General features: G+C 43.5%; 1 protein-coding gene, 1 long non-coding RNA gene and 1 pseudogene across 2 annotated transcripts; all 3 read left to right on the top strand.

Annotated features, from left to right (window-relative positions):
- The first annotated feature begins 16,475 nt into the window (after positions 1-16,475).
- LOC112069346 (target of Nesh-SH3-like) lies at positions 16,476-45,144 on the top strand (annotated as a pseudogene).
- A 413-nt stretch (positions 45,145-45,557) lies between these two features.
- LOC139024093 (uncharacterized) lies at positions 45,558-46,851 on the top strand. Its single transcript, XR_011475320.1, has 3 exons — positions 45,558-46,080; positions 46,506-46,660; positions 46,766-46,851. It is a non-coding gene; the product is annotated as an uncharacterized lncRNA (long non-coding RNA).
- A 5,855-nt stretch (positions 46,852-52,706) lies between these two features.
- On the top strand, positions 52,707-56,080 carry LOC112069347 (luc7-like protein 3). Its single transcript, XM_024136663.1, has 3 exons — positions 52,707-52,911; positions 53,578-53,813; positions 55,470-56,080. The coding sequence occupies exons 1-2, from the start codon at positions 52,722-52,724 to the stop codon at positions 53,778-53,780; spliced, it is 393 nt and encodes a 130-aa protein (XP_023992431.1). The 5' UTR covers positions 52,707-52,721; the 3' UTR covers positions 53,781-53,813; positions 55,470-56,080.
- Positions 56,081-64,332: the final 8,252 nt, after the last annotated feature.

Consider the following 64,332-nt stretch of genomic DNA (forward strand, 5'->3'; position numbering starts at 1 on the left):
AGTCTAGTCTCCTTGATGCTCAATCTGAAGTGTAGATATGTAGTGTCTAGTCTACCTTTGTGCGCTAATATGATGGTGGTATGAGTGGTCGATGTCTAGTCTCCCTTGTGCTCTAATCTGATAGTTGTAGTGGCTGGTAGGGATGTCTAGGCTCCTTGTGGCTCTAATCTGATAGTGGTTGTGGTGTAGATGCTTAGTCTCCTTTAGATACTCTGAATCTTGATAGTGGTAGTTGGGCTTGGTAGATGTCTAGTCTCCCTTGTGGCTCTAAGCTGATAGTTGTAGTTGGGCTGGTGAGATGTCTAGTTCCCTTGTGCTCTAATTCTTATAGTGGTAGTGGGTTGGTACGATGTCTAGTCTCCGTTATAACTCTAATCTGATATGGTAGTCGGGTCGGTTGATATTTCTAGTCTTCCCTTGTGTCTCTAATCTTGCATAGTGGTTTGTTGTGGTTGATGTCTAGTCTCCTTTATGGCTCTAATCGGATAGTTGGTAAGAGGTGGTAGATGTCTAGTCTCCTTTGTGGCTCTAATCTGATAGTGGTAGTGGGTTGGTAGATGTCTAGTCTCCTCATGGCTCTAATCTGATAGTGGTAGTGGGTGGTAAGATTTCTAGTCTCCCTTATGGCTCTAATCTATAGTGGTTGCTGAAGGTGGTCGATGTCTAGTCTCCCTTGTGGGCTCTAATCTGAGTAGTGTGAGTGGGTTGGTAGATGTCTAGTCTCCTGTCATGGCTCTAATCTGATAGTGGTAGTGGGCGTTAGATGTCTAGTTCTCCCTTATGCTTATCTGCATAGTGTAGTGGGGTGCTAGATGTGTTGTCTCCCTTATGGCTCTAATCTTTTTTGATAGTGGTAGTGGGCTGGTAGATGTCTAGTCTCCCTAATGGCTCTCAATCTTATGGTTGTAGTGGGGTGGTAGATGTCTAGTCTTCTTTTATGCTCTAATCTGATAGTGGTTTGTGGTGGTTGATGTCTAGTCTCCTTTTATGGCTTCTAATCTTGATAGTGGTAGATATGTAGATGTTCTAGGTCTCCTTTGGTGACTCTAATCTTATAGTGGTTGTGAGGTGGTCGATGTCTAGTCTCCCTTGTGGCTCTAATCTGATAGTTGTAGTGAGCTGGTAGATGTCTAGTCTCCCTTGTGGCTCTAATCTGATAGTGGTTGTGGGTTGGTAGATGTCTGTTTCTCCCTTGTGCTCTAATTCTGATATGTAAGTGGTTTAGATGTCTAGTCCCTTTTATAAACTCTAATCTGATAGTGGTAGTGGGGTGTAGATGTCTAGTCTCCCTTGTGTCTCTAATTCTGATAGTGTTTTTGTGGTGGTTGATGTCTAGTCTCCTTTGGCTCTATATGATGGTGTATGGGGTCGTAGATATCTGTCTCCCATATGGCTCTAATCTTGATAGTGGTATTGGGTGGTAGATTTCTAGTCTTCCCTTATGGCTCTACTCTCATTAGTGTAGTGAGGTGGTCGATGTCTAGTCCTTTATAACTCTAATCTGATAAGTGGTAGTGGGTGGTCGAGTCTAGTCTCTTTAATGTCTCTAATCTTATAGTTGGTAGTGGGTGGTCGATGTCTAGTCTCCTTTATAACTCTAATCTGATTAGTGGTAGTGGGGTTGTAGATGTCTAGTCTGCCCTTGTGTCTCTAATCTGAATAGTGGTTGTGTGTGTTGATGTCTGTCTCCCTTTATGGCTCTTAATCTTGATAGTGGTAGAATGGTAGATGTCTAGTCTCCTGTGTTGGGCGCTAATATTGATGGTGGTGTGGGGTTGTAGATATCTAGTATCCCTTATTACCTGGGGATTTCTATGCACCTGTTCTATGACTTCTTATAGAGGAAGTTAGTAAAGCTTTCACTTAGCGGGCTTTGGGGTGCCAGTTTTTGACTAGTTCGTCAGTTATTGATGGCATTGTTCTAAGAACTCCTTTGCTTTGTCAAATGTGGTCGTGGTGTTTTCTGAGACTTGGTGACCTGAGATACGAGTAGAAACTTCTCTAGCAGCTAAACATTTCACTTCCTGTGGCGACATAAGTTATGGAATTTTTTGTGACCTGAAAACATATTTTCTGTAAATATTACACAAATCTTGCCTTGTTGAGTCTGTTTTTCTTTGGCAGCGACTCCATCTGATACTGAGGCAGAGCGAGAGAAGAGAGAGAGAGAGAGAAGCATTTGGGAAAACAACATGATTGGATAAGACACGTCCCAACTTCAGGATTTGGTAGTCCAACTTCACAACTCCAATCCATCATCACGTATTGTAATTTTCTACAGCCTCCCGCTTATCAACGTTTGATAAATACTAACAATACCACAAATGACAAACCTGATACACGCGGTTTCATCTCACTTGCCAGCGCGGTGCGTAGTCTTCCACAAATATCTAGATATCATTATCTAGTCTCTTGATTACGTAACCCAAAATAATTGTGGCAATGATATTTCATCTTAATGTTCTCCAAGACTTTTTGGAACCGCAGAATGAAAACATCGTCTTCATAATTTTTATGCTGCATGATCGGAGACAAGATTGTCAGGTGTTTCCTTGGTTTCCATAACTCGGAATGCTCAGCTCTTATTATGGGAAGCTTCACCATGGAAACGAAGGACACGTTATCCACAGCCCTATGAAAAGAAACTGTTGGTTACATAATGTTGGATTACGACAAGACTTTAATTCAGTATAAACCGTATGGGATGCTATAGAATCAGTACTTTTCCAGGACTTTCTCTCTGTGCCCAACTGACATTCTTGCTGCTGCTTGGGCTCCACACAATCCTCTCTGGGGAAAGGAAGAGGTGAATTGGTGTGCAACCTAATCTCTCTGGATGGTTAATGTTAACAGCAGTGGGCCCACATGATTTTCATCTGACCCCACTACACTATGGGCTATATTCAATCAAATAGGACTGGGGAGTTTCCGGCTTTGCAKGGTAACTCGTAAAATATGGTTCTTCATGCACAGAATGGAACGTTGTTTTGTCAAGCATAGATACAWAAAAGCAAAYATATATTATTGCATTACAAGAACARTCATGTATTTGAGATAGATATTCTAGAGTCAAGGTTTTATGAACTAGAACTAGAAAGTGTGCACACTGCATACAGAGCCCTACACAATCTGATCMTAGATCTGCCCCAGGCAGCTTTTCCATCTAGGGCTCTTTAAGAGCCCAACCTGAGCACCTCAGTGCCTCTCAAAGCCCCATGGCACTGATCTGAGGACAAATCAGCTCCAAAATATTTTATACAAATTTACTCCACACCATTGTGAGGTATTGGGTTGAGATGAGGTCACCATTGCATAACAGCTTTGAACCCCAGAGTTCTGGCGCTGGGCCCAGGAAGCCAAGGCGACCTGCTGACTGTAATGGCTCCTACAGGCCTGACTCACTCTCCACTGGAAGGAGGAGCGGCCTGGCCCCTGGAGTTTCTGACGGCCATAAAACCTGCCTGCGCTGGCGGCACATCGGCCCTGTCAGGAAACAAAGAAGAGGAGGAAAGAAAGAAAGAGAGGAAGAAAAAGGCAAATGAATGAGGTTGCTGAGGAGGATAGGAGGCACTAGTTCTGCTCAGTACATCAATGGCAGCCATCTGTTTGTGTGCCAGTATCAAACCCATGTCTGTTTGTGAGTTTGATTGAACACCCTCCTGAGACATTCAGCCTGGGCCGGAGTTCTCAGATCTCTTACAAACATGAGACGAGCAAATGTTGTCTCTACAACCACATGGGTTGCTGAATACGGTTTGTCTGAACATGGGTCCTCGTTGATGAACCGTGAGACAACACACAGCATATGGATGAAGCCACTGGCGAGAATATGGGGAATACACTAAAGTTGTGTTCAGAACACAGTTGTGCTCTTGATAAGCTGTTAGTTATAAATGACCCCTGCAGCCATTTGGTTTCCTCCCGATGCACCTCTTCAGAGTAGTCCTCATTCGCCCATAACCAGACCGTTATGAACACTTTAACTATCCAACGAGAGAAAAAAAATAAAATGTAAAGTCAACAGTGGGTAATACCACAGGAAAACCAAAATGATATGACAACAGCGGATTCAGCAGCGGTTGAAATATGACTTATGAGAAGAGAGGAAGGGTTATGAAATCTAACTCTGTGAAATGCCACTTTTCTGTTCAACATCACTCCCTGGTTAGCTTTTATTGCGACCTGTTTCGTTGGCCTTTGCTCCAGTAATATAGTCTTCTGTGGCTAACTGTATTATTGAGGGGAATAGTTGTTTCCCAGTTTACTTTAAAAGTCACTCAATATGAAACGAAACAGTGGTATCAGAGGCCTCTGTGGACTTTCTATGAGGTAGTGCTGGATGTCTATATCGTAGGCCCTTGAGTGGCCCTTGAATGGTTCCAGACATCTACATGTATTGTCAGCGCATTCAGTCATTCATTGGTGACTTGTCTAAATGGAAAATCAACCAATRCGATGGGCAGGAAAGCAGATTGACTGACTATGTGCCAAAATCAAAGAGGTGTCACTGGTCATGGAAGCAAGGGGGTCTTCATTTTCTGTAGAGACTCATTCTCAGGACTTGAGAGAATTTGCACCATCACCATCCAAGCATTTCAGCGATTCTCATAGACGGCTTGTGTAAGGCTCCGAAACAGCTTGTATTCTTTTTCATGATGGTTTGATAGAGAACCTTTTTGTGGGACTTTTAGCGGTCTATTCATTCCAGCTGAAGGTCAGTCAGAATGAAATGTGTGTTAGTAAATCTCCCTCTGAGACACCAGCACCTACTGTTCTATCTGGCTGCTGGTGGCACTTTTCTTCTACCTCAACCACCACTTTTCCTTGTCACTCATTCAATACTACTCCAGTAAAGTAAAGCACTTCATATTAGCCTAAGCAACTCCCAATTCGTTTATGTTGGAATATAGAGTATGGGACTGTGCTATCATCAAACTGTGTCATGGAGTTCTTTCACTTTATATGTTTGTCCAAGGCTAAGAGTTTGAGACTATAAAGTTATGCTGTGCATAGTACTGTGAGCCTGACGATGAGGTGGAGAGTGTTTCAGTGTCCTCATAGGAGGTTAGTGAGATGTTTTACAGGTGGTTTGCATGCTCAGATAAGTATTATATGACACATTAAACGATGAGAAGGAGAGAACCTCCATTTGAATTCTGAGGGCCGGTTTCCCAGACACAGAATAAGCTTAGTCCTGGACTAAGAATGTTTTTAATCTCCATTGAGAATGTTTTTTAGTTCTGGACAAAGTTTAATCTGTGCTGGGACACCGGCCATAAATGTACTTCTCCCAGTTTGTGAATTAGTCCCGGAATAAACTAAATTAGACATACAGTAGAAGACCTACTTTATGTTGATGTTCCAGATGTTAGTAGGAAATTGGTTGGTTAGAATCACAGCAGGTTGGTGGCACCTTCACTGGGGAGGACGAGCMTGTGGTAATGACTGGAGCGGAATTAGTGGAATGGTAACAAATACACAGTTTCCATGTGTTTGATGCCATTTCATTTGCGTCATTCCGGCCATTATTATGAGTCGTCCTCCCCTCAGCAGCCTCCTGTGGTTAGGATAGCAATAGCCAATCCTGTGTCACAAGGATATCTGCATGTGTAAACCAATTTTGGGGATTTGATGAGATGCATGATGTCATCATGAATCTGGTATGAGTTGCTCCTGTATTTAACAATCCAGCCATGGCTCTTACACCACATGGAAACAATCCCTCAGCCCACACAAAGACACTAATATAAAGGAACAAATGATTGATGTTGACAATTAAATGCTAGTCTATGCCCAACAACATGTTTCTGTGTGAGTTGACACAGATTAACCTTAAACCCCAATCAAAGGTCCAAGAAAGCTACATTTATGATTTTGTTTTCCTGTGTGATTAGCCTGGATGCTTAATAAAACTTGGTAATATGGCCACTCTCCACATATAGGGCAAACAAATAGACCTCTATTGAGCTTGTGTGAGAAATCAGAAATCTCTTTTACCGAAACAGGTGTGACGTGTTACCCTGAAAGTCCTCTTACAGTGACTGGAAAATATCTTGACTTGGCAAAAATCATTAATGTGGAACACAGCCGTCCTAAGTAAGAACAAGTGCCCCTTAATCGTTGCTCCCTCCTCCAGCCTCAATTAAACGACCGTACTTTGTCAGGATCCTGTCAACAGTGGTTAAAGAAGCCATGTCTTTGGTTGCGTAACCATATCCTCTCAGTCCTGGCTCGCAGGTGGAAATGAAAGACCCAGGGATCATTCCTGCACTAGGCAACACAATGTCCTGACTCCATCTATAAAAAGGTATTACTTTAATGTATCAGTAATTATGGATATGTCGAGAATATAGTGTGCATAGAAAGCAAAAGGGCCTACTTCAAAATAGTGTTTTAAAAAGGTATACTTTCAACAGGCGAAACTTAATAAAAGAAGAAGCATATTGTGCTGTACATATAGCGTGCTTATTTCCATATTCATACTTTCAGATTGTTAAAATCGATTTTACAAGTTGAATATAAAGGGTAATCTTACTGTCAGATCCAATTAATTAAAAACTGCTCCAGGAAGAGCACATGTGAAATATGGCCTTGCATTCTTTAGTGCAAAGCTTCTGGGAAATGAGCTAACAAGTTAAGCTCCCATTTGGATTACACAAAAATGCACAGAAGGACTTGTGAAACAACACAAACTTGGTTGCTAATCTCCCATAATTATTTCCAGTTCTMTTTGGCTGATGATAMTGATTACCTACTGGAAACAATTATTGATGACTGACAGGCAAATATCTGTTGTGATCTTTGGTATCTTCACGGTGACGGGTAATGCATTCTGAATGYGAAATATGCACATTCACAACAATATTACTGAGTTGTAGTATGGATACTTGGCATTTTGTCCCAAGTCCACGTGGTTTGCCGCTGTAATCCTTCACTGTAAGCCACGCATTATATATATATACCCAGATTCTGACTTTAACAAACGTTAATTATGAAGTGGAAACCGACGTCTTTACATCCAGACTTGGTTTAGACTTGGTTTGAGACGGACTACATGTTCTTTGGTTTTAAAAACAAACACAATCCTGTGAAAAATGAAATGTTATTGGTAATCATATTTTCTTTCCCTCGTTTCATATAAACGCTTTAATTCCCCTGATTGATTTATTTGCCGTGAGCTTTGATAGTTCTGATTGCCCCATGCTCTGCCCTCCGCAGCTCAAAGCGTTGTCTGATTATTTTTCCTGTTCAAGTTTATTTGCGTTAAATCACCTACGACTGAAGCCCGGAGGACGGTCCTAACACCAGAGAACAACCTCAGATAAATCAGACTTCTGGGAAAACAAACGGATCAATCTGGAAGTCCTCCAGAAACCACTTGGAGATGACCATCTGTCTTGTAGTTGCTTTTTTTGTGTGTCTCAGCTGAGGTTGTACATTGAGCCTAACAGATGTAGAAGTCATTTCATATCAGTTGTTTGGATTATTCTAACAGGCATATTTTTTTCACAATATCTTAAATATTTTTGTTGTTGATTTCCTTATTGGGCTCTTCTGATATCGTTCTTCACGTCATCAGAATGCCTCTGGTAAGAGTATCTATCTGGATAACATGCCAGTTTCGACAGCTGTGTCCACCTATTACGCCAGGAACATCAGGGATAAACCAGACTTACAAAAGCTCATTTATTTTCAATTGCGTGTTTCCATGTTTATTTAATACTGAAAAACCCATCACGTTAGACCAGGTTGTGGCTTACCTCACTGAGTTATGCCCACTAGCAGTCTCTGTCCTAGCTCTGGAAACATGGCACCAATTTGTCTAAATTGGGTATGCTTTTGACAAATGTGTCTCTCTCTGGTATCACTGGCATGCCTACATGACACGTATAATCRGAAGGAATTTTTATGTACTGACAAGAWTCGACAGCCAATAATCCATTGTTCCTCTTGAATCAAACGACACACAGACGTATTAYAACAGCCAACTTCAATGCCGTGTTCCATTGATGTTTTACCMTCCAAGAACCAATCCTGATATGTACATTTTAGTCATTTAGCAGACACTCTTAACCAGAGYGACATAGAGTAGTGAGTGCAAACATTTTCATATTTTGTTTGTACTGGTCCCCCRTGGGAATCAAACCCACAACCCTGGCGTTGCAAGTGCCATGTTCTACCATCTAAACCACACCGGACCATAGCCTGTTAATCATCTGAAGTATTCCGAAACATTCCACGTGAGGACATTTGCCACAGGGTCTTTGTTATGAGGCTTATCTGAATTAATATGCTCACAGCTCAACAGACTTTTATTTTGTGCCAAAAGTATAAAATAATAACTTTTTGTCTGATGCTAACATGTTTGAAGCAGAGTGACGCATTGAGTTTGTATTTGATGAACTTTGTCTTAATAGTTAACAGTATTAGATAGGTGTGGCCACTAAAGTACAAATATCTTCCAGTTATTCTAGCATTTACTGTCCATGTCTTTTGGATTTTGCTTAGCCGGAGATTCTCAGAATGTGTTATTATTCAAATGTTGGAATATCAGTTATTAGAAWGAAATCTTGAGTAYGAATAAAATCATTACATAAAACCTGTCATGTAGGCTTGGAAAGATTTACAGGAAAGTCWGACTTTGACAAATCCTCACGCCATAAACAGACTTGAGCCGCATGCTCTGTCTAAATACACAACTCAGCACAAATGTTCAAACAGAGTCTTTGTTACACACTGCTGTTATTACGTTCGATGTAACCGTTGTGAATTAACACAAGACCTTACTGGCACAACCCTATTGGCTTTGCTCATTTAGCTTTTTTATCAGCAGTCATCATTTTGGTGACTGGTAACTTTGGACTTTTCATAAACCATTCCTCAAGAGATTACGCAACGACGGGCGTCAGAAACGCGGACATTGTTTGTCAGAAACTTGTTAAACAGTTCAGCACAAAGAACGGCTGCCCAGTGTCTGTTTTACAACTTTAGGCTATGATGTTCTCAGTAACTTTCCTACTGTTCTTAGACATATGAGAAAACATTCCAATCATAACCCCATCTCTCGATTCCCCATCCCACACAATGGTAGGCAGGCCAGGTGTCTTATCCTCAGCCGACCGTGCATGGCGATGGAAGAGCGTGAAGGTTTAAAACCTAACAGGAGTGAAACACGAAGCCGTCTCACGTTTCTAATAAACGTCACTACCGTGACATGAACTGGAGGACGTATCCTCCGCTGAGGTCGGGGACGCTAGGAGTCTTTGTTTACTGGTAGGTTTAGTCAAGTGGATTTATGGGTAAGACGTGCTGCTCTGAGAGTAGCCTCCCTTGTGTTGGCTACAGATCACAGGTGAGGCCGCTCGCCTCTGCGTCTCTTAACGGTGCAACATTCCCTCCTGCATGGGGCTTCCTCTTTACTGACTGTACGGAGGGGGGAGTGTCCAATATCTCAGGCAACATTCTATGCATCACTGTTTCAATGGCGCTGTCATGAATGCTACCTCTAATGTGGCTTTCTCGTGCTGTGTTTGTTTAAAACTCACTGCCAACACGAGTCGATAAAATAAAAAGAGGTCTGGATTCCTGCCTCCTCCACAGGCAACAGCTTGTTAGATGAGTGATGAAAGGATGACAAGGTTTACAAGTTACGATGTGACGGTGTCCATACCATAAGCAGAATGGACAGCTGCTCTGATATTTTCTTCATGTGTTGTCTAATAATGTTTGCCAGTGGGGCCAAAGTTCATGGGTGGATACTTCAATGACTGAATCTCTGCAACCTGTAGAAAACGACACCATTTGATTCTCTGAGTGTTGACACGAGTGATGCTTTTCTTGCCACAAACTTTTACTACCTAACATTTAGAAGATAACACAATAACTCAGGGTTGGATTCAATCCGTATAGCCAAATTATTGCGTAAGATCTGCGTTATAGCTCGGTTAAAATGTAAAGGCATGTTTCAGCTTCGTGAGACTGCTTTAACGGTAAATGCTGCACATGTCCTCTCAATCGGAAATTACCTTACATTTGAACGCAATCTTCCGTGATACGGATTGAACCCAGCCCTTAGTCCTCCTGCAGGCGTCCACGAATGAACTGAGAGGATTGTACTGAGGGATGGAAAATATCAAGTGTTTTTCTTCTCCAACTCGCCAATCACGAGACGATCCAACTGGGGAATTGACATGGTGTCCGTTATAAGGGCTGGCCTATGTGGGCCACATCTGCAACCATTTTCCAAATCACTAAACCTGCTGACCAAAAAAAAGGCAAAAACTTTAAAATTGTACATTTTTTAGGTCCATTTTGCTGGTCACGAGCCATATTTCCATCGGAATCAAGAATCCATCTTGAGAATCACTTATGTAAAAGTTCAAAAATCTCTTGGTGATGGCCGTCACCTTGGTCTGCCAATGTCAGGCGCAGGAGGCCAGGGTAGAACCCAGACCTCCATATGGCCAGAGAAAGTAGGACGCTGACGGAAGACAAGCGCAGTGCACATCTGCTTCCATTGGGCTATGATGGTGTAGATATAATGAGGTGTGGTGCGATAGTGTGGAGCGGGGAGCTTCTCCATTAACCCTGAGTGAAAGGAGGACAAGCTAAGCCTTTAGGGGCTTTACAGGAAATACAACTCCTCAATGGTTTCTCTTCAGCTCCCCAGCAAAACTCAAATCAAATCAAATGTTATTGGTACATACACATGGTTAGCAGATGTTAATGCGAGATGTAGCGAATGCTTGTTTTCTAGTTCCGATTATGCAAGTATATCTAACAAGATCAGTAGACGGTTATAGAAATACAGTTATATACATATAAGATGAGTAATGTAGATATGTAAACATTATTAAAGTGGCCTTATTAAAGTGACTAGTGATAACCTTTATTAAGTCTGTTTATTAAGTGGCCAGAGATTTTGAGTCTGTATGTAGCAGCAGCCTCTCTCATGCTTATGGGATGGCTGTTTACCCTAGTTTTACAGTCTGATGGCCTTGAGATAGAAGCTGTTTTTCAGTCTCTCGGTCCCAGCTTTGATGCACCTGTACTGACCTCGCCTTCTAGATGATAGCGGGGTGAACAGGCAGTGGCTRGGGTGGTTGTTGTCCTTGATGATCTTTTTGGCCTTCCTGTGACATCGGGTGCTGCTGTAGGTGTCCTGGAGGGCAGGTAGTTTGCCCCCAGTGATGCYTTGTGCAGACCGCACTACCCTCTGGGGAGCCTTACGGTTGAGGGCGGTGCAATTGCCGTACCAGGCGGTGATACAGCCCGACAGGATGCTCTCGATTGTGCATCTGTAAAAGGTTGTGTTTTAGATGACAAGCCAAAATTCTTCAGCCTCCTGAGGTTGAAGAGGTGCTGTTGCGCCTTCTTCACCTCGCTGTCTGTGTGGGTGGACCATTTCAGCTTGTCCGTGATGTATACGCCAAGGAACTTAAAACTTTCCACCTTCTCCACTATTGTCCCATCGATGTGGATGGGCTCCCTCTGCTGTTTCCTGTAGTCCACGATCATCTCCTTTGTTTTGTTGACGTTGAGTGAGAGGTTACTTTCCTGACACCACTCTCCGAGGGCCCTCACCTCCTCTCTGTCTCGTCGTTGTTGGTAATCAGGCCTACCACTGTAGTATCGTCTGCAAACTTGATGATTGAGTTGGAAGTGTGGATGGCCACGCAGTCATGGGTGAACAGGGAGTATAGGAGAGGGCTGAGAACGCACCCTTGTGGGGCCCCAGTGTTGAGGATCAGCGGGGTGGAGATATTGGGTCTCAGGGTCTCGAGCTTAATGACGAGATTGAAGGGAACTATGGTGTTAAATGCTGAGCTGTAGTCAATGAACAACATTCTTACATAGATATTCCTCTTGTCCAGATGGGATAGGGCAGTGTGCAGTGCGATGGCGATTGCATCGTCAGTGGACCTATTGGGGCGGTAAGCAAATTGGAGTGGGTCTAGGGTGTCAGGTAGGATGGAGGTGATATGATCCTTGTCTCTCAAAGCACTTCATGATGACATAAGTGAGTGCAATGGGCGATAGTCATTTAGTTCAGTTATCTTGCTTTCTTGGGAACAGGAACAATGGTGGCCATCTTGAAGCATGTGGGGACAACATACTAGGATAGGGATTGGTTGAATATGTCCGTAAACACACCAGCCAGCTGGTCTGAGGACGCAGCTAGGGATGCCGTCTGGGCTGGCAGGCTTTCGAGGGTTAACATTTTTAAATGTTTTACTCACGTTGGCCGCGGTAAAGGAGAGCCCACAGGCTTTGGTATTGGGCCATGTCAGTGGCACAATATTGTCCTCAAAGCGAGCAAAGAAGTTGTTTAATATGTCTGAGAGCAAGACGTCGATGTCCGCGATGGGGCTGGTTTTCTTTTTGTAATCCGTGATTGACTGTAGACCCTGCCACATACGAGCCATTGAATTGCGACTGTACTGTGTCTCTATATTGACGCTCTGCTTGTTTGATTGCCTTGCGGAGGGAATAATGCACTGTTTGTATTCGGTCATGTTTCCGGTCGCCTTGCCAGGATTAAAAGCGGTGGTTCGTGCTTTCAGTTTTGCGCGAATGCTGCCATTAATCCACGGTTTCTGGTTAGGGAAGGTTTTAAAAGTCACAGCGGATATGACATCTCCGATGCACTTGCTAATAAACTCGCTCACAGAGTCAGCGGTGGCTGTCCGGAACATATCCCAGTCCACGTAATCGAAGCAATCTTGAAGCGTGGAATCCGATTGGTCAGACCAGCGTTGTATTGACCTGAGCACGGGCGTTTCCTGTTTTAGGCTGGGAGCAAAAAAATGGATTCATGGCAGATTTGTTGAAGGCAGGCCGCGGAGAGCTTTGTATGCATCGCGGAAGTTTGAGTAGCAATGATGCAATGCTTGGGGGGATATACACGGCTGTGACTATAAATCCAAGAGAATTCTCTTGCAAGATAATGTGGAGGATGCGGAGGACATTGAACACGTGGGCCTTCTCCTTGGCCATATGACTTTCATTGCTGAGTGGGATGTCCAGGGCATTAAGATGTGATTACACATTGGAAGAGGAACAACTTATATTGATTACTGAAGCAGAACAAGGAAGAACTTCTGACCCACTTCTGACCCATATAACCCAATGCTCTACTTTCCCCACAAGAGTAGTAGAAACAGACGCTCGCCATCCCATGCTGATGGATGAAGGCGGGCTGATCTATGGGTCCTGCAGGATCTGGATGTAGTCGGTCTCCTGTGGCCCATTAACCACTGTGGGTTTAACAAGAGACTAGAGATGGAAGAGACAGAGCAGAGACATGGAGAGAGCAGCCAATGCATGGCAATCCATTTACTCCCCATATTCATCAAGTTGAGATATAGAACCTCTCCTGTAGTGTTTGGGAAGTTATTGAGGCCATGGGTGGAACACTAAACAGCTGTGGATTGGAGGCCCAGTTGCAGTATACAGTAACAATGAGTGAACTCCAGAGATGACTAATTCAACACAGAGCGTGGTCATGGCTAGATGGGATACAGTTTATGTCAATGTTTAKCATTTTAGCTAACCCTAAAGGCGYYAGCRTGCTTCAGTTCGGCTTGCGGCTAGCTAGTCTTACCTGTGAGGGCAGCAGAGGTGTTGGAGCCRGCAGCAAGCATTTAGATTGGTCCATGTGAACTGAAGAAGTCCACCAACTGGAAGGCTGTCCTCTCCTCACAGTCTGCCGGACCTAGCTGACCTTCGTTGTTTCCACCGGTAGAGTACACGTTTCCCCGGGCTGTGGACAGGACCGATACATTAGGCTAAAGGCTTCAGTTAGGCTGAAAGCTCTCATACTCCCTTAAAAGACGTTCCCTTGAAAAACAAGTAAAAAGCGGTATTAGTACTGTTTGTCCATTTTGAGACGCCGTAGACAGTATACACTTCCTCAAAAAAGTCAGAATTATTCTATGATAACTCAAGAAATCTGTCATACATTTTTACGTTTTTTTGCAGAGGAGATTTTAGTCGCGCAATTTTACATCTAACTAAGATGTTTGGTGCAGTATTTCTCAATAAAAAATTTGCATAGAAAGGAGTCGTCTCTCATTGAATGACAACAAAGACTTTATTGAAGAATCCCTACCTKTGACCAATCACTGTTGAAGGGGCGTATCTAGAAATAAAATGGTGTGCCCGAACAGTCGAAGTCCAAAACGAACAAAAATGTCACAACATGTTGTCATAATATCTGCACAAACTCTTCCAAACTGATTCGGCTGGGAAGCTTGCGGACCCCTTACAAAAACAAATTGCAGTTAGAGTGCAGTATCGAACCCGGGTCTGTGGGTACGCCTCAAGCACTGCAATGCCTTAGACCACTGCGCCACTCGGGAGGACCCTAACCCTTTTTCTAACCTTAATGTAATTCTCCTGATCTGCTACGTTAATTATCCTAACCTGCTCCATAAATTCCCCTGACCTGCTACACAAAGTTAATTCTGGTCTATTCTGACATAAAATGTATCCCATGTAGTCAAAACCACAAGTCGTGGATGATCGAACTTCTCAGGCCAAAGTACAGATAGGCGTAATGATGATGAATTGAACCTTGAATGGAGGTTAATCACCAGTAGCAGATGCAAACACTCTATACTCCACAGGCTGGCGTGTGGTGCTGAGGGATTTTTAGTGGGGTGCATTCAACACTGGAGTGTTTTAACTGGGGGTCGTGGCTTGACGAAGCCCAGGTGGCCATTCATTTCGTTGCAGAGGATTGAGATGGGAAAGGAGCAGGGAAGGAAGCACAGCAAGAAGACATCAACAGCRCCAGTGACAAACTTTGGAAACAGCAGGAAGCCATCATGAGCAACAAAGTACTGTCCTCATGGGGCTTGTGAAAGATTACTGAGTCAACTGAGCAAATATGAAAAGAGTTTACATTTCCTGATGCAAATTATGAAAAGATAGAGTTACATTTCTTTGGTTATCTCCTTCTGTGTCCATTAGTATTGTTTATAATTGTGAAAACTGTAATTTTTCTGGAAAGAAATTCTTCCTGTTGAATACAACAGGAGTAAAAGAACTCGTTGTATTCTTTATTTTCTTCCCTAACATTCATACAGTGACAAAGATGCGAGAATGTACATGCTTAGCCTGCAGAGTTGTACAGCCAGACTACACGTGTACCTGGGAACCCATTCAGGGCATATGGAAAAAATACCAGCCAATTCATCCCATAAATACCCATTAGGCGTCACCCACATGAGACCCATAGATTTAGTTGTGTTGAAAAGGAAAAGAGGAAAGGCACTGTGTAGTAATCCATCTTGGACATCTCTGGGTGAAAGGGAATACTTCCTTATAGTTAAGTCACGGGAGAACGTTTGTACACCTCATCCCAACAGTATGTATCTCTCTATGTAGGTATCTCTATTGAGGTATGAATGTCTATGTATGTAGTGTATGTTGTCTGTCTGTCTGTCTGTCTGTCTGTCTTCTCTCTCTCGTCACCTACTCTTCCCACATAGGAGAGGGAAACAAAGGGCCATTGAGGAGAGATGGTTTTCCTTGTAAATAGAGTAGAGAATAGAAAAGAGGTTTCTTATTTAAGTTGAACAACCTTGTCAGTGGATTGGAGAGCGATCCAGTCTCTCCGGTGGTTTCGTCATCATGGTGTTATGGTGCAGGTGCTGCTCCCACTCTGTACCACTAAAGACTGGGATGCTTTGGCTGAAGAAACGCTTCAATTGTTTAAGAGACTCCCATTCACAACAACAACGGCTCCTATCAATTTGAGCCTGTGGGAACTTGTCCTCAGATTCCCAGAAGGATAATGTTCCTTTTTTTTGTGTGGTCGGATTCAGTTAGATACTGTATGGGCATGTACGTACACAGACGTACTGTTTTAATGATGATTAACAAAGAATCAAGCTGTGGGCTTAAACACTTTTTTCAATAGTCTAAATAGAGCCAATTAAGCAACACAACAACATCAAAACAATCAGGGGTTTATTATCTGAAGCCAATAAACACCTATGTTTTTTTCTACAAATTTCAAGTGATGCTTGATATTCAGAACTCAATGTACAAAACAATAAGTCACATCAATTAATGACCATCGTTAGCATCGTTAGCAGTGACATGTTCATAGTGACTGTGATCTACCCCTACAGGAAGTGCACAAACACAAGAACGATCGTACCTTACTGTCAGAGTTAAACATTAATGGGTCACTCAACCACTGAGACATTATCCTAATTGGCAGAATACTGTGAGAGACGTGCTCTAGGTAAAACTTTTTATTGGGGACAAACTCCGGTCAGGCAATAACAACATTTTTGTTCGCAGTCAAGATGATGAAAAAGGAGCCTGAAGTTTCACAACTGTACAGGACTGGGCAGGGGCGGACTGGACATCTGGCATCTCGGGCAAATGGCAGATGGGCTGTCCATTTAGCCTAGTGGGCCTGCCAAACCTTTTTGCACAAAATGATCACTATCTGGCTAATAATGGTGGCTTCAAGGAAGGTCTGGTGTGGGAGTCACAAGGAAACAGTGAGCCGGTGTATTAGAAATGCCAGGGCTGATTTTCGGTCCCTGTCCGCCCCTCAGCTTGGGTGTTGACTTTGGTTACCTGCGTGTCAATGCTTGTTGGTCACTGTGTCTCTGGCAGGAATGGTCCAATGAGTACGAGGGGTTAACGTCTTTCCCAAGTTTCAACATTACATTTTCCCTTAACAGCCTTTCTTTTTTTAAAGTCAGAATGTGTGCTTTGGTTTCTGTTATTTATATCTTTGGCGTCAGTCACCTGTTAATTTGTCCATTGTGTAAAATCTGGATTTGGTGATTTAGTGGAGGGCAGCATGAATCATGAATACGCCTTTATTCAGTTCCTGTGGGATGGAGCAGGCAAGCGCTCTGTCTGGAACAACTGTCCATATCCTGTCGCATGTGATGGCACGTGTTGGATGGATGGGGCTCCTAACATAATCAGCTTGAAGGAAGTGTGTGGATACCCCTCTTATTCCCTCCATCCCCTCCTCCTTCTCTCCTCTGTACTACCGCCCCTCATACCTCCTCTATGTCAGGGGCTGGACTTCTTGGCGGAGGAGCATGGTCACTGCCTCCCAAAGAGCTCCAGTGGAGGTTGGATTTGCATACCCGTTGGCGCTGCTCCACCCATGTCATTTGTGCTCAGAGAGAATGTGATGTTGTAGTAGTGCGTTCCAAAAGCAAAGTGCTTAAAAACATGGTACTGGTTAGTCTGCACAGTGTGCACATGTTGGGCAGAGGGGGGGTGGGAGTGTACCATACAAAACTACACTGCATGAGTTTAACTTTACCCCCAAGGCCATAGGTTAGGATGGAGCGAGGTGCCACTCCTGTGCCACCACCCTGTTTTGCCCACCATATTGGCACCCTCTGGAATCTACATGCAATAGCACTTGAGTTGAACTAAGGATAAATAAAAAAATTATAAATATAAATTAAAAATAACACATAGGAGGAGGAGGGGTGGAGGAGGAGGAGGAGGAGGAGGAAGGGGAGGGGAAAACCGGGTGGGTGATCCAAAAAAGGAGGAGGGAAAAAAAATAGAGGGAAACATTTCAGGGAGATTCCACACATTTAGCCACCCACCTAGGAATAGGTGTGTGGGGTTGGGTTGTGACATCACCAGTCCCCTCCCACCCCACCCCTCTCCTATCCTGCTAGTATAGATGCTTCGTGGTCCGGTGGTCCTCTCCACTCCACAGTGTTTCCACAGAGCGCTGCACAAGTCCTAAATTGAGCTGCTACTTAGTGAAGTTGTCCAGCATCCCTGACCAGAGAGCTCTATAGCAGGCACCATGCTCCTCAGAGTCTCTCTCCTGCTCCTCTCCGGATCCATTTCTCCTCAACTGCCTCCCTGCACAGAGGATTAGAGGCAAGTGCGAGATTGTCCGCTCTGTAAAGTCAGGTGTATTGTGTTTCTGGATAGTATGGTTTTGTGTTTAGTGTTTTATGTATAGTTTTGAGCATGCATATTATGTTTTTGCCAATGCATGTGTGATGGAAAGTGTTTTGGTGTTGTTGTATGCTTATCTTGTGCACAATGCAAATGTTTAGCTGACTTTGCATGTGTTCTCCTGATGCCATTCACGTTGTATAGAAGGAAATAGCTTGCCAAAACCAAATTGCAATGTGTACATGAGTAGAGGTCTCATGGTCCAGTTGGTCCAGTCTGTAAAGTCCCATGAAATTATATCCAAAAATATTGACCAAAATGTTTAGGACAATGCATCATTGTAGTAGAGTTTGCAGACTTGACTGCAGCGAAATCCTCATTAAAATAACAATATAAAATATGCCATTCAGCAGACGCTTTCATCCAAGCGATTTACTGACCATAAATGCAATGCATTTAGATTCAGGGGCAAAACCATTGTATATCTGTCTTGCAACCTGTAGCTGTGACTGTGCAAGATAAGAATATTTTTGACACAAAAACGGAATGAAAAGCAGAAGTTTGGTTTTACCGGTATGTAGATTATGTTTCCTCGAATTTTGTTCTGATGCTTTTGGTCGCACTGTAGAATTGTAATGTCTGTTTGGAGCTTGGATTGCCTCATGTTAGAGATCATGTTCAGATGACAACTGTTTGAGCTACAGGACGTTCAGCAGCGTACTGATTGTCCCATTAAACATACAGTAGTTATGCAATATGATGAATTTACTCTCCTAGAAATGAAAAGGGAAATGTCAGGCTAAAAACAATGGATGATCGATACACTGTATTAGATCACATGAAACACTCGCCAATATAAACATTTTTTTTAGCGGCAGTGTGTATGTGAATAGTAAAACAACACAAACATTCATAGAAGTGAGGACGTTTTAGCTGTTCTCACTTGTAAAAAGGCTATTTTAGGCTTAGGGGTTAGTTTTATGGTTAGAATTAGGGTTAGGTTTAGTGTTTAAGTTTAGGGTAAGGGTTTGGTTTAGGGTTAGGTAAAATAGGAATTTTAATGGGAATGAATTGTTGATGCCAAAAAAGTCCTCACAAGTATAGTAGGACATAGCTGTGTGTTTGTGCGTGCGGTGCTTTATCTCTGCCATGTTGGTTGTCTTGGGGTGTTTCTTGAACAGGTTCCATGATTATAAATAGTTAATCTATGTGAGCGCCAATCTGTTTGTTGACTAGGAATCTTATCCTAATGATGATTTTGCTGCTGTCCAGTGGACTTCCCAGAGGATGTAGCCTTGTGATTGGCGGGATGATACTCTAACACAGCTGGGAGGGGTTTGGTTAGGCTTGGGATTGGGCCAACATCTCCCCTCTGCACACTCCACAATCTCAGGCAGAGAAGCTTCTTGTTAAACAATACATGTTGTAGGACATTCAMGTGTCCGCTTTGCTTTCCGCRTGGCGGTGTCTGCTTTCTGCACATTGTTGAGGTGTTACGTGTATATTCCTGAGTACATACAGGTGCCTGCTTTGCTTTCCGTGCGGCGGGGGTGGTGGGGGTACATTGTAAACGGGTAACATGTGTGTACCTGAGTATCTGAGCTCGGAGTATGTTGAAGCTGTGGTTGTGCAGGCAGCTGGAGACGTGGTTGGGGCCCCCAGCTCTTCACGCATGGTCAAACTTCATTAGAGGAGATGAAAGAGAGACGGCTCAGTCTCACACCAAGCCACTCATCAGTTGTGCTACAGTGCTCGGTGCAAATATGTCCTACCTTCACGCTGTTTAACTACCATCTCTCTGGTGAGGATGGGGGCGGAGAGGCGGGGKCTGTTGTGCCCCACTACTGTAGCTGGATGAGGAGGGATGGGAAGCTCTACGAATGAAAGGGTGAAGTTGGCCTCATGCCAGATGGACACACAGTCAAAGAGAATACAGTAGGAGTGCATGTGTGTGTTTTTCAACATGCGTCCATGCATGTGCTTATACAGTATGTGCTGCCAGTGAAAGCCCCTGCAGTTATGGAGTGAATCAACAGCTGTAGAGCGTTGAGATCAAATCCACCTAAATGTGACTGGACAATAAATGCTATATGAACCCAGAGAAGMTATGAGGGACGATTTATGTTCCATATAGCCATGAKGTAAAATGCTCCTGGAGAGTCGATTTAGAAAAGTAGTGTTTGGAGATTTAGGGGACTTTTGTTACAGATGTACCTTCTTAATTAAAATGACACAGGTATGCTCAATTTGGGAGAAATGGAAGGACCATGTTCCACAACAGAATGTACTCTAAGTGTTTCACGGTTTGGTTTGAGTGAAGTTTGTTAGTTCCTTATTCAAAATACAAAACAAACAAACACAAAGATATGGGATATTGCTGGAAGGAAGTTGTTTATGACTAACATATCTCAAAGTCTGCCAAAGGATTAGATGCTAGCTAGACTTTTTCCCTCAGCGCAATACCCTGAAGGCTGGCTGTTATTCACTTTTAAGGGTCATGTAACCAAACCAACTGTTTTCACTTGTGATCAGCCTCACACTGAGTTCTGCTCTTGGGTCAATCAGCTGCAGTTGGAATGCCTTCAACTGTGAAACACCACATCCGTGCCAACAAACCAGCATGCATGATTACACGTCTTAAATGTCAAACTTCCATGCTTTCCCACCATTTGAGAAGGCAACAGGATGCCAATCTGTAGAACCAACAACCCAAGATAGCTTAAGAGACTGAGACGGACACTGATGATCGCACACAATCTGTCTCCTGAAGACTCACAGTTGGCCAAATCAAACATGCCTGCTGCTAATGCTTAAAAATCTATTTTTTTTTAGACGACTTTGTTACTGGGAATTGTTAATATCAACGATGCCACTCTGTCATACGAACTCAATGCATTTTATGCACACTTTGACAACAACAACATGGTGGCGGGCGTGAGGGCCGTCACCGTCTCAGAGGCTGGGGGATCTCGCTCTCTGAGGCCCACGTAAGAAAGGTCTTTAATCAGATCAATACCCAAAAGGCCTGTGGGGCCGACGCTATTTCAGGGCGCGTTCTCAGAGCATGCGCAGAACAGCTGGCTGGCATATTCACTGTCATTTTCAACACCTCTCCTGGTCCCAGTCTGTAATCCCCACATGTTTTAAGATGACCACCATCATTCCTGTCTCAAGAACTCTAAGGCGTCATGCCACAATGACCACCACCCTGTAGAACTCCCTTCTGTAATCTTGAAGTGCTTTGAGAGGCTGGTTATGACACACATTAACTCCACCATCCCAGACACCCTAGACATACTCCAATTTGCATACCACCCCAACAGATCCATAGATGACGCAATCTCAATTGCTCTCCACACTGCCCTCACCCACCTAGACAAGAGGAATACCTGTGTGTGAATGCTGTTCATTGACTACAGCTCAGTGTTCAACAACATTGTCCCCTCTAAGCTCGCACCAAGCTTGGACTCTGTGTCTGAACTTCTCCCTCTGCAACTGGATGCTGGACTTCCTGACCCTCAACACGAGGGCCCAACATGGGTGTGTGCTTAGTCCCCTCCTTTACTCCCTGTTCACCCACGACTGCGTGGCCACACACGACTCCAACACCATCATCAAGTTTGCTGATGAGACATCTGTGGTAGGCCTGATCACCGGCGACAATGAGTCAGCCTACAGGGAGGAGGTCAGTGACCTGGCAGTGTGGTGCCAGAGCAACAACTCTCCCTCAAGACCAAGCAGCTGATCGTGGACTACAGGAAATGGAGGGGGCGAGCACACCCCCATCCACTTCGACGGGGCTGCAGTGGAGCAGGTCGAGAGCTTCAAGTTCCTCTGTGTCCAAATCACTAAAGACTTAAAATGGTCCAAAGACACGCGCACAGTCGTGAAGAATGTGCGATAGCACCTCTTCCCCCTCAGGGAGGTTGAAAAAGTTTGGCATGGGCACTCAAATCCTCAAAAAGTTCCATATCTGTACCATTGAGAGCATCTTGACTGGCTGCATCACTGCCTGGTATGGCAGTAGCACCGCCCTCGATCTCATAGCGCTACAGAGGGTGGTGCGGGCAGCCCAGTACCTCACTGGACCAAGCTCTCTGCCATACAGGACATCTATATCAGGCGGTGTGAAAGGAAGGCCCGGAAAATCATTAAAGACTCCAACCACCCAAGCCATAGACTATCCTCTCTGCTTCCGCACGGCAAGCGGTACTGGTGCATTAAGTCTGACACCAACAGGATCTTGAACAGCTTCTATCCTAAGCAATAAGACTGATAAATAGCTAACCAAATAGCTACAAGGACTATCTGAGTTAACCTTGTATCTTTACTGACCTTTTATCTCTATGCATACTCATACACCCATTCACTCCATAATCTGCTCACTCACGCATAATATCCACATACTTTATACTGACTCTACACACACGCACAAGCTGTTGCTACTCTGTTTATTATATATCCTAATGCTTAGTCACCTTACCCCTGTACACATCTACCTCCATCACACCAGTATCCCAGCACATTGTAAATACAGTACGGTACTGGAACTGACCCTGTATATAAGTATGCTTACTTATTGTGTTCTTCATATTTATTGTGTGCTTTTTCTTGTATTACATTGTTATTGATTATTGCATTTTTGTTTGCAAGCAWGGCATTTCACTGTTCTTGTGCATGTGACATTAAAAACGTAAAACTTGAAACATTAGTCAAGAGCAGGATAACTTTATTGACAACAGAACACAACATAGCTAACAAGCTTTCCAGCATGAGGGGGCTATTTTTTATACAGGTTGGGATTTATTGGTATGACTCATGTAATGGAGGCAGCTCTGCAGAGTGGTCACTACACTCACACTCTTAGAAAAAAGGAGAACCCTTTTTGGTTCCAGATATATCCCTTTTGGGTATGTAGAACCCTCTGTAGAAAGGGTTCTACATAGAACCCAAAAGGGTTCTACCTGGAAGCAAAAAGGGTTATTCAAAGGGTTCTCCTGTGGGTACAGCCGAAGAACCCTTAAAGGTTCTAGATAGCACCTTTTCTCTAAGAGTGTAGCTGGCATACTCACAAAGTCATAAAACCTGATTTGAAACCTTACCCTAACATTAACTTTAAGTTTTGAGATTATGCTGCGGGACATAGAGGTAATTTGTGGTTTAGTACGGTACCCTTACGCCTAACCCTAACTTTAAACTAAGGCCCCCCAAAATAATCTAATTTTCCCCCATTCATTTTTACAATATAGGCTAATTATGACTTTGCAGCTGCACTCTTAGGAKAAAAAAGGTGCTATCTAGAACCCAAAAAGGTTCTTCGACTGTCACCATAGTAGAACCCTTGGAAGAACCATTTTTTGTTCCATGTAGAACCCTTTTGGTTCCAGGTAGAACCTTTCGGGGTTCCAGGTAGAACCTTTCGGAGTTCCATGTAGAACCATTTCCACAGAGGGTTCTACATGGAACCCGAAAGAGCTACATAGAACCAAAAAGGGCTCTCCTACGGGGACAGCCAAATAATCKTTTTGGAACCCTTTTTTCTAAGGGTGTGGCGGAAATCTCTCAGTTCTGCCTCCAGGGCAAGATTGATGACAATAAATGTCAACCTGCATTTTTGATGAATAAGCCTTTCATAAGCTTTAGTATACATTTATTGGTATTATCTAACATAATAATGTCTTCCACATTCTCCCCCTGTAGCTAGAATCATTCTTCATCTGTATGTCTCCACAAGGGGTGGAGTGGGCATCTGGTCCTCTATAAACACAGGAAAACACATTACAGTCCTTGTAAGTCCAGGGTCTCTTTAATAAAACCTTATGGATTTGCAGCTATAAAGCCAGAGACTGAAAACATCCTTCTTGTTAAATTAAAGGGAGTCAGCAATAACATGACAGGAGTCTTGAGGTAAGCAGAGGTTATGTCATGTTGCCGGGGGAGATACGTTTATTCAAAGACAGTTAGAATCAAAGGCGCCACAAGAAATATGATCTTCGAAAGCAGAAACATGACAAGCAAAACATCCTTTCCTCCAATTATATTCCAAACAATTCAAAGATTACTCTTTGGGTGTTAAGCGGAGAAAGATAAATTAATTCATGATTACTCTTTGGGGTTAAGCGGAGAAGAGAAATGGACACAAGTATCCATGTCAACAGTTTTTTCACCACACTGTGTAAAAAGTTGCACAATGTTGTTCTGATTCAGCAAACCCAGTGGTCTTTTAAATTCTTCCAAACCAAAAGTTCCTGGCAACTTCCGCAAAACCACCACACAAATATGGTTGTTTGTTTGTTTTACACTTCCTCATGAGGTTCTACAGCTGCACCATCAAGAGCATCCTGACCGGTTGCATCACCGCCTGGTATGGCAACTGCTCGGCATCTGACGGAAAGGCATCTGACAGAGGGTGTGCGACCGGCCCAATACATCACTGGGGCCAAGCTTACTGCCATCCAGGACCTATATAATAGGCGGTGTCAGAGGAAAGCCCATAAAATTGTCAAAGACTCCAATCACCCAAGTTATAGACTGTTTTCTCTGCTACTGCACGGCAAGCTGTACCGGAGTGCCAAGTCTAGGACCAAAAGGCTCCTCAACAGCTTCTACCCCAAGCCATAAGACTGCTGAACAATTCATAAAATCGCCACCGGACAATTTACATTGACCCCCCCCTTTTGTACACTGCTGCTACTCGCTGTTTGTTTGTTACCTATGGATAGTCACTTCGCCCCCACCTACAAGTGCAGATTACTTCAACTAGCTGTACCCCTGCACACTGACTGGTACCAGTGCCACCTGTATATAGCCTCGTTATTGTTATTGTCATTGTGTTACTTTTTATTTTAGTCTATCCCTGTAAATATTTTCTTCTTCTTGAACTGCACTGTTGGTTAAGGGCTTGTAAGTTTCACGGTAAAGTCTACACTTGTTCAATTCGGCGCATGTGACAAATAAAGTTTGATTTGATTGAAGAGGTTCGTGRGTCATCGATAATGAAGGCACSAATATTATATCCAAGGTTCATCCCAAGTTTGCTCTGTGAATGTGAGTGATTAGGTTATGGTTAAAACCTAATTAATGCTCTGAGTGATGATGAGGGTTAGCTGGAGTGCCAGAACGCTCGCCTTGCCTCTTGCCTGAATGGGCATTAAAAGGGCTGTTGACTGATGTGTGTGACGATAAAAAACTGCCACAACATCCTTTTCCGAACACCAACTTGAGCCCCTTTATGTGGCATTTTAGGCCTGCTTTTCATTAGCATTCAACAGCCTCTTTAACCCAGCAGCTGAATCAGTCAAGTTCCTGCATGGTGGGAAATGGGAACCTGGTGGACAAGGGAAAGCCTTTTCCAAAGCTAAAGAGCCTTATTACCAGGTTTAAATGAGCTCCATTACTAATGTTTAGGACATTTCCCAGACAGCTATTGAGCCTCTGTTCTTTAATAATGACTTTTCTGAACTCTTTGGAGCTCAACCTTCAAGAGTTACATCCTCCATTGCATTTCACCTTCTAATTTGACCTCTCCTGTGCTTACRCACTCCCTCAAGCCTGACGATATCAGTGGGTTTAAAGTACTTTGGGTTTATCCTAATAGTCCAATGTTATGACTGATGGGGGAWTCAAGTATCCCATCTCCTGTATGCGTTCAGGGTAATATTGGCTGCAGTTGAAGAGYACTGCAGTCTGTTTCCTGAAAACCACAAACACAATCCTATTTGATTAATCCCTTGGGTACCTGGGGAGAGGCAGCTGTTTATCTTGCAATTACCCCTAAATTAATCTGTCCAGAAGAGTTTTAAATGCAGCACTTATAGATGCAATTCACAAATGCTCTGCACAGTATTTGCAATCTGMTCATGTTCATGTGAGGTGCTGAAGGTTAGCTGTGATGGAATGCACTAGCATCTTTAGGTGCACCACAGTTCAACTAATCATAACCACAATGCAATTCAACTGTATTATTCTACTTGTTGGCCTTTAACAGTGAGAAGACAGAACATGAAGGTTCGCATCAACGCTACGGGCGACACCATCGTGATGAAGTTTGTCCGGCCCAAYCCTGACACCAAGCTGGAGGGCTACATCCTGGGCTACGGCAGYAGCATGTTCTCTAAACAGTTCATCCAGCTGCCTGAGAATGGAGAGCCCTACGAGACTGAGATAGGTAAGASCAGTCTATGGTAAGACCACGCACACACWMWMMYMTWYWSWYYYWSRGRKWYWYMWSATAGTCATAACATAACAGTGTATATTGTRACTCCAACATACGTCAGTAGATAACCCAGGGGAGAAACCGTTCCTCTGAGAAACCTAGCAACCTGTCTTTGTAGAGCACAGAGATTCTCCAAACAGGGTGAAAAGGGCAGGAGTTACACTAAGCACGCCACAGTGTTGACTTTCCTCTTTAAAACCCTTTCCTGCAGCTCAATGGGTTCCATTCATCATCAACCACAGCCTCTCATGAGATACTTTCATCATCCCAGCATCCCAGCCCACTATGGCACCTTAGCAGGGCAGCACAGAGTCAGTGGAAGATTACCTTACAGCTTGTGTAGATCATCTATTGAGCGTGAAACCACATGCTTATGTTAGAAAGCTTATGATTATGCTTATTTTTCTTGATACTCCCACTCACTAAAATCACTTGAGATAAAGTAAACATCGGAGTGTTTTCATAATTAAATCAAACAAATACGGTTCCTTTATTGCTGTTTTGTGTTGATCTGTTTGGATTTATGATAGGCACGAAATGAGAGCAGGTCAGGAACAGGTTTCCTCTTGTTGTATGAAAAGGTCTCAATGGCCATTGGCTATGAAGTGTTGGAGTAGAAAGGAACCAGAGACTAAAGAGAATGGAACAACTCCCTTGGCTGGCTCCCCAATCAGTGAAAGGAGCGCTGTTTGTTCAATGCGGAACAGCTTTTACGTCACTTTTCCTTGAGCCCTTTCACCTGTGTGAGAGACAACAGAAGTGATCAAACATCATTTCTCACTGGTACAAGATGTGACCTTCCACGTACAAAAACAACGACGACAAAGAGCCGAGTTAAATTGGTCTCAGGTGCCCCTCCAGAACACCTGATGGAAGTACCTCATCACAAGAGAGCCCCGAGGGATCCAACGAGAGAGCAGAGGGTAGACAGAACCTTCTCAGCAATAATKACACACGTAGTAGTCCAATAGGGTATGGTTGTGTTACTGTGACTCTCTGGGATCCTCTTCTGTGCTGACTCTTAACTTATTTAAAGTGTTTCCCCACACCCAACAGTTTGCTTTATTTTAAGCAACCAAGTGACTATCATTTGTCCAATGCCCCACCCATAACATTGTGCCAGCTTCGATCCATGCCAACCTACTCCGGCTCCTGGCATGCCAGCTCAAGTGCTCTGGCTTTATGTTCATCCATTGCTCCACCCTTCACATCCTGTCTATTTTGTTCKGTACAGTTATTCATTAATGAGCTCGCCATTCTCATGCAATAGAAACACAATGTTTTTGGATCACTGTTTTTATAGCACATTGAATCCAAGCGGCCAGATGTGTCTTAACTGTGTTCTAGATCCATAACCATATTTCACCCCTCCTAGCTGGCCTCAGACATTGTTTGCATTTGATCAAGTATTATAACAATAGACAACTGTTAGATTGTGGCTGGATAATATAAACCCCTTAGAGAATTTACTGTATGTATTAAAGTCTCTGCAGGTTGGACAACGTTCCATTGTTCCGAGGAGTTCAAGCAACTCAATTGCATTTCAATTTACCATCCGAACAACTGTTTGTTTTCATCTGTTGTGCTTAAAGTCAAGCCCTTTCATCTGTGTAWCTGTTCCATTTCTGTTTACAGCTGATTTGAATAGTTTCAGCCCATCTCCCTAACACCAGAGAMCYGGCTGGGTAGTGACTCACCAGGCGTCAGCAGGACTCTTTCTTCCCAAACCCTTCTTTCACTGCCCAGGAGAATATKTCCCCCCTTCTGGTATATTCCTTTTTCCATGACAGAGAAATCAATGTGACAACGTTTTATTTTTTAACCTTTTAGACGCTGAACCCAAGTATCTTGTTGCTGTCCAGCCAATCCCSAGCAACGACGTRAAGAAACAATGCACAGGTACCGCGGCAGTCTGTCTACGCATCTAAAAGGTTAAATCAGGTCATCAAATCTGTTGCAAATATAGTGTATGACCCTTGACCTTTGTCCTCACAGGAAAGGTCTACCTGGAGAAGCCACTCCACCTGGTTATTGGCTCCGTCACCCCAACCTCTGTGCTGCTGTCCTGGGGAACCTTCCTGAAGACGCCCTACGAAGCAGGCAACATCATGAACGACTGTTTGGAAGACGGGTGAGTTATACCCTACCGCACCGCCAGCCAGGCATCTGGTTCCAGTTCCATGTTGCATTTTTCAGGCCAAAGCTTCCACAGAAACAGCCTCACTCAGCTCAAAATGGATGACAGGTGAATACAGTTACACACTGTTAAGGCATTCAGACTATCTGGTTTTCACAAAAGAGAAGGATCTAGTTGAAATCAGGTGCACACACTGAGATCTGAATACCAGGCTGTTATTGCTAGCTATGTATAAAGATGACATACTTTATGAAGGCTTGACTAGATTTAAACTCATACCGTGCATTCATTGTACTGTGCCGTCGAACCTTGGAGGATTTATGACGCATAACAGTTCTGTAGAGAAACGTTGAGGAAGTGTGCCATTTATTTTCTATGGAAAATGGAGAATGGGAATGGAGACGAGGGTCTTTTTCCAACGCAGGTGTGTGCAGGAGTTGACTGAGAATACATGGAATGTACTGCTCGGGACACAAGCCACTTTTCCATCACTCGATTTATGCTGCACCTTAAATACATTCTAAGAATTTCCGCCCACTCCGGTAAGTTGGAGGAGTCGTTGGAATCTCGACCTAAGTTACAGCTGAGAGTTCCCCCTTCTATTCTGGTGGCTTATTAAAAGCTAATATCAGTTTCTTCTGTTTATTGCTTGGCTACGCCGGCAGCGCTACCAGAAAGACAATCCTGAGGCATGAAAATGGATCGGTTGACAGCACTGATGACATGGGATACCGGAGCAGAGATTAACATAGCTTAATGGAGGAAGCTTGTTTTAACATATTAGTCATATGGTTCATCAGACCACAGCCGTAGAGCTGGAGATAGCCACCCATACTGTATGATGTGGAGCAACTGTGTGCTTATTGGTTGTGAGAAAAGAAGGCAGAATTTTCCAAGGTTAGAGTTTGCCATAAAGATGCACAGCTACTGTACAGAATCGAGCATGTTGTTTACTGTGCTTGTTTGTCCCTCCATGCAGACACTACAACCGTCCGCTACAGGGAGAGGAACGGAAGTGGATCTACCAGACCTGCCCACCCAGCGACACTGTGATTGACAACCTGAAGCCAACACCCATATGAGTTTTGGGGTCCGCTCCAACAAAGACGAACGCAGCGGAATCTGGAGCAAGCCTGTCATTCACAAACCAACATGGGCGAGGGTTGGGTAGGTTACTTTCTACATGTAATCGTTACTAGTTACCTGTCCAAAATTGTAATCAGTAATGTAACTTTTGAATTACCCCAAACTCAGTAACTGTAATTGATTACTTTCAGTTACTTTTGGATTACTTTCCCCTTAAGAGGCATTAGAAGAAGACAAAAAGGATCCATCAAACACATTTGTTGTGTCATCAAAGTGGTCTCTGTACTTGTGGTCAGACTTGATCAAGTGGAACAAACGTAAACTTACCGGCTTCTTTTCAATGTTGAATTGAATGCCATTGAGAAAACAGAAAGGTGTCATAATGTATTTATTTTTTGAGCAAACATCCTTTCCAAATTTAAAAGTAATCAAGAAGTAGTCATCTTTTTTAAAAACGTATCTGTAATCTGATTACAATATTTCAGCTGGTATGTAACTGTTTACATTGACAGTTACTTCCCAACCCTGCATGGGCGGTATGTACATCATACTTAGGAAAATGAAAATCAGAGAGTTCAGGCAGTACCTCCGTTTTTATTTTTGAGAAGTTTGTAAGAATCTTTGTGGCTCAAGAACAAAGAATAAACAACCATATCATGCTGAGCCTATTTTAGTGCTTTATTGTTCCTACTTGCCAGACTTTCAAAAGATCACCTACCGACACTCTCTTCTCAGAATAGCAGTTGTTTACATCTTCTTCTCCATGTTTTGCAGACAAAAGCATCCAGAAACCCTACAAGCACCGGACCCCTATTGTGAAGCCAATGGTATGTGCTGTGTTTGTTGGCCATACAGCATAAGAACCTATGACCTACGGGACTCTCAGTCTCTGCATTAAATCGCTTCCACAGGCATACGTATTCTCACACTACAACTTTACCCTACCACTCATTTATTTTTCTTTCTGAAAATATTTTTCTATTTCCTGCTGTCACTATGGAGGGAGAATATACAAAGGTGGTGAGAGAGGGTGTGAAGCAGAGCATAGCTGAGCTGTATAAGACCAGAGTAGAGTAGATAAACTGCTGTCTGCTTGCCCTGTCTGACCCCAGCACCCGGCCTGAGAGACTCTTTAACGTGGGTTTAAGAGGGTCACCGTCACTGCCCAGCTGTGACAGGCAGAACATCGCAAATCAACACATGACACGCTGGCGCTGATATAGTCTTTCTGCCTACAATCAATCAATCAATCAATTAATCAATCAAATGTATTTATATCTAAAGCCCTTTTTACATCCGCAGATGTTACAAAGTGCTATACAGAAACCCAGCCTAATCCTTTATCCAATCGCTTTCATGGCAGCTATGATTTTGATTTTGTAGCTTATATGCAAGTGTGACTGTCATATGGCCCTTGACCGTGTGTGTGTGTGTGTGTGTGTGTGTGTGTGTGTGTGTGTGTGTGTGTGTGTGTGTGTGTGTGTGTGTGTGTCTCAGTTAGGCTAAGTCAGGTACCAGGAAGTGAAGTGTAGACAGCAGACTATAAATGTTTTCTGGTGAAATGGCTTTTCCAGGCAGAAGTCAGGATTGATGTAAGTGCCGTTAAGGGAGGTCGAAGGGCACGTTAGAAGTCTCAAGGGAGACTCTCAGTGATGTAGCACTCAAGGGGAGACAGCTCAAAGCACAACGCTATCCTCACCATAAAATGAAAACATGGCTTTAGCACGGGTAGCGTATTAGCTTTGACATATGGCTGTGGATCTGGCGGCAATAAAAACGTCCACCAACTGTAGATTGTTTTTGTTTCTCAGAAACCACCCATGTCCCGTGCACTTTTCCCACCTCGTCCAGGTAAGCCATTTCAGTGTAATCATTTGAAACCAKAACTTTTATATTGCATCCAAATGAAACAACGAGGAATGCTACATGCCCATATGCATGTCCAGGCAACACCGTTACATAAGCTTTATTCCAATATACAGGAATGTAGAGTATGTCATGATATTGTTCCAGGTGTGTAAGTCCAGACAGCTAAATGCTACTTACCCTTGTTACACCTGTTTTCTGAGGATATAGCTGCATACTACACTGTTTTACACTGTTTTAATATGGTATAATGCCTATGTAATGTAAAGTGTTGGTTTACAGCATCACTACTTTAGACAGGGAGTATGTTGCAGCWACTTGAAATCCTGCCTATCTCCTCTTGATTCCCTTTCTCCCCCAGCTATTCACAATAAGACTCAGCCTAGACTCTCTCTGACCAAAAACCAAGCTTTCCCAGGAGCTCCCAAGACATCTTTTGGTGATTACTCTCTCTCATTCTAAAGCACTTAACTTTTCATATTGTTTTTTTTTATTGTTGGCCAAAAACACTACTATTTTCACTGTCTTTAAAGACCTTCTGTGGTCAAACACATTTCCTGCCCAACACCTTCGCTACCTTGCACTTTGTTCCTATTCACACTTTATGAAACGTGATATTATTTCTACAGCACCACCAGAGAGCCACCTGGAAGCTAGACCTGACCCCCGCTCCAATGAGCCTCAATGGCCACAGTTCCCACTGGGTAAACGGAGACTGACATTTTGAATCATATCAAGCTTAATTCGGCAGTCAGTCATCGCTTGGCTATGTCCACTACGCTGCTGCGAGGGGAGGGGTGGGCTGGGGTGGGGGGTGAGAACCGCAGCTGTTTGTTGTGATTGGCTGCATGCTGGCATGCCTTGAGTCCACTGAGAGGTAGAAAGTCCCTGGATCGTGGAGATGGTGGTGGCACAGGATGGTGCCGCCACAGAGTTGGAAGTATGCGCGTAAGTTTTTTCCAGAGCAAATGCGAAGGGCACGCATGACGGTGATTTTGTTTTGCTTAGACATCAGGCGCTGTGAGAGGATTGGCTGCTTGTTTTGCTCAGTTTCCCTCCATACTGTATCAGTCCAACTCTGCACTTTACCTTTACCTCTCTCTCACTTCCACTCTTTTTGTCTTTCACCCATAGCTCATCCATTGATCCATTCATCCATCCTTTTTCTATTTTTCTGCTGTTTGTTCTAGAGGTCGACCGATTAATCGGAATGGCCGATTAATTAGGGCCGATTTCAAGTTTTCATAACAATCGGAAATCGGTATTTTTGTACACAGATTTGGCCGAATTTTTTTCTTTGTTTTTTTTAACACCTTTATTTAATCTTTATTTAACTAGGCAAGTCAGTTAAGAACACATTCTTATTTTCAATGACGGCCTAGGAACGGTGGGTTAACTGCCTCGTTCAGGGGCAGAACGACAGATTTTTACCTTGTCAGCTCGGGGGATTCAATCTTGCAACCTTACAGTTAACTAGTCCAACGCTCTAACCACCTGATTACATTGCACTCCACGAGGAGCCTGCCTGTTACGCGAATGCAGTAGAAGCAAGGTAAGTTGCTAGCTAGCATTAAACTTATCTTATAAAAAAACAATCAATCAATCATAATCACTAGTTAACTCACCATGGTTGATGATATTACTAGTTTATCTAGCGTGTCCTGCGTTGCAATATAATCGATGCGATGCGTATCGTTGCTCCAATGTGTACCTAACCATAAACATCAATGCCTTTCTTAAAATCAATACACAGAAGTATATATTTTTTAACCTGCATATTTAGCTAAAAGAAATCCAGGTTAGCAGGCAATATAACCAGGTGAAATTGTGTCACTTCTTTGCGTTCATTGCACGCAGAGTCAGTTTATATGCAACAGTTTGGGCCGCCTAATTTGCAGAATTTTACGTAATTATGACATAACATTGAAGGTTGTGCAATGTAACAGGAATATTTAGACTTATGGATGCAACTTGTTTTCGAGATTATAGTTTCGGATTCGACCATATTAATGACCTAAGGCTCGTATTTCTGTGTGTTATTATGTTATAACTAAGTCTATGATTTGATAGAGCAGTCTGACTGAGCGGTGGTAGGCACCAGCAGGCCTTAAGCATTCATTCAAACAGCACATTCCTGCGTTTTGCCAGAAGCTCTTCGCTGTGCTTCAGCCTATCAACTCCCGAGATTAGGCTGGTGTAACCGACGTGAAATGGCTAGCTAGTTAGCGGGGTGCGCGCTAATAGCGTTTCAAACGTCACTCGCTCTGAGACTTGGAGGAGTTATTCCCCTTGCTATGCATGGGTAACGCTGCTTCGAGGGTGGCTGTTGTCGTTGTGTTCCTGGTTCGAGCCCAGGTAGGACGAGGAGAGGGATGGAAGCTATACTGTTACACTGGCAATACTAAAGTGCCTATAAGAACATCCAATATCAAAGGTTAATGAAATACAAATGGTATACAGAGAAATAGTCCTATAATTCCTATAACAACTACAACCTAAAACTTCTTACCTGGGAATATTGAAGACTCATGTTAAAAGGAACCACCAGCTTTCATATGTTCTCATGTTCTGAGCAAGGAACTTAAACGTTAGCTTTCTTACATGGCACATATTGCACTTTTACTTTCTTCTCCAACACTTTGTTTTTGCATTATTAAAACCAAATTGAACATGTTTCATTATTTATTTGAGGCTAAATTGATTTTATTGATGTATATATTAAGTTAAAATAAGTGTTCATTCAGTATTGTTGTAATTGTCATTATTACAAATAAATAAATAAAAAATCGGCCGATTAATGGGTATCGGCTTTTTTGGTCCTCCAATAATCGGTATCGGCGTTGAAAAATCATAATCGGTCGACCTCTAGTTTGTTCTTCCCATGTCTATCCCCACAACCTCTGTGACTCTCTTCTCCTACAGCAGTGTCCATCAATCCATAATTTCATATGATTGTGTCCACACACCATGACGTCTTCTTGACATCAGTCACTCAATCATCTCTCTTCATGTTTCATCCTGTCATCTCATTGGTTTACAGAGTTGTTGCACTTAAAGCCAGTGGCAATGCTGGGTTTGAACAGTCTGCATGACAACACTGCATGCAAAAAACGTGCTTGAATTTCCCATTAGGGAAAGGCAGCACACAGTTGCTCTGTACCCCTTCTGTCCCTCTAAATACTCCTTCCAATTATATTTTCAAGACTTTCTGTGTGTATTTCAATGAGATACAACTACATTATGTGACAAAGTTAAATCAACCTGAATCCACTATTTWAAAAAGATAAATAACTACAATCTTATACAGTCMATGAAAGGCATTCAGAGACATTCATCTCAGAGCTAAAGAGATGGATTTGAATGCCTGTCTATGAACTGTTGATATTGACCTCAACAATTGGGCATCAAAATGTTCCATAAGGTACGTCCTTATATGACTCCATAGTTTCCAGTCCCCATAATCAAAGTTTACCTCCCTCTTCTCTCTCACCCAGACGGAGGAAACAGTATTAGAAATGCTTCCTCTCATCTCGTGGACCTCCCTCCTGCCCCCTCCCAACTCCTGCCCACCAAAACCCCCAGTACCTCCTCTGCCACCCCTGTCCTTAACAACCCCTCTCCACACGGTGAAAAGCAACAGGGACAGACCCAACCCAGGGGACCTACTAGCGCCACAGAGAAGCCACATAACCCTTCCTCTGGTAATTTCCACCTTTCAACTCTTTTACCTTCCCCTTCTTTTACAGAGTCTGTCATGTCATGTTAAGGGCATCAGAGTATACTCTGGTACCCCTCAAAAAAGTGATCTAAAATGCCTAACTCTCTTCGGAGTAAACGCCTAGATGTTTACTGAAACCGAAAGGCGTCCTGGTATCTAAAGCTATTAGGGACATTTGAACTTTTTACGAAGTGAGGCAGGAATCCTTTTGTTTTCCTTTACCTCACTGGGTAGTCTTTGAGAGTGCTGCCCGAGTAACAGATAGGCAAGGAAGCTCTATCTTGAATTTCTCTACAAACCACTGTAACCCAACCCTCCAGAAACAGATAAAACCATTTTTTYCCCACACAGCTCTCAGCGAATCACAGAAAGGAGCATCACTGCTAACCCCCGCCCTGGGCAGTGAGAAAGCCAATAATAACAACTTGGGTAACGATGACCTCATCGTATGAATGCCCTCACTGTGTTTTGCCTCAGCTGGTCTACATACACTCCACTGTCTGTCTGCTGTCCACTACTGGTCACCATCATCTCAGACCACAGCTTCAGTGTTGTTGTCCAGCTTAATGCACACTCATTGGTCACCAAGCTTCAGTTGTGTTGTCCAGCTTTAATGCACACTCATTGGTCCACAGCTCAGTGTTGTTGTCCAGCTTAATGCACACTCATTGGTCCACAGCTTCAGTGTTGTTGTCCAGCTTCAATGCAGACTCATTGGTCCACAGCTTCAGTGTTGTTGTCCAGCTTCAATGCACACTCATTGGTCCACAGTCATGATCAGGAGTTGGACTGAATGCCCGTTATTGCACCATCCACCACATTATCAACCACATTACTGCATTATCCATGTCTGCATGGCATACACAATCTAACGTCATGGTTACGCTGCACTGCTTAGACCCAGCAGCATCTATGACTCTATTCCTCAAGATTGTGGAAGCTTTAGGATGAAAAAATGCTTGAAAAATCCTACAGTAAATATTGTTTGCATCACAAAAATAATAAAAGTACACACAAAAAACATGCAACACTTATAACAACAAGGTAACATGAGTTAAGAGCCCATGTTAGGAACTACAGTAGAATGCCTTCAATCAAATAACTACACTATTGATAGCTGCAGATCATTTGAGAGATCATTGATTGAATCATCCTCACTAACCCCACTATTCCACTCCTAAAGGCCGTGGCTCCAGCACACCTGAATGGCACAACACATTTGTCATTAACAACATTGAGACTACACATTGTAACAGTTCTGCAATGTTTTTGTGTTTCTAGGTCAAGGCAGCCAGAGAAATTTGAAAACCCTTGGTCCGGCCATCACACTATAGCCAGGACCATGAAGTCTCCTGCTGCCACAAACCCTCTCTTTCCCTTCACTGATGGCTCAAGACAAGATACCCCATCCTCCTTCCTCTTCTTCCTCATTCCTCCTCCATCCCTTCTTCACAGGGCTAATAATCATCACAGACCCCAGGACACCAGGGTAATGGAATCTCTCTCCCCCCCTTTTCCTTCCTTCCTCTCCTCCTCCCCTTCCTACTCTTCCTACTCCTCCTCTTCTTCTCCTACTATGTAATCTCCTTGTGGTTTTCTTGAAATCTCCCCTACCCCCACAAACCCTGTGTAACCAGTGTGCGTGCAGTACTTCTCCAAACCAACCACAAAATGTTGTCATATCTGGGCAAAGATTGAGGTCAGGCAAAGATTGCAGAGTTGGTTGGCATCAAGGTCCTAATTTCACCTGCACAACATGTGGAGAGCGTGATCAGTCATGTTTTCGACATAGCTTTACATCTCCGTGGTCAAGATTTGTCATGGCTGCCCAATCTATCCATCTCTCGACTCTCGCACCATCTGAAGAAGTCACTGCTACTTTTAGAAAGATCTGTCAGATACGGTCAGCATGTCGTAGATTCTGGTGCAGACGGGTCAGCCATGTTAAGACAGCGCTTTCCACTGTCTTTGGGGAAACACGTTGTTCACTGTAGGCTGAAGCGCTAACATGACTCTCCGCTGGTCCATCACATACTGTATAACACGCTACCTTTCCACACAAAATCACATGTGTTTTTGTCCTGTCTCTTTTTCTTCTATTTATTTTCCTCCTCACAAGCCAGTTGGGAGATTCATCTCAAATCTGTTTCTTTCCTGAAGAATTAAGTCTGAGCTAACAATAACTAGCCGATCCAGTGTTGTTGTGCAGCTTCAATGCAGACTCATTGGTCCACAGCTTCAGTGTTGTTGTGCAGCTTCAATGCAGACTCATTGGTTCACAGCTTCAATGTTGTTGTCCACTAATGCACACTCATTGTCCACAGCTTCAGTGTTGTTGTCCAGCTTTAATGCACACTCATTGGTCCACAGCTTCCAGTGTTGTTGTCCAGCTTTAATGCACACTCATTGTTCACAGCTTCAATGTTGTGTCCAGCTTTAATGCACACTCATTGGTCCACAGCTTCAGTGTTGTTGCCAGCTTTAATGCCACACATCATTGTTCACAGCTCAATGTTGTTGCCAGCTTAATGCCACACTCATTGTCCACAGCTTCAGTTTTTGTCCAGCTTAATGCACACTCATTGTCCACAGCTCAATGTTGTTGTCCAGCTTTAATGCACACTCATTGGTCCACAGCTTCAATGTTTTGTCCAGCTTTAATGCACACTCATTGGTCACAGCTTCAATGTTTTGTCCAGCTTTAATGCACACTCATTGGTCCACAGCTTCAGTTGTTGTCAGCTTTAATGCACACTCAATTGTCCACACTTCCGATTTGGTCCACTAAGCACACCATTGTCCACAGGTCATGACAGGAGTGGACTAAATGCCCGTTATTGCACCATCCACCACATTATCAACCACATTAACTGCATTATCCATATCTGCATGGCATACACAATCTGACAGTCATGGTTACGCTGCACTGCTTTATCCCCAGCAGCATCTATGACTCTATTCCTCAAGATTGTGGAAGCTTTAGGATGAAAAAATGCTTGAAAAAGTAAATATTGTTTACGCCACTAAATTAATTAAAATACACACAAAAAACATGCAACACTTATAACAACAAGGCTAACATGAGTTAAGAGCCCATGTTAGGGAACTACAGTAGATGCCTTCAATCAAACTACACTATTGAATGCTGCAGATTCTATTGAGAGATCATTGATTGAATCATCCTCACTAACCCCACTATTCCACTCCTAAAGCCGTGGCTCCCAGCACACCTGAATGCACAACACATTTGTCATTAACAGACATTGAGACTACACGTTAACAGGTTCTGCAATTGTTTTGTGTTGTCTAGGTCAAGGCAGCCAGAGAAATTTGAAACCCCTTGCCCGGCAACAAACTGATAGCAGGACCATGAAGTTCCTGCTGCCACAAACCCTCTCTTTCCCTTCACTGATGGCTCAAGACAAGATACCCCATCCTCCTCCTCCTCTTTCCTCATCCCTTCTTCGTAGGCTAATAACTCATCACAGACCTCCAGGACACCAGGGGTTAATGGAATCTTCTCTCCCCTTTCTTCTCCTCCACTTCCTGCTCTCCCTCCTCATCTCCTACTATTGTCATCTCCTTGTGGTTTTCTTGAAATTCTCCCTACCCCCACAAACCGTGTGTAACAAGTGTGCAGGACTTCTCTCCAAACCAACCACAAATGTTGTCATATCTGGGGGTAGAGGTTGAGGTCAGGCAAAGATGCAGAGTTGGTTTGCATCAAGTGCCTAATTTCACCCTGCACAACATGTGGAGAGCGTGATCAGTCATGGTTCGACATAGCTTTTACATCTCCGCGGTCAAGATTTGTCATGGCTGCCCAATCTATCCATCTCTCGACTCTCGCACCACTGAAGAAGATCACTGCTACTTTTAGAAAGATTTTCAGATACGGTCAGCATGTCGTAGATTCTGGTTGCAGCACGGGTCAGCCATGTAAGACAGCGCTTTCCACTGTCTTTGGGGAAACACGTTCACTTGAGACTGAAGCGTGACAGGACTCTCCGCTGGTCCATCACCTCCTTTCCTATTTATTTTCCTCCTCACAAGCCTGTTGGGAGATTCATCTTTAATCATTTTTCCTGAAGAATTATGTCTGACTAACAATACTAGCTGCTTTTCCTATAACAGTCACTCTTCTTCCTCCACAAGCCAATTGTAAGCATCACAAAGAACCGCGCTTCCCCAAATCAAGTGTTTGGAACAGACTGAGAATGGGTAAAAAAGAGCTGATATTTCTCCCTCTGTGTCTCTCATCCATTAACCCATACAGTTTGTTGGCGTTGTGGCGGCATCATCAACCAATATCGGTGTCCTTCACCCATTCATTTTGTTTTCAATAATGTGTCTGTCTCTCCATCCATCCATTCATCAGCCCGTCAGTCTGTCTTCCATGCGTTGCCATCTGTCCAAGGGTCTTGTGTTCTGGTTTTCATGCAAGCTTCTGCAGATTCAATGCTGTTGCAGGCTTCAAAAGCTTATGACAACGAGTAATCAAAGGGTATTAAGTATACCTGCTCTTTTTAGGAGGTAAGCCTGTGTTACTACCCATTTTGGTGGTGGGAAACTCAGTTCATGTTTCAAGCAGAACCTGAAGCAGTTTCAAGGCCTTCAAAGATCAGGCTCTTTGTATGCGAGCTACATAACCAATGCTGTTTCTCTGTCACAAACTGGCAAACTGGAAGTCAAATATCAATGTTGAGCTGCTTATTGTTGGGGTTCACCCTGTGCATGATTGATTGCTTGTCAGTCCTGTACTGTCCTTATTGAGCATGAGATGTGGTTGGGTTGTCTATCATCATCATTCACTGTATGTTTTGCTCTTGTTTCATGTTATGGTCAATTGGTTGTGTCTCTACTGATAATGCCAAAACAGTGGAATACTCAAGGAGATTCTTTGAAAGATCTTAATTGATATGTTCAGATACCATCGATTCTTCAAAGTGTTCTGGACACGCCACATTTCCCTCAAAGACACAATAGTTGTTAATCTTAGTACTTTTCCTGCCGCAACACACAAACAACTCGCTGTTGGAGGACATAAACCCTGATGTTTCGGCCGTTCAGACTTCTCTTCCATTGAGGACCAGTTCTATGGTAAAATGGCATGAATCCAGTCTTATCTGCACCCAGCGCCAAGCTAGCCCTGCCCACGCTGACACACGCTAGCTTCCATCGCCATCGTTTCCGCCCAGACTGCATGAGTCGGACATTTGGATGTAAAATACGTCTTGTTTGATCAAAACACTGACGACCATCACTAACAATTCCACCATAGGCTTCAGTTCAGCCGAGCCTCTGGAAAATACTTTCCTTTTTTGGAAAGTATGACGTCTGAGGGTCATTAGCTTATTTTTAAGAACCTTATTTGGCGTGTTTCTCACCAAGCTTTGCACTTTCTCTTACCACTGTGTAAAAATAAAGTGTTCTATAATAGCCCTGCCGCCGTGTAATGAACTTGACTTTGTTGTGGAGGGCTCAAATGTTATTTTAATCTATTTTCCTTGGTAGGTTCCACATGCTTCTGGCTTGATTGCAAGTATTGACTTAAGAAGAACAATAATCTTCACAGCTAGTGCATCACTGTGGAGGTGCCAGTTTAGAGTACCCATCATGCAATCAGGAAAGCATGGCATCAGCTTTTCATCAGCTACAGGAATTCAATATTTGCATTTGGTTACAGATTTGTTATATATGAACTAGACTTAGTGGACTAATATTTTTGCATGAGTAGACATCACATGCAAAGGCAGAACAAGTCAGCAGTCAATAATGATTGTGTTTGGTGGCTCGTCACTTGATCATGCAGTCACCTATGATCAAGCTTCACTGCATGTTCTGTACCCTGTGAAACATTTGCAATCTTGATCTATGCTGTCCATGTGGCTAGAAAAATGCAATGTTTTAAGATTACGTAGAACACTGTCATTGCAGAGAAATATCCTTTTTACTCCGATTTCAGTAGACTCACAGTTTTATAAATGTACAACATATGCTATCCTGAATGACAGCATGAAAAAAGTTTGGGAAAGCTTTTCTTTTTAAGTAGAACCATGTTTCTAGAAACTGTAGAGTGGATAAAGCAGTGCTAACTGCAAACTGGCAGTATTTAAAACATGGATATTTACATGTAATTGATGGAAAGAAATGGACCCATATTGTTTATATTACCAGCTAAAATGTCAGAGCTACACCAGCTTTATGTTACTGGGCTTTGCATTTAGCATATTTTCTTATGGATTAGGAACAATTCTTTGATTGTGAAGAATTTGGCCTCAATGCAACAGAACGCTAATTGGCAACAGGTTAAGCATTTCGTTCTGGGTAAATTTAAGAACAGTGTAAAACCTCAAGGAATTACAAAGGATTGTTCATGGTTTAAGGTTCATTGGGCGTAGGTATGGGGTTTTACCATCCGTTTATATACAGTCCATATAGAGTTCCTCCCAGGCATAGAGATGCCAAAATAATTTTCCACAGCTCATGTCATCAGTATGAGTGCTATCTAAAACCTAAAATGTTATTCTGCTGTCCTCAAAAAGATTCTACCTGGAAGCAAAAAGGTTCTCCTATGGGGACAGCAGAAGAAGCCTTTTTGGAAAGCTGTTCGCTAACAGTGTATAACAGATGGCAGTGCTAGATACGTGATGAAATCCTGCTGTTGGATTTTCTCTAGATATTGCCGATTGTGCAACAAAAGGTATTTGGGTTATTCTACAAGTGGCGGTGAAAGAGTGTTCCACTGTTTTTCATTTAAGATGACCTCTTCAAGGCAAATAATGCCATCAGAGAGACAAAGGAATGGTTCTCGCAGAAAGAAATTAAGTTTATGTATTATGTGATTGACTGTTGTTTCCTTTGATTTCTATTTTTCAGATCTCGTCCGTCCAATCCTGTCAACAAAAAGACCAACCTGGTTGGCAAACCTGGTGATATGAGTAAGGTTTAGTTGTTGTAATAATAACACATAATTGAACATTGAGCAGTTTTCTATAACATCATCCACTGCCTTAAATGGGGGTGTACACACCAGTTCCAGAACTCCATTATAAACCAGCTGTTAGTGAAAGAGTATTTTGTCATCATGAAGTTTGTCACTTGGCTGAGCTTATGTTTACAACCTCGAAAGCACTTTTCCTCTAAGCAAATATAGAAATATTGAGAAGCCAAGAAAACGACAAACTTTTTTTTTTAAACAACGTGCTTTGCCAAACTCTGTTCTCTACAGACAAGCTGAATGTCTTGAAGCAAACGGACAAGGCCTCCATTTTGAAGAAGTTTCCCATCAGTGACGGCTAAACCTGCCAAGCAAGACCGCAGACACACAACAACGACTACACCATCAGTCAACGGTATAATTGATCACAATTCAGAGCTAAATTATGTCCTAAGAAGACATTACTGGTGCCCCATGTGAGGACAATCCTTAAATGTATTTTGTGGAGCTCGAAAGCATATCCTTGTCCTTTCTCATCCTCTCACAGACATCTGGTTTGAAACCTGGGAGAACTCCTCATTATTCAGCTCCCTACCGGCCTCTGACGTGGACGCATTGGGAAAGAAACGTTTCGTTGGTAAGTAAAAAACCCTTCTTGTAACTATCATGTACTTCTATTGTCCCTGGCAGAAAATTACTAAACGGTCGCTTTGAACCAGCAGTGCAGGGATCCTTTAAATGTGATCTCTCTTCCCTAAGCACCCCATGTAGTCTACAAGACGGACAAGAAACCAGACGAGCCGTGTTCCATCACAACCTCTCTCAGCTACTTCCCAGAGGAGGAGGGCGGGGAGACAAACGTGACAGCCCCGCCCAAGTCTCCGCCCTCCAACCTCACTGTGGTAACGGTGGAGGGATGCCCCTCCTTCATCATTCTAGACTGGGAAAAGACCGACAATGACACCACAGGTGGGGAGAGTGGGACACTGTACACGTCTATGTACTCCAACTACAATGCAAATGCATAGCAACATACACCACTGTTCAAAAGTTTGGGGAAACGTAGAAATGTAATTGTTTTTCAAAGAAAAGCAAAAAAAAAGTCCAGTAAAATCACATCAAATTGATCAGAAATACAGTGTACAATAGACATTGTTAATGTTGTAAATGACTATTGTAGCTGGAAACTGCATTTTTAAAAATGGAATATCTACATAGGCGTACAGAGGCCCATTATCAGCAACCATCACTCCTGTCATGTTGTCATGTTGTGTTGGCTAATCCAAGTTTATCATTTTAAAAGGCTAATTGATCATTAAAAAACCCTTTTTCAATTATTTYAACTGTTGTCCTGATAAATAAAGCAAGCGCAAGAGGACAAGTACATTAGAGCGTCTAGTTTGAGAAGGCCAGCATCCCGTAGYYGCCTCTTCACTGTTGACGTTGAGATTGGTGTTTTGCAGGTACTATTTAATGAAGCTGCCGGTTGAGGACTTGTGAGGCGTCTGTTTCTCAAACTAGACACTCTAATGTACTCAGTTGTGCACCGGGGCCTCCCACTCTCTTTCTATTCTGGTTAGATCCCGTTGCGCTGTTCTGTGAAGGGAGTAATACACAGCGTTGTACGAGATCTCCGTTTCTTGGCAATTTCTCGCATGGAATAGCTTTCATTTCTCAGAACAAGAATAGACTGACGAGTTCAGAAGAAAGTTCTTTGTTTCTGGACATTTTGAGCCTGTAATTGAACCAACAAATGCTGATGCTCCAGATACTCAACTAGTCTAAAGAAGGCCAGTTTTATTGCTTCATAATCAGTACAACAGTTTTCAGCTGTGCTAACATAATTGCAAAAGGGTTTTCTTATGATCAATTAGCTAATCTAAGTTTATAATTTTACAAGGCTAAGACAACGTGCCATTGGAACACAGGAGTGACGGTTGTTGATAATGGGCCTCGGTACGCCTATGTAGATATTCCATAAAAAAATCTGCCATTTCCAGCTACAATAGTCATTTACAACATTAACAATGTCTACACTGTATTTCTGATAAATTTTATGTTATTTTAATGGACAAAAAATGTACTTTGAAAAAACAAGGACATTTCTAACTGACCCAAACTTTTTATTAACGGTAGTGTACATTGGAAAGTGTGACTCTGAATATTGGGATACTTGGTGAATTCTTGAATTCAACAGTGATTTCCTGGTTGTTGTGTAGAATATGAGGTAATCTCCACGACGAAGGGACCAGATGGTACTCAGGTCTCCATCCTGACCACCAACCAGACTCACACTGCAGTGGAGAACCTCAAACCCGAGAGCAGGTATATAACATAACATCTTTGTGCCTGTGTTTCAGATTGATACAACACATTGYATTCTCTCGGTATGCTCTCTCTCAGTCCTCAGACGGTAGCTTTTTTCAGAGCTTTGAAAAAGTATGAAAATGCATGCACTCGCTACCGTAAGTCTGCTAAATAACTCAAATGTAAATGTTTGTGAAACTTAAACTTTCTGAAAGGCTTTCGTTCATGGAAATAATACAACATTTGAATTATTCATTGTATTATTACTACTTTTGTCAGAAAGATTAGCTAGCTAGCTATGTCTGGTTAAGATCAGGACCTGCACTTCTCTCTGGCGTAGTTGGAGAAGAAAGGTTCTTCACGTGTGGAGAGCAGAGGAGGGCCGCCACGCTCCCGAGGTTTTTAATGAAGCCTGAATATGGGACTATTTGACATTAAAGAAGTGATAGAATATAAACCAGCGCTTCCTGTGAGCTGAGCCTGCTGAGGCTACTGGCACGTGGTGGACCAATCGCTGTGTCTGAACATCTCATATGGAGGAGACATTACCGGGAGGGACTCTCTGGCTCTCCTGGCTCTCTGGACTGCACTGTCTGGAGAAGAGATAAATAGGGAGGCAATACTAGAGCCTCATTTTTCCTTGCTGTAACAACAAGGSCGAAMAATAATACAGTACCTTTCCATCAAAATACTGTGTCCACTTTAAACGCTGTGAGGATTAGAGGAAAATCTGATTCTGTGGAAATGATTGCTTGCAATTGGAGCGGAAATTGGAATCTGGAGCGAGTCGGTTGGATAATCGCTGTGAGACCTTCTGATAGTGACACTTCCTGCTCTTACCTCACAGCTACGAGTTCAAGGTGAAACCCAAGAACGGGTGTTGGAAGGGGCACCCAAGTGAAGCCTGGTCCTTCAACACTGACATCGAGGTACGAGTAGATGGGACCAGCACATATTGTTTTTAGAGGGCTACAGCACTAATGTGTGCCTCTCGAAATTTAACTAGGAGCACAGAAGAGACTTTATAGAGTGAGTGGTTTTTTTGTTTTCTTAGTTTCGTTGAATCGCTGACTTACACCATTACCTATTAAGGAGTCAGTTAAAAGTTCAAGAGCCACATCTGGCTTTGGCGTAGGCATCTGTTGACTAGGTCAGGCATTTCGGCGTTAAACAAAAACAACAAGCATCCACTAAAATACGCACGTACAAACAGTATAACGCACGCCCTCGTCAGCCAGCTCCAGTCATGTCTGGCGGTCCACCACTTACCGGTGTAGGGGTCTGTAATTAATAGCTGTTATTACCTAATGATTTCCAGCTGGCCCCTCCATTGTTCCATATACATTGGGCTGGCGTCCTCTCCATGTAACTGCTCCAACCCCAGGAGTGCTGTCCGGCTGCCAGCTCTCCTCATCCTGCATTGCAGCTCACAACACACCTCAATCAAACTAACAATACAACAGCGGTATCATAAATGAATGGCAGTAGGGAATCAGGTCATTTTTATGTTTCTGGGGAGACCTCACCGCTGGCCTCATTGGCTCACAGAGGCTTACCCTCTATGTGAGAGATGATGAGGAGTTTGAAGGCAGATGATTTGTCTGGAGTCTCCTGGAGTCCACACTAGCATATCAGACTGGCTCTTCAGTGCCAAAGTGACTAAATTACTTGCCATAGATTTTGTATGGCTTAGCTACAAGACGTGTGGTTTTGTGGTCTTTTATTTAGGAGAATCACCAACTTATTTCAAAATCGTTTCGGAACCATTTGTACAGTCTATTATGAGAAGAAGACATTTGAAAGCACCTACTAAACTCACATTTTCTCTCTCTGCCTCTTTCTCTCCATCTCTCCATCCCTCCGTCCTGCAGCGGACCCACGTGTGAGTGAGAATGTCTCAGGTAAGCCCTCAGTCTGTGGTCTGTCCTGAGCACCGGTCCCAGGTGACACATTCCACAGGCTGAATGAATGGATGTATCTAATGAAGGTCTGGCCTGGCACAGTGAGAGTCTGTTGGAGACTCAGGCCACAGTGCCCCAGTGCAGCAGTACACTGCTCTCATCCAATATCTATGAGCTCACTTCTTCCACACCCAACTCACAGCCAACCAAACATTTACACAGCTAAATGAATGGAGACATTTTTTATTTTCCCTTTCATTTCACCTCAGTAGTAAAAGGCTGCGATACACTAAAAAGACAACTCTGATTGGGAATGCAAATATACATTTGGGCTTCTACACATCTCTATTTCTTAATTATATCTTTGTTTCATGCTTCATGCCTTTGATATTCCAGTTCTAATATTTTGTTATCTCTTTCTGTAGGAAAAGATGCCATCTGACCCAGTTCCCTTCAAGACAGACTCATACTCGGAGTGCAATGGCAAGCCAGTACGTGAGAGAACCTGGTACCGCAAGTTTGTGGGTCCAGTCTCTGCAACTCCCTCCGATACAGATATATCTGAGTGATTCTCTCAACGGTCAGTTCTGCTTCCGGCGCTCAGTGTCTATGTACAGTACAGTACTGTAGTCAGTTTAAAATTGCCATCCCTGTTTGACAACTTTTTCCCCTAATAACTTTACAGGTAAATTTTACAACATGGGAACCAGGCTGGCCATGGGGGACCACTGTCAGTTTGTAGACTCGTTCCTCGATGGAAGGACAGGCAACAAGGCGGTAGAAAGACTGAGCTGTGACAGCAGAAAAGGTACTAAAGCTACAGCACTGACAGATCTATCTTTGAATTGTTGAAATGAGAAGCCTGTTAAGAATATGCTGTAATATCCATGCCTGAAAGAACACATTATTCAATCACATGTTTCCAGAATGTTGCACGGCAATAGATTAATGGTTCGTACGTCATTTTTTAGTCGAATGGTACTATAGACAGGGTTCAATTCCATCGACGGGCATACCGCATCTAGAAACAGAGAAGCCTAGTCATATCTTCCGCAGATGGAGGGAACTCTTCACGTCACCCTGTGGTGAAAGGTTGAACGAAGCTAGAGTGCTGTTTGGGTTTCAGACGCTACGGGAGCCGTCATGCATGGTTGAGGATGGTAGATGGAGACGGGACATTCGTGGCAAATGGTAGAACCCACGACGCTCAGAAGAGCCGTGTTGCGTTGATGTACAACGCCTGTCCCTCCAGGAGACTCATTTATCTCAGGTAGACGCACTCCACCACACCATGTGTTCTCTCTGTCTCGAGAGCTTCTCCGTGAAGCTCAGGGCAAAGAGGTCTTGTGTAGGAGCGATGCACTCCAACGCGTAGTCAGGTGCTATGCGTTGTTGGTGAAGCAGCACTCCATCCCACTTTCTTTGACGATAGTATCTTCGTAGCATCTTAACATATACCAGAGTGAGGAAATGGCTAGATAAAGAAGATGGAAAGATGGACGTGATCGGAGACGAATGTAATGTGCTTAGCTACGTGGAGCGATCTGAGACGACTTGGCATTTGGAGATTATAGTTGTTCTTGTGGGAGGACCACATACATTCGAGAGCAATAACAGTCTCACCAAGTCGGGGTATTGGTATGTATGTGACCGAGGTGAATCGATTAAGAGAGACGCAGCTGTACGCTATATGAGAGACGGCGCGTCCGTTGGCTGTGAGGTGCGACTACACAATATGTGCTAGAGGAGCAGTAGTCGATGGTTCTCGTGTAAGGCTCAGTAGCTGTGGCTACGTCGAGACATGTATTGGCGATAGACTGAGAGGTCGTATGATGGATAGGAGCTATCCGCAATTGTCCTGTGTCGCCATCAGATCGATTCACGCGGGTCTGGAGGAGCTACGACTAGGCTGTACTCTATGTATGCGCGCTGTCTCGTGAGAGTGTGACTAGAGACAAAGGTGAGAACATGAGACGCCGTGTAGAAGCAGTTCTGTGTCACTTTGAGATAAGATGACTAAGGACTACCAGCTAGTTTTGTAGTGTATTGAAGCAGATGGATCACTTTGAGGCATAACATACTTAAGAGGTTATAATGTATTTCAGAACAATTCCTTCAACGAGAGATAGAAAATTTCTGGTGGTCAGATGTGATTGTCGCGCATCAGATACTTGTTCCTTCTCTTGCTGGCAGCTGGTCAGCCTGACTTGGTTTCGTCTCGATACCTGTCCCAGTCTGTAGGTATACGAGTCTGGTCACACAGGATTAAGTGGATCACAATTCAATAACATGGGTCCCGGATCGCTGGGCCTCCCAGATAGTTTATCATAAATGTATGATTGTTTGACCATGTAACACGTTCTTATTTAGAGGAATAGAATGTATAGAGAGTATGTACCAATACAACGCGCACTCGCATGCAATTTAAACTGAAGGACTACAGTAACTGGAGAGCATTGCATTACATTATGAGTGATTCTACTGAGCCTGACCTGAAGTGAACGTAGAGTCTGGCTTATGAGAGAATCACTCACGCATATATCTTCAGTGATCTGGAGGAGTTTTTGCAGGGCGTTGCCTCTACAGAAGCTTCGACACTGAGATACTACCAGAGATTCGTTGTTTCCAGCGCTACTGCTCTGGCCATTACGCAAACGTCGTCGTTACGTGTAATTAGGAGAGGTTCATTGCATTGCTCTGAGTGATGGAGCTCAAGGATAAAAGACATGATCGTAACTCGGCAATGTAAAATGTTGAACCTAGTAGTGGGTGGAGAACGATCTCTCGTATTTTTGTTGAAACTCGGGTATGAATCTTCGCTAGATGTAAGGACAAGTAGATTGGGGATCTTAAAATCAGGGCACACTAATTAATTGATGGAAGAAGGTCACTAAGACAGGAGCATTGTACGCCATGGACACACAAGAGCTATGATGAAATGTTAATACGATTGAAACACTATGAGATGCTGTAGCACAGCCAATTGCTATATATTCGCACTTCGCACCCAAGGCACCAAGAGTTGTCTTTTAGTGTATCGGGCAGCCATGTTTCACACTCACTAAGAAGACTAGAAGGGAAATCGGTAAGAATGATGTCATCTACATAGCGAGGATAGAGGGACCGTTATTGGATCTGGACATGTGGAGTTGGGGAGCTGGTGGAGAAAAGGGAGACCTGTGCTAAACTTCATGGGATATTGGGTAGGAGGATAGGAAGGAGATGCAAGGTTGAGAACTGGGCAGCGTTTTAATATAGGTGTACAGGAATTGGATGAATATGATAGATACTTGGGAGAGAAATACAGGATAGTGGGATTGTATAAAGATCGGGACAAGTGGTTGGAGGCGGAGACGGAGAGAGAGAGAATAAGTGTAGAGGAACGGTAGATGGCGTGATGAGTGCTCGCACGCGCGCGAGCCGTCTGTGGCATTAGAGAGTAGGTTGAGAGAATTGCGGCGCTCAATCGAGGCCTTGGGAGGAAGAGGAGTGACCTGGGGAGACAGGGTGCGCTAATGAAGACGAAGGACTGGATTACACTTAACGCAATTTGCGTTTTTGCTACAACACTGGCTAATAGCTAAAGTGAGCCCAACAAATGTTTTAAAATCAAATCGTTACAGTTGATCGACAAGAAAAAGTGTGATACAAGGGGTCTTAGAAATAACCAAACACGCAAATCAATAGCAAAATCGATCTTTGGTATGACCTTAACGGCAATTCTCCATTATAGCTTGTAGAGAGTCGTCCTCCAGCACCGTTCGACGGGTCCCGTCCGGACAGGTAAGAAGAAGCTCGCTGCCCTGCCGGCTTGAGAATCTAATCTATGGGTTAGCCAGCATGGCTTGGTCCAGGGAGCAAGGAGAAGGGCCCAGAGACGTAGCAGTAGCAGGTACTGGTACTTGTATGGCAGTAGACTATGAGTAGTGTATGCACGTAGACTAGTAGTGTATGGCACGTAGACTAGTAGTTGTATGGCAACGTAGACTATATGTATGGCACGTAGACTAGTAGTGTATGGCAGTAGACTAGTAGTGTATGGCACGACGTAGACTAGTAGTGTATGGCACGTAGACTAGTAGTGTATGGCACGTAGACTAGTAGTGTATGGCAGACGCATATAGTGCGGCATAGACTATAGTAGTGTACTGTGGAAGCAAAAGCTGAGACGGCTAAAAAGACACAAGTAAGGAAAGTGAAAAGTAAAAACAACGTCACCGCATTTGAAAAGGGCACGAATAGAAACATAAAGATAAAGTTGAAACAGCCAGCACAGTACGGTGTTAGGGATGGTCGGCCTGAGTAGTGTGAATCACAGCCCATAACCGACTATAAGACTAAGGTTCATAGTAGTGTCTTAGTGTAAGCTGATACACTAGCCTAGTCTCGACGTGTCCAAGTACTAGTAGTCACTGAGTCATAGTTGGCTGACTGAATCCTCGATCACGTCATCAATACAGGCTACTACGCGGGACCTCATAACTGTCAGTGCCATCACAGCTCGCTCTAGGCTCTACGCTGTGTTCTATTCACTTCTCGCTGCATAGTTCACTACTAGTTCTATCAAAATGGGTTCTGTGCCTATCACAGCACACCTGAGGGTCTAGTCCAGCCCTTAAACTATGGTCGGTGCACCATACATCGCTCTATAACTCCATAAGAGTCACGTTAAGCCGGGGGAGGGGGTTCTACTAACTATTAAGGACGGAATTGTTGGCTTTAAGGGTCACATACCAAAGTCATTTCTAGACTATTTGATTTGTGCGATTATTTAAGACCACCTTGTATCAACCACTCTTTTTTAAAGTGTATAAACGGTATGCTTGAATAAAAACATATTTTTGGGCACTTACTGTCTATTAGCCTATACAAAACGCATTGCGAGATTAACCCAAGTAATTTCATCATGACTAAGGAATACAAAGCTCAAATCGTTCCACCGATAAAGACCAATCTAGAAAAGGAAGTTTTGTCTATCTGCTACGCTAAAAGTGGTTCTCGTTATTACATCTCGCCGCGACTATTACATCTACTATGTTACTATTTTGAATGCCAATCCACACTATGTGTTAACTTAGTACCTATGCATACGTTTGCGGCTCCCTATACCTTTTTCTCCTTTTGGCAACTATTGTAGACAGTCCCTCGCCCGAGACGTTTGTTACCCTTCCATAACGACATCTTGGGAGGGGAGCACTGTGGACTCGTCTGTTTAGCAGCAGTAACACAGCAAGCTCCAGGACGACATCGGGTTCCTGGAGAAGTCTAACCCTCACATATTAGATTGTGTAGCAAAGCTGTTTGGACGGGACTAGAGGCAGACAGAGTCGAGTGCAGGAATTTGGCTATATAGCGCTGCTCCCTGATTCTGACGCTCCACTTAGACCTGCCTGCGGGGTACCGGCCTAGAGCAAAACGGAGAACACCGTGTTCAATCCCAGTCTTCATCTTTCCCATAGGAGCGGCGCTTGTACACTAGTTCTCTTCGTCGTCACGCTAAGATGATTTTCGCGCTGTACGCATTTCAGACACCGATCGGTTTCTCTCCGCGCTCGCATGTCTTCTCTATCTTCCTGTCGTCCTTCTTGCATCAAACACACAGCTCGCTCTTAGTCTCTGTTCACTCCCTCTTCTTCACTCACATGACTTCTGTCGGTCTTACGTCTCTCACTGTCTCGCACAAACGCAGCTCACTTCTATGTCCTCACACGTTCTCGCACCGCTCTAGTCTCTTTCTCACCACAGTCACTTGGTGACCTCTTCATCTCGGTTCCATGAGCCTAACCAGCCGCAGTCTCCTTGCGTCTTCTTAGTCTGTCCTTGTCTCTAACCTCCGGTTTCGGTCACCACAGATGGTCTCTTCTCAGAGTAGAGCGCTGAACTACACATGTCGACATCTCTCTCCTTGACTACCATGGAATAACATCCCATTCATTTTCACTCAATAGAATCTGAGCCACGAACTAACTCACATGAATGACGATGACTGTAATTGTTTTGTATCAACTAGACATTCAGCGAGGTATCTCAACATGACTATGGGGTCACCTTTCATCGGTCCTACAGGTATTTCGCGAGACGTAAACAGCAACAGTGCAAACACTTTGGGAACTCAAAAGATGGATAATGCTCTTTCCGTCTATTCTCCATGGGTATTTAAAGCATTACAGTACAACACATCGGCATAATATGGGCATCTAGGACAATAGGGCGAAAACGACTGCTTGGTGACAGATGTCTGGAACCACAAAACCAGGCACCTTCTATCAAACCTTCCGTCACCTTACCCCACACGATACAGGGACATATACGTTTACTGTTAGTGGAGCTCTCGCAGGACTCGCGCAGGTGGGATAGAGACCTTAGATGAATCTTAGGTCGCTCATAGTGCACCCAATAGTGATGCTAATAGATGACTTCATTCCTCAAGACCTGGTCTAATTCTGGGAAACTAAATATTTCTACCTTAATCTGAAATATTTTTATGGCGATATTATTGTAAATAGTTTTCCGCGGGGTGCGGACATCAACCTTAGGGGGTTAATCAGCCCAGTACATCTCTGCCTGGCCCTATAATGTGTTTGTGAAAATCTCTTGTTGAAAGTTCCACTGCTCTGTTCTTGAGTCTGTCATGGATTAACATGTTCCTGTGTCCGGTGTTTTTCCACACAAGCCGGGACAGGGACCGGGAGAGGCGGCGCAGCCGGGAGCGTTCGGACAGGAAACGGCGCTCCCGCAGCCGGGAGAGGAAGAAGTCCCGCAGCTCGGAGCGCAAGTCTCACCGCCACCGGAGCCGCAGCCGGGACAAGGACAGGACGTCCAGAGACAAAGGTGAGACATGGGACACATTTAGAATAATCACAACTCAGATCTTGCAGGTTTCTTGCAGCAATAGCAGGTTTTTTTTCTGAATCTAAAAGGGGCTTAGGTGGTGTGTGTGGCAATGGGCGCGGTCCATCTGTCGACGTGGCTGAATTTTAGAGGCGGTGTAGAGAAATGTTTGAATTTAAGTGAATTTCTTAGTTATACAAGTTTCCCCATTGAGCTGTGAGAAAATGTTTGTTTTAAAGCTAATTTCCTGCAATTCTATTCATTTTGCCATGGCTAATGCTGTGTTCTTTTACTCAAACATAAAATCAATACTGCTAAATTCATCTTTTTGTTCAATTCTCCTCGACTGTCTAGCTTTTCTTTTGGTGATTGTTAGATCTCAAAATCTATAATTAAAAATATATATATTTTCCATGATTTATTCTAGATACTTTATATCTGGTTTGTCGTTTAAGTTTACACTGAAAGTGGTTTCCATCCCTAAAATGTATACAATAGACTTTTTTTACARGGTTTGGTTTAGTGACTCCACACTTGTGATTGAGCTGGTGATGCAACAACATTTGGACCCTAATGGTCCCTACTGAATTCACAAGTGTGATCTGAAGTGTGTCCTACTCTACAAGTCTTTGTCATGACTCTGTTTCCTACCTCCATCCCTCCCAGAGCGTAAGGAGCCGGAGGAGAGGAGGAGCAGCTCCAAGAAGGACGAGGTGWRAAAGGAAGACAAGCCTTCCTCTGACGTGGCCAAGCCTGGGCCTGTGGAGGCTGAGGCTCCTGCCTCCACTCTGGGCCTGGCCCTTCTGGCCAGGGTCAACGGGGCTGCTCAAGACGACCTCCATTCTGAAGGTGACACTCAGTCCAATTAAAACTGATCTGATAGGACCTCAGATCAGGCTCAGGTAAGTGCGCCCTCCCCCGTCATCCTGGCTCTCAAAACACACACCCCTCCCCCATCTTCCCCCTCAAACCTCCCCCTCCTGTTCTCCTCTCCCCTCGTTTACTTTCAGTTCTATTGCCTTTGATTTGTATGTTGTATCTTTATCCTGTTGTTTTGGATATAGTGCATCGTAAGTATGCACTGAAGATGGAGCTAGACCGATGATGAGAGAAGAAGGTAGAAACAGAGGTCACAAAGCCCAGAGGGAAAGACCAGTGTAGTCCTGAAAAACATACCTGGAGGTACCCCTCGTTTTGTATCGGTTATATACATGCATACATATTATATATCTCTATTTTGTCTATTGGACAAAAATCTCTTCCAAATTTAAATCCAAGCATTTCTTTCTGCCTGTATTGCCTCTTGTATATTTTTTTTCTCTTCAGTGATGGTGGCAGTAACCATGTCTTTTCATTTGTCGATTTTCATAGCCAATATTGAACGTATTAAAGTGACTGTCTAGATATGTGGACATGTATCCACACATAGACACACTGCATTTTACAGATACTTTAAAAGTAAAGTGAAGCTATATATGGAAGGATCCGTACTATTTCTTTGACCTACTGAATGCACAGTCTAAAACCATTTTTTTCTCCCACTGCCATGGATATTGTGTTCTATATACAGCTCTCTGTTCTCTGATATGCATTGTATTGTAACACAGTGTGTTGGTTAGCATTGGGCTGATGATGGAAGGGTAGGGGTTAATGAATGATTGCAGCTGACTTCCATACCTCACACAGCGTTGGTGTTGAGTGAGTGAGCGACCTCATGAAAGAAAAAGGCAAATTAATAAACCCTCAAGGATCAAACTGTCAAACTATTCAGGTACTCACCCAGGTACTCCTTTCTCTACCCACATCCATTTCTACTGAATGCTGTTACCTGTGAGCCTACTGCTCTTTATCATGACTAAAGCTTGATGTGTATTGTTTTTGTTTCTCCTTTGTTTTTTTCATCTTTTAAAGGTGTTTTTGTGCAGTATTTATTATCAGGAAGTGATGATGATAAGAGGTACATGTCAACTTGTTTGATATCCTCCAGCTGTCTAGTTTAATTAGATTTGATACTTATTAGTGAACCTGCCTTTCAAGACTTCATTGACTTTGAAAGTGTATCAATTTATATTATTTACATYCTGTTGAGTGAAAACACTTAATTTTGACCCATGTTTGATATCGATGCTTATATCGATCATCCAACTAATATTCCTCAGTTTAGGTTTGTCTACAGTTCTTTTTATGGTAAAGGGGATATCAAGCAGGTTCCATAATCTCAAAATAGGATGGTTAAAGTTGAGTTCTATTGCCTTATACTGTGTCCCAAACTGAGTGTGAGATGTCCACTAACATTAAAGAGCTGTTGGAGAAACGTCCACAAAATGCCAGGATGTTCCCTGCTCCAAAAATGCAATTTAGTTTCCCCCAACGTTTGCTGTTTTAGTTATTTTCCAGTTCGTTAGATTAGTTACCATTCCTCTGTGACATGTCTGTAGGGGGATTTCATTAATGAGAAATATCTGTATGTATAGTTGATAACAGCTTGTGGCTGCTACAAGCTGTGTTACCAGGATCTTTGCTAATGTGTCACCTCTTTGACCGTTTGTGCACCCCAGGGGACGCTGGGAAATCTGGGAGGAGGAAGATCTGAAGACCACCTGTCGCTCCACCCTGAACCTGTCTCTGCGCTGCTTAAAACAAGGTGAACCACAGATGTAGTGGCTTATTAAAACAACTGTGACATCTAAATCACAACAAAAGACACGTGTGTAAAGGTGCCCTCTGTTGTCCTCCTGTTTTTTCTTTTTGAAGATCACATTTTTAGCACAGGACCAGACATTCTTCATTCAGTTTTACGTTGTATTTCTTTCCTTCATCGTTTCTGAAATAAAGGACCTTGTCTAGTAGCTGCTGAGGCTGAATGATACATTAAGGCTTTTATCTATGTTCTGTTTCTCATGCAGTTTTTATGACAAATAAATTGTTTTGGTTTGTAATGTCAGGTTTCCACGATTTGACTTTTTGGGGGAAAATTAGTTGTAAAATCAGTTCGAGAAGTGTTTGTACAATGTTAGTCAGGAGCATCTCTCTCTTCTCTCTCCTTCCCACCCACCGACTGATCTCTCTAGCCCCTTACTGTAAAATATAGTGAGATTTAATTGAGCTTTTTTTGTTTTGATTTTAAAACTTGTTCATCTTGATCAATAAAAAGAGAGCTTGAATGATGTCTGTGGATTTGTTTGACTCTTGTGTTAGGAGTGCTGATTTAGGGTCAATTTAGCCTTTTTAAGTCCTAAATTAGAGGTCGGGATCAGTTCCAACAAATCAGCATTTCTACTCTGAGATGCTTTGTGAATACAGACCCCGGCTCATTAGAATCTACTTCCGAGGATGAGCCCCACTGGCTCTGTATAAAAGCCAGAGATTTTCATTAATCAGCGGTAGCTGACTCACTCCATCTTTCTCTTTCACTTGCTCTCAGTCTTTTTGGGGCGGCAGGTGGCGTAGTGGTTAAGCAACTGACTTGGTATTCCCTGTCTACCATCCAGCACCAAGATAGGAGCTAGATAACTGAGGGAGTTTGGTCTGATTATGGTCCTAATAAGGATGCCTTACCACCCTCTCGCTCTTCCCTGGATCACACTTTAGGGCCGTCATGAAATCCACTGTGCTGGCTCAGATATTGTCTTTTCACACTCCTTTCCAGCACGGTTCCAGCAACTATAGTGAATGCGTAACCAGGCCCGCCCAGTAGCCTACAGTTTGGCTTGGCTTAGTCGCGCCTTTTTTATTAGTGTGATTTCGGCTTTTCAGTCTCAGAACTGACCTTGTCAACCCAGCAGGCAATTAGACAACGCAGCGGGCGTTTCCAGACCTGATCAGAGCAGTGTAATTAATAATTAAGGCTGSTGGGGTCAGTGTACAGGCTGGGTTTGTGCCTGCCTCCTGTGGCTGGTCTGAGTGAGCACTGGAGCCCAGCCAAATGCTTAAGGATTAGTGCCAAGGTCTAAGTGATTGTACTGGGTGTAGACCACCTGCCTCTTCCAGAGGGGAATTGGGTCTAGGGCTTGGAATTTTCCCAGGCCGGGTCTTGTGTTCAGAAGGAACGCTTAGTCGACTGATGATAATGTGATTAAGCCAAAAGGTTTTCCCTAACCAAGTGACTGCAGGCTATAAAGTATTAGCAATTAAGAATATTTGATGAAACATTTAAACCATACTGATAACTATCATTAAACATTGATAGCAATGGTTTTATCACAGAGACAAGGGCGGAATCATAAACTCAGCAAAAAAAGAAACGTCCTTTTTCAGGCATGATTTCAAAGAAAATTTGTAAAAATCCAAATAACTTCACAGATTTTAATTGTAAAGGATTAACACTTTCCCATGCTTGTTTATTAACCATAACAATTAATGAAACATGCACTGTGGAACGGTCGTTAAGACGGTAGGTGGTAGGCAATTAAGGTCAGTTATGAAAACTTAGGACACTAAAGCGGCTTTCTACTGATTCTGAAAAACACCAAAAGAAAGATGCCGGGTCCTGCTCATCTGTGTGAATGTGCCTTAGGCATGCTGCAAGGAGATGAGGACTGCAGATGTGGCAGGGCAATGAATTGCAATGTACGTACTGTGAGACGCCTAAGACGGTGCTACAGGGAGACAGGATGGACAGCTGATCGTCCTCGCAGTGGCAGACAACGTGTAACAAACCTGCACAGGATCGGTACATCCGAACATCACACTACGGGACAGGTACAAGATGGCAACAACAACTGCCCGAGTTACACCAGGAACACACAATCCTCTCCATCAGTGCTCAGACTGTCCGCAATAGGCTGAGAGAGGCTGGACTGAGGGCTTGTTGTAAGCAGGTCTACCAGACATCACCGGCAACATGTCGATATGAGGAGCATGAAACTACGTTGCTGGACCAGACAGGACTGGCAAAAAGTGCTCTTCACTGGCGAGTCGCGGTTTTGTCTCACCAGGGGTGATGGTCGGATTTGTGTTTATCGTCGAAGGAATGAGCGTTACAGCGAGGCCTGTACTCTTGAGCGGGATCAATTTGGAGGGTCCGTCATGGTCTGGGGCGGTGTGTCACAGCATCATCGGGCTGAGCTTGTCATTGCAGGCAATCTCAACGCTGTGCATTACATGCATTATCCTCCTTCCTCATGCGGTACCCTTCCTGCAGGCTCATCCTGACATAACCCTCCAGCAATACAATGCCACTAGCCATACTGCTCGTGCTGTGCGTGATTTCCTGCAAGACAGGAATGTCAGTGTTCTGCCATGTCCAGCGAAGAGCCCGGATCTCAATCCCATTGATCACATTCCCCCCAGAAATGTTCGGGAACTTGCAGGTGCCTTGGTGGAAGAGTGAGGTAACATCTCACAGCAAGTACTGGCAAATCTGGTGCAGTCCATGAGGAGGAGATGCACTGCAGTACTTAATGCAGCTGGTGGCCACGCCAGATACTGACTGTTACTTTTGAGTTTGACCCCCCCCCCTTTGTTCAGGGACACATTATTCAATTTCTGTTAGTCACATGTCTGTGGAACTTGTTCAGTTATATTCATACAAATATTTACATGTCAAGTTTGCTGAAAATAAACGCAGTTGACAGTGAGAGGACGTTTCTTTTTTTTGCTGAGTCTATATACAGTACCAGTCAAGTTTGGACACACCTTAATTTGTACTATTTTATACATTGTAGAATAATAGTGAAGACATCAAAACTATGAAATAACACATGGAATCTTGTAGTAACCAAAAAAGCGTAAAACATATTTTATATTTGAGATTCTTCAAAGTAGCCACTCTTTGCCTTGATGACAGCTTTGCACACTCCTGGCATTCTCTCAATCAGCTTCACCTGGAATGCTTTTCCAACAGCTGAGCACTTGTTGGCTGCTTTTCCTACACTCTGCCACCCTACTCAAACCATCTCAATTCGCCCGCCCCCTTGTTTTGTGGGTGGAGATTGTGGGCTTACTCGGCCTTGTCTCAGGATTGTAAGTTGGTGGTTTGAAACGAAATATCCCTCTAGTGGTGCGGGGGCTGTGCTTTTGGCAAAGTGGGTGGGGTTATATCCTTCCTGTTTGGCCCTCGTTCCCGGGGGTATCATCGGATGGGGGCCAAGTGTCTCCTGACCCTCCTGTCTCAGCCTCCAATATTTATGCTGCAGTAGTTTTATGTGTCGGGGGGCTAGGGTCAGTTGGTTATATCTGGAGTTATTCTCCTGTCTTATCCAGTGTCCTGTTGGTGAATTTAAGTAGACTTCTCTAATTCTCTCCTTCTCCTCTGTTTCTTTCTTTCTCGAGACCTGAAGCCCTAGGACCTATACGTCAGGACTACCGGGCAAGGGGGGGGATGCTGACTCCTTGCTGTCCCATTCACTGGCCTTGCTGCTGTTCCAGTTTCACTGGTTCTGCCCTGCGGTTATGGAACCCTACCTGTCCCATACTGCTGTTTCAACTCTTAATGATCGGCTAGAGCAACTGCACATTTATTCATGATTATTATTTGAATTGCCTTGTCATTTATGACATTTTGAAATTTGCGCTCTCTCTAATTCCTCTCCTCTTTCTTTTCTCTCTCTCGGAGGACCTGAGCCTAGGACCATACGTAGGACTACCGGGCATGATGAACTCCTTGCTGTCCCAGTCCACCTGGCTTCGCTGCTATTCCAAGTTTTCCAACTGTTCTGCTGCGGTTCTGGAACCCTACCTGTCCCCAGACCTGCTGTTTTTCAACTCTTAATGATCGCTATGAAAGCCAACTGAACATTTTTTCCTGATTATTATTTGACCATGCCTGTCACTTATGAACATTTTTGAACATCTTGGCCATCGTTCTGTTTATAATTCCACCGGCACAGCCAGAAGAAGGACTGGCCCCCTATAGCCTGGTTCCTCTCTTAGGTTTCTTTAGTTTTTTGGCCCTTTCTAGGGGAGTTTTTCCTAGCGCACCGTGCTTCTACACCTGCATTGCTTGCTGGTTTTGGGGTTTTAGGCTTGAGTTTTCTGTACAGCACTTCGAGATATTAGCTATGTACGAAGGGCCTATAATAAAATAAACTTCGATGTTGATCTTGATTTTCATGCCTTTTTTCATGAATAAGCATTTTTGGCACTCTTACTTGTCAGTCGGTTTTAAAAGGCATTATGTGCAGGAGTAGGTCCAAGCTGTTTCAGGCCAAGTGATAATAAGAGTGATCAATGAATCATGTGATAATTGGGTAGTAGTGGAACAGTAGCTCAGCAGAAGGTAATACATGACTCTGGAGGAGTGTCCACTTTGCCTCACTCCCTAGAATGACTGACAGGCTGACATAAGTAGGTGTGTGGTGTGTGATGGAGTCAGGGTCGTTAACAGTCGAGTGACATAGTAGGTGTGTGTATGTGATGGAGTCAGGGTCGTTAGACAGAACGATTACATAGTAAGGCTGGTGTGTGTGTGTGATGGGAGTCAGGGTCGTTAACAGTCGAGTGACATACGTAGGTGTGTGTGGGTGTGATGGAGTCAGGGTCGTTAGAACAGTCGAGTGACAAGTAGGTGTGCTGTGTGTGATGGAGTCAGCGGTCGTTTAGATCAGTTCGAGTGACATAGTAGGTGGTGTGTGTGTGATGGCAGTCAGCGGTCGTTAGACAGTCGAGTGACATAGTAGTGTTGTGGTGTGTGATGGAGTCAGGGTCGTTAGACAGACGAGTGACATAGTAGGTGTCGTGTGTGTGATGGAGTCAGGGTCGTTTAGAACAGACGAGTGACCTAGTAGGTGTGTGTGTGTGATGGAGTTCAAGGGTTCGTTAGCACAGAAGAGTGACATAGTAGGTTGTGTGTGGTGTGATGGGAGTCAGGTGTCGTTAGAACAGAAGAGTGACGAATGTAGGTGTGTGTGTGTGATGGAGTTCAGGGTCGTTGACAGCGAGTGACATAGTAGGTGTGTGTGTGTGATGGAGTCAAGGGTCGTTAGACAGACGAGCTGACAGTAGTAGGTGTGTGTGTGTGATGGAGTCAGGGTCGTTAGACAGAAGAGGTGATGCATTAACTGCTTTTTACTGTCACGATGAATGGCCCTCTGATACAATCTATGGACGGCTCTCCACTCAAACTTCACTTTAACACTACTGAACTATGTGGTGTGCATGTGACGGGCGAGCCGGGAGGGAAGGAGGAGAAAGAGGGAAGGCAGAGAGCATGACCATTCCATCCCATTTTCCTTTTTCACTCCAAAGTTATTATGCTTCACATCCGGCTGACTGCTCTCCATTGTTTTCCTATCGCTCCCTGTCATTTTCACTTGTTCATTGACTGTCCACCTCTCTCTTTTCTCTCATTCTGCCCTCCCCTGAGGAAATACCAGGGTCCTAATGCATGCAGAAAGGTTGAGGTGGGAAGAAATACGCAGGGTCCTAAATGACATGCAGAAAGGTTGAGGTGGGAGAAAGAGGGCTATTGAAATAACAGAAAGGTTGAGGTGGGAGAAAGGGTTTCCCTATTGACATACAGGAAAGGTTTGAGGTGGGAGAAGGCAGGGTCCTAATGACTGCCAGAAACGGTTGAGGTGGGAGAAATAGCAGGCTATGACTAGGAAGGTTGAGGTGGGCGAAATAGCAAGGCATTGATTTACAGGAAGGTTGAGGTGGGAAGAAATACCAGGGGTCCTAATGAACATTGCAGAAAGGTTGGGTGGGAGAATAGCAGGCTATTGAACATTCAGAAAGGTTGGAGGTGGGCGAAATAGCAGGCTAATGATTACAGGAAGGTTGAGGGTGGGAGAAAAGAGCGGCTATTGAATCAGGCAGGTTGAGGTGGGAAAAGAGCAAGGCTATTGACATCCAGAAGGTTGAGGTGGGCGACATGAGCGGCTATGATTCAGAAAGGTTTGAGGTGGGAGAAATACCAGGGTCCTAATGACATGCAGAAGGGTTGAAGGTGGGAGAAATAGCAGGCTATTGACATACAGGAAGCCCGTTGAAGTGGGAGAATAGCAGGCTATTGACAATACAGTAGTGTGGTGTGTTGACACTGGGTCAAATGTCAGTGATTTTTATCTCAATGGTCCAGTGTGTGTGTAAATGACTGTGTGGACACTCACTAGCAAACACACATCCCTCTGGTGCATCTAAAGCCTTTGGGGTGAAAGGTGACACAGCGCAAGATACACACTGAACCCCTGCTGCAAATTATTGGGTTGATCAACCGCACATACACGACTACTTAACAGGAAGACAAAACTAAGCATGAGTTGCATTGGAGCCTCTGGTCCTGGTAACACTTGTGAAAATCACATTTACATTGTAGGCTGTTTTTACAATCAGCATAGCCAATTTGGGTCCATATTATTTTTTCTGAGAACAGTGGATCTGACATAAACAGATTTAAAAATACTATTTCTACTCAATACTCTGGCGAGGTTAAAGCATAGCAGTGAAACAAAGTTGAAGAGTTACTGACGGTCCATTTCCAAACTGCAGCACACCTGACTCTATTGTGCTGCAGCGAGGGAGAGTCAGCCAAAGCGTTTAACTCTGTGGACCAGGGCCAATGTAGTAGGGCCAGACTTCAGAACCTGTATGGGAGCTTTACAAAGACATTTCAGTCTTCAAATGTACAACCTTGGCCGGGACTCAATCCAAGCCACATCTGCAGTGTTTACCTAGAATACATTGCCTTTAAAAGGTGCATTGATAAACCATGGTTTATGAACTGACACAAAAAACACTTGATTCAACACTGAGTTTTTCCATTTTAAATTATTATTCCAATTTCTTGCACCAACGAGAAATATACTATATATATTGGCTGACCACAATCCAGCTCTGTAGATTTTTGTGCGAAGAGAATCACAGATAATTTACTCTGGTATGTCCTTATGTAGCTTGTTTTCTGGTCACGGTTGGGGAATGGTTAAAAAAAATCACAACATGCACTTAAAATTAACCTTACAAATAGCAGTGTTGGGCGATTTGTTAAGCCATAGTCAATAAATAATATTATAAAATACTCGTAGGAAAGGTTTTCATCTTCGGATAAGAATCTGTGGATACTACAACATTAAAAAGGTTCTAGATGTAACGTAAAACATCACAGCACTATTGACAAATATATGGCACTTACAAACAAACGGGGGTGGTCTATGGTGATAGGTGGGATGGGCTGAGAGTGGCTGAGGGGTGGGATTAAGGAGTTATGTTCAGTAATGTATTATTGTTATGTGATTGCTGTATATAAAATATCATGTATGTATATGTAGCAGAAAAGCCTGTAAAAAACAAAAAAGATGTGTCCTCCTTAGAGGGGGTTATAAATAAATCAATATATACAGTACCAGTCAAAAGTTGACACACTCATTCAAGGGTTTTCATTTTTTTTAATGCCATTTACTACATTGTAGAATAATAGTGAAGACATCAAAACTATGAAATAACACATGGAATCATGTAGAAAGCAAAAAAGTATTTTTATATTTGAGATTCATCAAAGTAGCCACTCTTTGCCTTGATGACAGCTTTGCACACTCTTGGCATTCTCTCAACCAGCTTCATGAGGTAGTCACCTGGAATGCATTTCAATTAGGGTTGTTAAAAAAGTTAATGTGGAATTTCTTTCCTTCTTAATGCATTTGAGCAAATCAGTTGTGTTGTGACAAGGTAGGGGTGGTATACAGAGATAACCTATTTGGTAGAAGACAAGTCCATATTATGGCAAGAACAGCTCAGATAAACAAAGAGAAATGACAGTCCAGCATTATTTTAAGACATGGTCAGTCAATCTGGAAATGCTCAAGTTGAAAGTTTCTTCAAGTGCAGTCCAAAAACCATCAAGCGCTTATGATGAAACTGGCTCTCATGAGGACCGCCACAGGAAAGGAAGAACCAGAGTTACCGCTGCTGCAGAGGATAAGTTCATTAAAGTTACCAGCCTTCTTATATTGCAGCCCAAATAAATACTTCACAGAGTTCAAGTAACAGACATCTCAACATCAACTGTTCAGAGGAGACTGCGTGAATCAGGCCTTCATTGTCAAATCGCTGCAAAGAAACCACTACTAAAGGACTCCAATAAGAGGAGACTTGCTTGGGCCAAGAAACACGAGCAATGGACATTAGACCGGTGGAAATCTGTCCTTTGGTCTGATGAGTCCAAATTAGCGATTTTTGGTTCCATCCCCATGTCTTTGTGAGACGCAGAGTAGGTGAACGGATGATCTCCACATGTGTGGTTCCACCGTGAAGCATGGAGGTGTGACGGTGTTTCACCGGTGAACTGTCAGTGGTTAATTTAGAATTCAAGGTACACTTAACCAGCATGGCTACCACAGGTTTGCACTTAGTGGGACTATCATTTGTTTCTTCAACAGGACAATGACCAACACACTCCAGGCTGTAAGGGCTATTTAACCAATAACGAGAGTGATGGAGTGCGGCATCATATGACCTGGCCTCCACAATCCCGCCTCCACACCC

Source organism: Salvelinus sp. IW2-2015, unplaced genomic scaffold (assembly GCF_002910315.2).
Source record: "Salvelinus sp. IW2-2015 unplaced genomic scaffold, ASM291031v2 Un_scaffold992, whole genome shotgun sequence".
Taxonomy (NCBI): domain Eukaryota; kingdom Metazoa; phylum Chordata; class Actinopteri; order Salmoniformes; family Salmonidae; genus Salvelinus; species Salvelinus sp. IW2-2015.